The sequence below is a fragment of the Carassius gibelio genome, chromosome B7 (assembly GCF_023724105.1).
Source record: "Carassius gibelio isolate Cgi1373 ecotype wild population from Czech Republic chromosome B7, carGib1.2-hapl.c, whole genome shotgun sequence".
NCBI classification, from domain to species: Eukaryota; Metazoa; Chordata; class Actinopteri; order Cypriniformes; family Cyprinidae; genus Carassius; species Carassius gibelio.
In genome coordinates this window covers 23,784,420-23,856,508 of record NC_068402.1, presented here as the reverse complement: position 1 = coordinate 23,856,508, position 72,089 = coordinate 23,784,420, and the positions used below count along the sequence as shown (strand labels likewise).

The following is a 72,089-nucleotide window of genomic DNA, read 5'->3' as shown; positions in this document are numbered from 1 at the left end:
AATATATACTATTACAATTTTTGATTAATAACATGCATTGCTAAGAACTTCATTTGGATGACTTAAAGGAAATTTTCTCAATATATGTAGTCGTGGCCTAGTGGTTTAAGAGTTTGACTCCTAATCCTAAGGTTGTGGGTTCGAGTCTCGGGCCAGCAATACCACGACTGTGTGTGTTCACAGCGTTTGTGTGCACTTTGAATGGGTAAAATTCTATATATAATTAGAATTATGGGTTATTATATATATATATATATATATATTTTACATTTATACATTATACATTTATTTTTATTATTATAATTTTTTTTTTTTTTTTTTTTTTTTTTTGCACCATCAGGTTCGAGATACTGTAGTTCAAATAGTTGTATCTCAGCCAAATATTGACCTATCCTAACAAACCATTCATCAGTTGAAAGCTTATTTATTCAGCTTTCTCCATTTCAAAAACTGACCCTTACGACTGGTTTTGTGGTCCAGGGTTACAAATATTATTGCAAAAACTCGCTCCTCAGAAATATTCAGTGTAGTAAAAAAAAAAAAAAAACACAACTAGCCCTGGACTTACACAGCTGTATGAGCTATATAAAGCTATATATAATTTAGCATGTGATGAAATAAAACCAGTGTGCATTTCCAAAAATGAAATGAAATGTTAAATTAGTATGAACAAGCTGTGTCAAGAATTTTAAATCTCCAGACCTGTATATTATATCATTTATGCGTTCTCCTTCGCTGTCTCCCCAAGAAGACACGCCGGCTACCGGATTTATGGGAAATCCGCTCTCTATCCCGAACGTCTGCCCGAATCAATACTCTTGTGAGATGACACCACAGTGGACTTATCCTGTTTTATGTTGATGGCCAGCTAATTTTGGAATGGCGACATGTTTCTTCTCCTCCACCGACAGACATGGTATAATTTTGTGGTAAAAACGTCAATCAGGCGGCAGGATGCTTTTGGGCTGAGGAGGCTGGATTCAGGGGGAATTTATTGATGTAAAATGTATCTATATACTGTTTGAGACACTCTTAACCCCAAATCTGGATGTTGGTGATAATTCCCGGTTGTTAAAGTGACAGCGCGCAGTGGCCCTCCGCGAGGCACAGAATGTACGAGGTCGGCTCTGCTTATTAGTGTGCAGTATTTCACACACAGACACACACATGGGGATGAGCTGAGTGAGACCCGGGTCAACACAAACGCACACATACACAATAACTAAGAGAACATACGGAAACACACACACACACACACACACACACACTGTTTACCAAGGGACCTACAGGAAGAAGGAGGGTACATTACACTCAAACACACTAACAGCAACAACTAAGGCATGCTTTCTTTTCAAAGTTATGCAGTTGTGCTAAAGGTTAGCTATATCTGAGCCATCTGTGCGCTGCAGAACATATCAATACTAGACTTGGCTCTGGTTCCCTGTCTGGTCAATTGCCTTCATCTTGCAATGGTTTAGCCTGTTTAATTTCATAGATTTGTCCATATTCTTTAAGAAGACTTTCTCAAAGCTCTTTTGAAAATGACAATCGATATCTGTCACAGATTTCAAAACTGAATAATTGCCTTAATTAATACCCATTGGCAATTTCATATTGATAGTCTGGTCTTGAGTGCTGTGAATTGTCTGGACGGTACTTGTCTTGTGGGTTTGCAGCAAAATGTTTTGGATGTTGAAGTGTGTGTAAATGAGATGGCTATCCAGGTCAGTGCTTGACAACACTGTATCTCTCGTACTTGTACACTGAAAAATACACCCACACCCACACACACACACACACACACACGCTGAAAGCATAAGCTGGTTTTCCGATCACGTCAGTAGCGGTAGTTAAAGGCTGTACTGTGACACTGAGGGAGCTGTCAAAAGGCTCTGGACTTATTTCATGTAAGGTACCCTAGCCATTAGCTCACACTGACCTTTCCTGCAATTTCCTTCTGTCAGATTCACAACACTCTCCTGTGTAGTCCGTGTGTGTGTGAGAGAGAGAGAGTGTGTGCTCGTGTTTTCTGTGATTGCATGTGAAATTTGTATTTTATTTGAATTCTCCAGCCTATGAAAAAGAAAATCCTCAACCACATTAAAACACTGTGAGAGGGGAAAAACGCATTTGATCTGAAAAAAAAAACAAAAAAAAAAAAAACATGTTTGTCAACATGTTTCCCGCTCTTCTCAAACATATGTGCTTACACGACGGAATGCGCTCTTGCAAACCAGATGCAAACATGCACATTTGTCTATTCTTCTAATCCTTAGTAATTGGAAATTAATTCAAAGGCCGTCCACAGAAATCGATAAAGAATTAATGAAAGGAAAGAGAGAGTCATTAAAAGCAATAAAGAAGGAGGTTATGATGGCATCAGTGGCAGACAGAGAGAAGGGGAAACCGGAGGGGGCTTTTTTTTAGGGGGGGGGGGGGTAATTTGAATAAAAATGAGAACAATTTGTAAACTGTTCAACCAGTGCTATATTAATGTATTTTCAGCAAATTTGGTTTTATTTTATTAGATCAAAATGTATCATTATTTGTTAATGGTGTACCATTAATTCAAATAATCTTTCTGATCATGTATATTTTCAACAATTATTAAAATACTACAATAATCAGATGGCACTAACTGAGCCACAATATACTGATATACACACACATTTATGATCAAAATGTATTACATTTTTTGGTTGTCATCACTTCAAATGAGCTTTCTTTCCACACACACACGCACACACACACACACAGAGATAGATAGATAGATAGATAGATAGATAGATAGATAGATAGATAGATAGATAGATAAAAAATAACAACATAAAACAAGGTTTTATCTACAAAGTATATGGAATGCAAAAACTTAGAAGCTTAATATCTCAAAACCCAGAATTCAGACAGAGCCTTATAATTTATTACAATATTTTGTGAAAGGCCTATTTATTTATAACATTTAGTACAACTTGTTCAGTTATATTTTAATAAATTAAGCATTAAGTATGCACAAAACTATGAGAACTTTAGTTGAGCAAATACATAATTAAACCCGTTTCCTTTACTGACATCAATGATTGAGGTTCCCAAGTTGAAATCAGATTTTGAATGGCAAATCTATTCTATATACATGTACACGATGTGAATGAGCTGTAATGGAAATAGTCCAGTTATAGAAACTATGCATGTACTAAAGCCATCCGCCACACAGAGAGAATCACAGCCCTGATGTTCACCTACCATTCACCCGGCCCATAAAGCTGACAGACTGAGACAATACAGCTACTGGCGTCTGTGCTGGGATAATAGAGAATGGCCAGTAGCTGGTGGTAATATTGCTGGATAAATGATTATTGATTAGATAAAGGTTGAGATAATCATTAGCCTTTATCCGTTTCACTCAGTGTCTCTGACCTTTCTGCCTCTCTCTCTCTTCCTTCATACTGGAGTTATCTGTATGACGATATGATCATCTGTGACTCACACACACACACACATACATGAATATGAGTTAGAGAGAATGAGGAGGAGTGAGAGAATAAGAGGGTGGGAGAGAAGGAAATGACAAGTGTTTTACTATCTATGGGATATGTTTGATTATTTAGATCCTCTCTCTCTCTCTCTCTCTTTCGCGGTTTCTTCCACTGATACTGTATGGGGTACTATCCATTATTTTTATTGATTTAATTCTTGCAATTGGAACACAAGCATTGTTTACTTAATTACACTATGGTCTGAGTGAGTGAGAGAGAGAGAGCGAGAGAAAGAAGACTTGGATGCTGAAAGCACTTGACATGTACTCACCAAAGCAAACAGATCCATAATAAATCCACTGGGGACACTATAACATCTTCTTTGTATCCAGTGTTTGTGTACATTTGTGTGCGTGAAAGACATAGAGAGAAGGAAAATACAGAATGTAATGGAATTTAGATTTTAATTTAATATCTAATTTAAACCTGTACAAAATGTATAATATTACTAATAATAATTTTATTTATTTATTATGACACATCATGACATAAAATGGCTATTTGACTGCGATGTCTTGGTCAAATCATGCTGGAGAACATGATTATCAGTTCACGCAGAAGGAAAATTCATATAAATCTGTTCAATTAAACTTTTCACTCTGCTACATTTATCTCACTTGACATAAAAATGACTTTCAAATGCTTGATAAGTGCAAAATTTGGTTATATTTTACTTCATGGCATCATTTTTAGAGTGTTATTATACAATTAGGCATTATTTAACATTTAATAACAACATGCACAAGATGAGGTTTTGCTTAGGATTAGTTACATGCAATTATGCATAATGTAATGTTATTACTATAATGCGCAGCTTACATGTAACGTGTATCAAAGACACAAAAATATAGTGTCACCAAAAAAAAAGAAAAAAAATATTTATTTCTTTTTTTTAAATCTACTTAATATGTTACACTATTTGTGTGTACTTCTATCTGTTTATTTTCAAGTGTTTGTGTGAAAAAGAAGAGCTGGGAAGCACTCGGGCTGCATTATAACACATTAGACTATAGTTCTTATGGTGGCTTTATTTATTGAATTACTCTGAATTTCCCTCTTAATAGCCAGTTAAGCGGCAACAGACCCTAGCTAACATCTGGCTGCAATCAGTAGAGGAAATCCGCTTCTTTGCCTTTTGTTCTATTTATTCACAAACCCATGCTGGAATTGCGATGTTTATTTAAAGTAATACTGCCCGTACAACTACTGTACAGAGAGACATTTGGACATTTTTACACAGAATTTCATTCCCTAAACAATTGTCTCCGACAATGCCTGTGGTTATGCTACATTATTGTGGAGTTGTGGCTTTAATGTTTTGCATGAGCAGAATTGTAATTGGGCTGGAGTTTTGCCGTTCTGCAGCAAGTGTATTAGAGACGGGATGCATCAGAGGCTCCCAAAGAAATGCTATGATTCATCATTTAACTCAGAGAATACAGGGACGTTTATGGAGGACTGAATGACACATTTTACCCAGTACTTCAGTGTGTGACTTTCCACCGGCTTATTTGCATTTAATATGTTGACGGAGACAACCTTTGAAAAGCGTCTCGTGTATATACAGACTTCCAAATATTTGAGATAAAATATAATAGTTATTACTCTCAGCTTTTCACTAACAGACATTTGATCCGAAATACAGCATACCAATGACAAAATCTTGCTTATGCAATTAGTATAAGTACAGCAATATCATGTTATGAAAAAAAAATGAATTCATAAAACATTCAGTCATTCCCAAAAAGAAGGAGAAGAAAAAAAAAAGAACAACACAAAAACGCCAAATGTGGTTTAGTTTTTATTAACACTTTTAAAGTACAACAGTGACTCAGTGAAGGAAAAACATGCTGATCCAGAACATTATGGAATAGAATTTCCCAGAGACGCAACACGTATGAGTGTTTCTGACAGACAGGTCAGAGCCTTGGCTGCATGAAACATAACCAGTTCAAACGGTTCTTCATGGTGATAAAAACCATATGGATGTCAGTTACACAGCTTAAATAAGCATTTGCACAACTCGCAGGCCAGCTCTGCACACCCGGCTGACTATGAAAATAATTAGTGTGTGAGCTGGAGCCCTTGTGGTGGCTAAGCTCACAGCTAACAACCCCCTGAAGAGCTTCTGTGAGAGCCCCCCTCAAGCTCTGTGTGTATGGAGAGTCTAGAGGGACAAACACAAATGTGGCTTTTCAACAATGCTCTTTCTCCCATTGCTGCAATGTTTACTTTTAGCGATAATGGAAGAAAGAGTTTTGTAAATGAGCTAAATATGTGACGTCCTCGTGATAATTGTTTTTTATGGATTTGCTTTTGCCTGAAGGGGAGAAATGTAGTGTGTATTTAGGATACAGGACACAGGAAGGGAAATAATCAGCAATACGTTAGGCAAGGATGAATTAAATTATTATTACTATATTTCAAATTAATGCTTTATCAATATAATGATTATATTTGTGAATTATTTTTTTCAGGATTATTTTATGAACAAACTCTGTGATGAGTATTTATTTGAAAGTGTTTTTTTTCCCCTTTGTATTAACACACACACACACACACACACACACACACACAACTCACAATATCATATTATTAATACAATATATAAATTAAATTGTTAATAAAAATGAAATGTACAAATACAATTATAATCTCTCTCTCTCATATATATATATATATATATATATATATATATATATATATATATATATATATATATATATATAATACCATATTATTAATACAATATATAAATTAAATTGTGTTAATAAAAATGAAATGTACAAATACAATTATAACATATTTATGTAATTATAACATAATATTATAATATTTTTTATCATAATTATTATTATTAATTTTTTTACTTAAAAAGGTTGTGTGGAAATTATTTTCACACAGAAAATGCAAGTGAATTTCATAATCAATTAAAAGAAGTGGCAAGTAACACAATTAAGTTATTGTGAAATTTAGATGTAGAAAAACTGAAGTAGTATTTCTAATTCTTGTAAAACATTCCAAAAAACTTTATTTACAACTTATTATTATTATTTTTTACAGTGTATTTTATTCATTCTATTCCATCAATCTTTGCTTCCATCTCTGCTCCTGCAGCTCTGTAAATATTTCAGCTGGTCATGTGTGTGTGTGGTGTGTGAAGTGTCGTTTAGTCAGGTAGGCCGCTGTAGTAAAGTGCAGCAGGGCAGACTGTTAGAGGTGAAGAAGAGTGAGGGAGCAGATGGAGGAGTGTAACTTTAATGGGATGTGAAAGGGAGAGACCGATAACTAATGTGCTTCCTGTGTTTCCCTCTCTTACTTGTCATCTCTCTCTCTTTCACTCAGAAAGAAAATCTCTCCATTTCTCGATATGCATGTGTCCAGTGATGGTGATGATGAAGATAATGTGTCTACTTGTGTGTGAAAGAGTAAAAAAAGAGAGCAAGAACGATGGAGATGAGAAGAAGGAAATGAGAGGTGACTGAGCCGTTCACTTAGCAGAGAGAATGATATTAACAGCGACAGACACCTCTCTGTGTGTATCAGTGGCACATTCATGTGTGCAGTGCATATGGTGCTTCTTGTGTAATTTCTCATAATGTCTTTGATGAGATTTGTATTTATGTAAAAGTTGCTGGGTGAACGTCTGACTAGACTGATTGATGTCTTTGCACAGGCACAGGTGGATGAATGCATGAATGTGAGCAGTATGACTTCAGACGTGATGTGATTTAGCACTGACCTGGATTCAAGACATCGCATCGCACGTCTTATCCATTTCATTCCTCAGGATGCCCACTTCTCTGAGAAAAAAACGATAAGCAGAGAATAATTAAAAGTAACTTCAAAAAGATGTCAGATTGTGTTTTGATTCATGGTGTTAAATTAAAATTATAAACCACAATTAAACAAGTTTAGAATATGTATTCATGTTTTTGAAAGACATTTATAATGTTCATCAAGACTGCATTTATTTGACTAAAAATACAGTGAGTAATATAATAAAATATTGTTACAATGTGTATTGTTACATTTTATATAGATATATATATATATATATATATATATATATATATATATATATATATATATATATATATATATATATATATATATATATATATATATATATATATATATATATATATGAAATGTATTCCTGTGATAGCTGAATAGCAAACATTACTCATCGTCTCATGATTATTATTATTGGTGCACAATTATTATTATTATTAATATTGTTGTTGTTGTTATTTTGTTTGTATATATTTGGTGCCTGACGAAGACCTGATGGTTAAAATGTTGCACAATTAAATTATTTTTTGTAGCGCATTTACATCAGTGTGCAGGCAATATGTTTGTATTTGTGTTATTATTATTATTATTATTATTATTATTATTATTATGTCATGATTTATTTAAAATATAGAGTAAATCTTTTGTAAAAATTATTAGGGTCTTTACTGTTACTTTTTATCAGTTTGATGTGTACTTTCTGAATAATTATACAAAACTTTGTAATGATATGTATCAGATTCCAACCTATTAATCAGCATAACTGTTTTCTACAGTGATAATATATATATATATATATATATATATATATATATATATATATATATATATATATATATATATATTGGAGGGAAAATCTGTATATTAGAATGATTTCTGAAGGATTATGTGACACTGAGACTGAAATAATGTTTGCTGAATATTTAACTTTGCTAAAACAAATTACATTTTACAATATATTCAAATAGAAAACAGTTTTTTTAATTGTAATTCTATTTCACAATATTACTGTTTTTCCTTTAGTGTAAATGCAGTCTTTTTGAGCATAACAAGCTTCTTTCAAAAACAACTTTTCTTTTTTTTTTTTTTTTTTTTTTTTACTTTTGACCAGTAATCATAAAGAAACCAAGCAACAGAGGCAAATAAAAGTCCCTATTACAATACGAAATGTCAAGTCACAGCAGGATGCATACCTACTAATCATATAATAAGAAACAAAAATAATCTCTCAGTCTATTTTCTCAGTAAAGGCATTCAGTGACCTCCCACTGCTTCTCCAATGATCTGCGGTAGTGTAAAATTGCTCTGCCGTGTTAGAGCGGAGAGCTGTTTTGCAGAAGAGTGTGGAGCTCTGTTGCCTTCTCACCTGCTTTTAAAAATAGAGACAAAGAGGTCACAAAGCTGAATTAATGATATGATTATAGTGTCCACTTAATACTGGTTACCATGGAGCCGACAGCTCGTGGATCATGATCCAAGTCTGAGCATCTGAGACTGACATTATGATGGAAGCCTTTATTTTTACTCTCAGACTGAAGCATTGTAATTATGGATATGAGTATCATGGACCATTCGAGGGCTGGTTTGTTTTTCTGTCTGTTTTTATAGACATATGTTAGAATGATTATACAGTTAGTATAAGCACGTTATGCTAAAATGCATGACAATGTAGTTTTTCAAGTTCAACACATTATTGAGTTGCAAAATGATTTCTGTGATATTCAAATGTACACTTTTTGGAAATAATAAATATAATGTGAATCTTATAAGGCACTACAAAGTATAGATACCTCAAGTTAACTCCTAAAATCACAAGCTTTTCTATTTTTTTTTTTTTTTCAGGCATGAAAAACGACCTAATCAAAATGTAAAAGCGCAACTCGCTTTTACAACTAAGTGCTTTTCCCCTTTCTCTCTGAAAAGCCTGGCCTCTGCCCAAGAGAAAGCTAGACTTTTATGTCCAACATTAATTTGCTCAGATCAAACCATTTTGCAGACACTTTGCATGACATTTGGCTGGGAAACACAGCTGAACACAGGCCACATTGAGCCCAGGAAAACCAGCAGGCTTCATTTCATTTAGTCATTACACGTGCAGTATGGGCCTATTTTGTATTATTGCTATTGCATTCCTAGTTTTGAATTGTTGGAAGCGTATGCGCACACACAGAGATCATGCAGCGTGTCTTGTGTGTAACGTGTAATTAATGTACTCATTTAATTAGTCACCTTCCTGTGCACACACAAACCCAGACACACATCATCTCCTACAGTAGAACTCAAGAAGATATTTCTTTGCCATATTTGCCATTCATCTCTTTATTTATTTAGCCCTGCTGACATTTGACCTTTGATATGTGAACTTTAATGCACCCTTCCTGCTGCACCTGCTACTGGCTCTTATACAAAATGAACTCTGTTTGAGTCTACAATGGCTAGTTCAGGGTGGCCAACTCTGATCAGGTGAGAGACGCATCACTTCCTGCTTTGGAGAGGACAGCCCCTCCATAGCCAGATCCCATTTTAAGTGGTAAAACCCCTTTAGAGAACTTACACACTTTTGCTTTTTCTGTCAATACCACTACCAGCGGAAATAGCTACTGTGAATGAAATGTTTAATTTTGAGCATATTTGAGTTTAATTAAATACAAAGTGCCGGAATCACAGCAGGCTTTTATCACATTTGCATGTTTAATCAAACCCTGTTCTGATTCATTCTGTGCCTGGCTGTGTATTTTAAACACGCCCTGGATAACTCTTAAGAGGGACGTAAGGAAAATATGTGGAAGTGCTGATTTACACTGGCAGGAAACATCCAGTAGCCAGTTCTCAAGTGTCACATCTTCTAGCGTCTGGGTTTAGCCGCGGGAATGCTAATCATCGGGCTGTAAAGGCGAGCCTCTGGGTGCACTTTGAGTCTCTCACAGTAAACCAAGTCAGCCAGGGGTCAATGTGATGACATCTGATTGTGTGTGTGTGTGTGTGTGTGTTGATGTGGGTATTTGAATTTGTCCTCTGATCAGATTTATGTTCAAAAGCAATGTGTCACATCGAGTGGCATCTTGTTCTTTTCTTATTTCAATATACGTATGTGACATTTTCCACATACAGGTAGAAAGATAAAAACTTTAACTAGCTTTAAACCCATTGCTTCAGTCTTCAGTGTCATTTCTAATAGTGTCAATTCAGTGTCCATGTCAATTCTAATTTGCTGAAATCAAGCTACATGTATTTTAATTAAAATAAAGTTATTTGATTTTGAATGGCAGAATATGATGCTTTTCATAAACATTAGGCAGCAAAAACGTTTTTATAGGAATTTTTTTAAGCACCAATTCAGATAATTATAATGATTTCTGAAGGATCATGTGACACTGGACAGAGGAAAGCAATGCTGCTGAAACTTTCAGTTTATGAATTACATATTAACTAATATTTTAAATTGCAAAAATATTTCACATAATTACTGTTCTACTGTATATATATATATATATATATATATATATATATATATATATATATATATATATATACAGACACAGAGAGTATAAGAGACTTCTTTCAGAAAAAAATAATAAAGTCTTAATTTTTACAAAAATTTTGGTCACCAGGTTCTGCACACACACACACACACAAACACATGCCACACACTCTGACCTATGCCAAATATATATATGTGTGTGTGTGTGTTATATATGTGGGGGGGTATGAAGAATTATGTTTGTCCACATGGTTGCATGCCTTTGTTTCCTTCTATACCAATAGCATTAGAGCAGTCCCTATTGTAAGTATATTTATTCTTATACCTTCACTCACTTTCTCTCTCTCTCTCACTCTCTGTCTGTTATTAAACTCTCCTAGAGTGTTTCGAGGTGAGGCTTCTGCTTAGGAGGGCTGAAAAATAGATGGAGCAGAGAATGTCAGCGTAAGATAAACACCAGCATGGTGAAGTGGCTCTCACACGCTTGACAAGACAGCAGAAAGAGAGAGGGAAAGAGGAAGAGAGGTTGATCTTTTAGGCCAGATGTGGCTCTGAAGCAGCTGAGGTTTGATTTTTTATTTCTCTCTCTCTCTCCAGCACTCTTTACTAGTTTGTAAACCCTTATTATTTTGTTCCAGAACTTCTAATCTCCCCCTCCCCCTTGTGTCACCATGTCTTTTATTACAGTTTCCAGAGTCAGATTTCCAGGGTGGGGTCTTTTGACAGGTGGCTGATGGGAGTTTGTGTGTGTAATGAGGAAGGAAGTCTGACAGAGAGAGGTTGTAGCAGCGTTACATCACACCTAATTAATAAAGCAGGCCTGCACGAATACCAAAAAAGAAAAAAAAAGTGTGATTAATGGATTAATGTCATCGCTGGCACACAGCCGTAGCATTAATGGCTGCATGGGGTAAACACACAAACACGCTCTGAGGCGCTTTATCTCTCTACATCACTTAATGCATTCAATTCTTTATTATAAATAGAAGGAGGGAAAACAGCCACAATAAAAAAGGATGTAAGAATGTCATACACAAAGGGGAAAAACGGCCAAGCGCAATGTAAAAAGACAGCAGCTATATTTAAACAGCAGTTTAATGACAGCAAGTTATAAAAAGTTATGAAAACACATTTCGGATTATCCCGCTCCAGCTCAGTCACAATCAGTGACTCACTCCGATCCCTGAATCATGACACTCATTCCAATGGATATAGATTGCGCTCTCTAGTAATATCAAGCTCATGAGAGAAGAATACTGGGAGGAAACCCAGTCAGGAAGCCAGAATGAGTCGAGCTCCATCTGCTCTATAAAAACACACATATGCCTTGATTGGAACTGGATTGGGAACTGGAGCTGGATTTTACTAATGATATACGGTTGCATTGTATCTTGCATTGTATTGCAAGTCTCCCTGTGCCCGAAACACCTTCCGTTACACCAAAACACGAACGTTTTTGGTCAATTAAACCCCAGCGATGCCTGAGTCTCAAATAACGACTGCCTTGTTTGATGGTCAGTTCTGTTGACCTTGTAGGTCTGCATTTGAGAGCCCGCTTGCATCATTATTAGCACCAAAACAGAGCCGGGGCTATTAGTTATTCCGTTAGGAGCTGTGAGCCGGGCCGGCCGTGTTTGTCTGGTTTTCATTGGGGTAAACATTTGTTCCAGTTGTAGATGTTGTGCGGCAGGAACATGAATCAGGGACGAGAGGCGGAAAGAGCTCTGACAGCTGCAGCTCATTACCACCACCATTACTGCTGTAGGGGGCTGCTGGGGGAAATTCCTCCTTCCAGGGAAAACGTTCCTGTTTACCATACAGCGCCGTGGATCAGGTCCCGCACACAGAGATGCAAGGCAATCACATGCAGGCTTACGCACACTCACAAAACGAATGAAAACGTGCCGTTTTGCGCACACATACACACACACACACACACACACACACACGAGTTCTTATGTGTGTGGTCACGCTCAAATACGCACATGGACGCATGTACACACTCGCTTCCTCTCCCACACTCATCCTGCACACTCTTACACAGTAACAATCAGTCTTTCTTGTGAGCTGATACTAGTACTGTACCTCCACCCCAACTGTTCCTTGTCCCTCACACACACACACACACACACTCACATGTTCCTTCAATCACGACTGACTCATGCCTGCTTTACGTCATTCTGTCCAATCAGACAGAGTTCCACAAGGCCATTAAACTGAAAGTTGTTTTCTTTTACTTGGTCATTCTTTCACCACTACATCAAAGTCAAACATTCAGTCATAATCAAGCTCTTCACCCACATCTGCTCGTTCATTGTGTAATCACAGTCACCCATCATAGATCTTCAGCACAACGCAAATCTTTATCTCACTCAGAAGCTTCAATCGCTGTCTGTTCTGACAATGATAATCTCCAGAAAAAACTTTCAAGATCAAAACACTGCATATGGTCAATACTGGCGCAGAGATCAAACTAGGAAATTATTGAGCTAAAATGTGTCATTTGAACCGATTTCTTTGATTTGTAGCTTAATTTTTGTGAATTAAAGGAGGAAGAATAGACTGTAATGGTCATCCATACAATGTGTTTAATACACCTTTGTGTTGAGCATGTTTTAATTTCTGCAGTAAAATGAATTGTGTAAAGGTCAGTTATTCTCTTAAAACCTCACACAATTTAACCTTGCGGTGCATGTGACTTACCAAAATTTTAATATATTTGAATGAATAATATAATATTATATAATATATTTATAATAATGTATTTATAATAATATATTTAAAATACAATTAAATCAAATACAAATGAAAACTTTTTACACTAAAACATTATTATTAATAGTATTATATATATATATATATATATATATATATATATATATATATATATATATATATATATATATATATATATTATTATTAAAAAAAAATACTTGATTGCACCACATGCAATTTTTTGAATCATTAAATGTAAACATTTTTGTTGAAAATAATGTTACATTTAAAAAAAAAAATGTAACCAAAATTCTACATTTTGACAAAAGGAATAGTTCAAATAAAAAGAAACAATTATATTTTGTCATTATTTACTCACCCTCATGTTGATTCAAACTGAATGGCTCAGGTTTCACTGTATGGACAAAAAAAATAATATATTTCTTACAAATATATTTTGTGTTCCACAGAAGAAAGAAGGAGATGAGGATGAGTAAATGCTGCTTTTCATTTTTGGTGAAATATAACTTCAAAGTCCATTTTTTACAGATATTTATTTCCTGTATTGTGAATGCTCTTATTTGTCATTGACCGTGACATCAATCCTCTGAAGTAACACATTTCTTCCAAACGTTCCTCTTCTTATAATCTAACCTGCATCTGATTTAACAGTTGTGGCTTTGATAACCACAACATAAGCCACAGTTGATAGAATTGGGTAATGTTTTAATTTTTCTGCTGCTCTCCTTGAAAGCATAAATCAAAAGAGATGAAAAAGCACCACGTGTTTTGACTGCTCCCTCCTTCTCTGACCTATGCCAATTTTTATCTCAACCTGCTTTAACTTTGTAGATCAGACTTTAATTTTGAAGCGGGTCTGTGGGACAGTGATGAATTGGATATATCAAGCAGGGCTTAAATTACCCTCTCCCTGGTGGCAGAGGATGGGAAGGTGCCGGAGAAAGAGGCATGAGTGCGGGGAGGGGGGCGCTCCATGACCTAGTAACAGGCAGAGAAAGAGGGCTGGTCAGCACTTGCCCTCTCAACCCTGCAAGCTAGCACACCCAGAGAGAGAGAGAGAGAGAGAGAGAGAGAGAGAAAAGAGCAGCCCCCAACACTTAAGGTTCCTCTTCTGAGGAAGAAGGACATACCAGAGTATGAGACAACCATCAACGGTAAGAGGCAGAGGAAATATTGTGCCTCTCTGAAGAGGCCAGCAGTCCTTTTCTTCCTCTGAAAGCACTTTAACTTTCTGGGCTGAACAACAATTGTGAGCCAAACTAGATGCAAGTTGAACCAGTTCTAAATGTGGGATAGTTACCACACACACACACACACACACACACAAACACACTATAATATGTTAATTGTATTGTATTATGCCGATTCTTGAAATTATATATATATATAAATATATATATATTTGTTTTTTTTTTGTTTGTTTTTTTTTTACCTACAATAATCATGCTTAATATTTAACAAAACACTATGCTTTTTATTACATTCAAAATCTAAGGAGGCACATATTTATTTTTTTAAATGTGTATTATTCTATACTTTATCTAGCTGCAGATTGCATTAGGAAACAAAATAAAATAATAAACTAAATATTGAGAATTAAAGAAACTATGTACTTTAATAATAACTATGTAACAGTGGATGTGTTGCAATATATATATATATATATATATATATATATATATATATATATATATATATATATATATATATATATATATATATATAATTTTAAATATCATGACATCAAAATTAATTTTCAATTAGAGTGTTGCAGAACAGAAAGCAAATGTAATGTAAAACCGTGATGTAGAAAATATATCTATATATATGTATATGTGGGATGTATATGGGCTGTGGGATCTGCCATATCCAGAATATAGGCATTTGTTGCCTGTTACTGAATAAATGTTTTGCCTCTCTTGAGGAGATCTCTCTGATGCCTAGCCTCTTTACACACACTACTAGGAACAAGTGTGCCGTGAAGATGCGCGGTGCAGGAGAGCGTGAGCTTCAGAAGTGGGAAATCTCCTCTAGTTCTAATTACCACACATGCTTTTTATAGCTGACCAGGATCTAGTCCTAGCTATTGTTTTCAGAGAGTAAGGATGTGACAGTATAGACACTTGCCCTCTTCACACCACAAAAAAATTAGCTGGGTACCAAGCTGAGCTTGTGCTATGTGGGTCTTGCCTGATCAGACCACGGATCAGAGAGACCCTGGCCTATAGCACAGCTGGGTCTCCTAGTCTCATGGGTGGTGTCACCAGATATTAACCTTTCTTCATAAGATATGTTCCTTGAAACAATGAGTGCCTGCTGCTCCCCTGGGCCTAACCTGTGTATGTTGTGCTGTGATATATTATAATGGTGTATTTTTCATATTGTGTTGTGTTTAATATTTAGAGCAACTCAGGTTAGAGCAGTCTTACTTGACCAATAAACCTCAACTTTAACTTCACCTCTCATCCTCTGACTGATGACTAATGTTCTCCACTCATATATCGATCACATCCCAAATCTAACTGTGCCTCTGCTCCATATAAACCTGTTCTTGCCAGTATGATAACAGTATAAATGATCAACATCTGTAACACGGGCCACAGAATTAACAAACACTACTAAAGATCTTCTTCAATTTATATTTATTTTTACTTGGGTATATGACAAATGTATAAATGTGTGTGTGTGTGTGTGTGTGTGTGTGTGTGTGTGTGTGTGTGTGTGTGTGTGTATGTATATATATATATATATATATATATATATATATATATATATATATATATATATATATATATATATATTCACTGTTTAAGATGCATTTTAAATATATAATGTACTGATAGACTTCCATTAGCATTTTAAAAGAGGATAAACCTGCACACCTGAAACACCCCAAATCCTGCTATTCTACCTTAATGTAAAATGCCTTAAACATTACTTGGGATAACTAATATTAATATTAAATTACCAGTAAGCTAGTCGAAATAACTACTGAGGATTCCACATAACAAAAAGTATAAACTTAACAGTCCTTCAGGAGAGCAGGACTAGAAATCCTGCTCCTCATATCGTTTGTCACGTTTGTGTCTTGGCACTCCTCTATATGATCGTACTGAGAAACTGGATGAATTGTGATCCCTGCTGTAGATCTGTGTCGTGTCAGTTTGTGTACAGAGAGAGAAATCACAAAATGGAAAACAGGTGTTAAACTAGAGAGAGATTGTGAAGCGTATGGAATTATGTTGTACTTTTTGTTTGTATTTAGTAGGCTATATGCTGCACTGAGACAATCAACCTCAAAGCAACCAATGTATTTTTTTTTTTTTTTTTATTATTAATTATTCTTGCAACTTAAGGAAAGGCTGAACTGACTGAAGCTGTTATACGCTATAGACGTTTTTATTTCCTCACGCAAAATTTTGCATAAAAACCACTCCGTATTCTGCACTATTCAGTTTATATGTATGCCAGTGGTTGCTTAGATAAAATTGAATACGTTCCATTTTTGTCACGTTTTTCTTTCTTTTTTATTAACACAAGATAGATGTGTAGACGAATGAGGAGGGAAAAAAACGTAAAGATATCCACATGCCTGTAAAACAGGGCGCAATAAACACAGCACTTTTTTTTCTCCCACTTTTACTCGCTCTTCTCTAATTTCGTGCTTGCATCGGACACTTTTGGAAACCAGACCGAAAGAAATATTACAGCTGAGGCTGAAATCTGGATTAGCATGGACAAATAAATGCATTAATCTCCCGTATTTACACATCTGGGTAATTAAAATAGGCTGGAACTTTCCAATAAAGTATTAGTTTAGACTATAAAACATATAGGACAAATATAGGTTTAAGATGAAAAGAGTTGGGGTAATGCTGCTCAAGCTTTAATGACTCGTCTCCACTGGGGCTATTTCAGACTTTGCTCCCAGTTTAAAGGTAGAAACGAACTCTCAAATCTCTGCGGTTCGTGAGAGCTGCACTAGTAGTATATGCGGAGACAAAGAAAAAAAAAATCAAATTTGAGACTTTTTAATTGATTTTTTTTCTTTCGTTTTTTGTCACGTGGTGCATTTACTTTTCCTCAATTTCAAAGTTTCAGGACTTTTTGGAGAATTAGTATTTTCACAGCGTGTGTTCTTGCTCAGATTGCACTTGCATTTATTCCTTCATTTTCGACTGGAAATTTTTCTGAAAAGTTCCTTCTTTAAACTGAACTAACAGCAGTTTATTAACCAGGAATGTTTAACAAAACCACCACGAGCAATGCTATTGCGGCAAATAAAACATATTAGCGTTCCTGTTGTCTTCAGCGAATGTGGCAATTAAAACGAGCCTCCAAGTGGTACTAAATAACTCATTGTTTATGCTACAAATATTCTTCCTCTCTCTTTCTCTATAAATAGTGGCAGAAATGCCTACTGTAATTATAAAACAAAATGAAACAAACATCCACAGAAATTAAGATAAGCATAATTTAATAGTGAAGGATTCATTAAAGTATAAAGTTTATCTCAAGTTTTAAGAATGATGTCTAAGTTCATTTACATTTTTAGAAACTCTGATAATGGCACTCTTCTCTCGTAAGGACAATACATCACAAGCCTACCTTACAATAATGAAGACTGTGAATTGTTAATACTAATATTAAAATTAATAATAGCAATAATTATAATAATGTTTAGGTAAAACACACACACACACGCACACACACACACACACAGAGACACACACACACACGCTTTAAGACTTTTTTTTTTAAGCTGTAAAGTTTGTTAGGCCCATGTTTCAAGTTAAACAGATGTCTCTAATTTTTACATTAAAAACAGTGGTTATGTGATATTTTAACAGTTCATCAGACAAAGGATACAGACAAAACATACTATTAAACGCATGAAGGATATACACATGGAGAAACCCATATAAAATAAAGTGAAACAGACAATGACGTACCTTTTCTCCTCTTTGGACAAGTGAGCACAATCACGGTTAGTGCTGTCATTTTTGACAGAAATAATACTGTAAAACTTCCTTAGACGATGTAATTTAAAATAGTACATTTTTGGGATTTTAAGATAAGCACATAAAAGGGGCGGATACAATGAACTGCGCGCTCACGTTCATACACTCATGCAGCTGTTCTCTGTTCCACGCGCGCGCACACACACTCAGTAAATGACTAGTTATTATTACATAGATGCAGTTTCCTCATCTCCGTTAATTGTGTTTATATATTTTTCAATTTAGATACCTGCATTTATCTACACTCATGAAAAGTACATATTTGAGGGAGAGTTTTACCTGTTTAATAGTCTTTGTGACTTAAACATATCTCCATTACTCCAGTGTTTTACTTTGTGCTTATTTTACTTTTACAGACTATATAACTTTTAATAAGTCAAATTCAATTCGTGGTTCTCAAAAAAACTTTCATGGCATATATAATCAAAGTAGTTTCACTAGTACTCACATGCTTGTACACTGAAGCAATCAGTGAAATATGGCCCTAAAAATAAACGCCACAGTTCATGGTATTTTTCACGCGGTTATTTACAGCAAATCGAAACAATTCACATCAGTGCAAATTACTCTAAAAGACAAATACATTCACCTCACTCAGACTTTACAACTGTCAACAAGACAAGAAAAAAATATTATGAAATTAAATCATAAGAATAATAATAACAAAATAAAAATAGCATCAACTTGTTTGAGTTACTTTAAGAAAATCATTCAGAAAAAGTTTTATATTTTAAACAATTACGCGTTGTCATTACTCGTCTGCAGGTTATTATTAATAGTTGCAGCAATAATATAGACTAACGTGTGGCTAATAAGAAAAAAAACAAAAAAAACATTCGTCCACTAAAGTCTGAAAATGTAGGCTCCCATTCGCCTGTAGCAATTTGATAATGCATTATTTCTTTTAGGATATAACATCGGGAAGCACCCCCTATTTAACACTCTAATCTTGCTTTATCAGTCGTTTGATGAAGAAGAGAAGCTGCCCGTAGTTAAAGCGACTCCGTGCGGCGTGTGTGTGTTTGTGAGTGTATATGTGTGTATGTGTGTGTGTGTGTGTGTGTGTGTGTGACACTGATGGATGCGCCAATGGTTAGACGGACAGATGCTTGGGCGGATCTAACGGCATGCACACACGAGTGAGATCGGGCAAAAACATCCCGGATCCGTGAAAGACTGCTCTTCCCTTTCAATCTGCCCGTGTGAGCTCGGCGCGCGGACACTGAAGAGATTCTGGACATTCTAGTTCTATTGAACGCTACGACTCCCAGTTGCCCCCTTCCGAGGGCTCGATGCGATTCCCTTTGCGGTCAGATGTGAGAGGAGACAGCGCGATCGCGAAGTGAAGACGCGGACTTTAGTGGAAGAGGCAGTGTCTGACAACTCACCCTCAGCTAGTAAACAGAGAGGACAGTCCCATCTCCCCCTCTCACCCAATACGGACAACTTCGCCCTTTCTTAAACGCTTGTAAAAAAAAAAAAAAAAAAAAAAAAAAAAAACTCTTTCTTTATAACACTGTATTTTGTTTCGTAGAAGTAGTAGTAGGTGCCATGATGATGGACATATCTGGAAAATGTTGATCTTACCGTCTTAAAAAGTCCATTCTGTGAAGAAAGCTTTTTGGTAAAGGATTTTTCGAAAGTGACATTACTGGAGAGCACGAGAGGACTCGTCTGCTTCGCCCGTTGCTGTTTTAAATACCTGCTACGAGCCCCACAAAGAAGGCTAAAAAGTGCTATTAGCGGTGAAGAAAGTGTTTGGCAATAGCTCAGTGATCCATGCTCTCGCAGCAGCAGCAGCTGAGGCGCAGCCCGAGTCCATCCCCTCCTTCTGATGTGCGTTATTACAAGCAGGAATACCCAATCAAACACCTATCGCATCGATTCTCTCAGCGGATTCCCAACGCGCGCGGACAAAATAAGCAAACGAGGCAGCGCGCGGGCGACAAGTCCGTCCATCTCCTCCTCCTCCAAGCTTTTTGTCTTTACCCCGGTTTGTTTATTATAAAAGAGATGGACGTTTGAAAGGCGGTGGGCACTTGGAGTCTTTGGGATTTTCACAGAAAGCTATAGGCGACAGCTACACGATTTTTTTTGTTTGTTTTGTTTTATTCTTTGGCTTTTCAAATCGTATGCGATTACTCGGACGGGATTCCTCATGGATAACACGTTTATTCAAGCGACCGAGTAAGTAAAGCTTCGTTCTTTGCCTTCGTGAACCATTAATAAAGGTGATTGCTGTTTGCATTGCACGCGTTTTTACGCTTAAACAGAAAACATTAACTCAGCCTGCTGACTTGATATACACATATGTAAATGTCAATCATTGCATTTCTATAGTGTTGTGTTTGTGAGCTGCTACTTTTACTATTAGAGTGCATTGGGGTTGGCTGCGGTAGGGAGAGAGATAGAGAGAGAGAGACATATGCCTACCCACATGACATGAGCTAGCTAACCCATTCGAGATGGAAGGAGTTAATATGACAGTGCTTGATGTTTGCCTCTGTTTGCCGACTTTGAGTGACGCGATCATTTCGTTTTCCTTTAAGCTTGCCTGTTGCAGCTTCCAGCGCGGAGTGAGCGAGGATCGCACTGAGGCACGAGCGCTTTTCCTCCCCACTGTAACGGCGAGACTCTCCGTCATATCCAAAAGACACGCGGGGGGAAAGAGAAAGGAGAAAGAGGGGGAAAATCTCGCTTCGTCTTCATCCTCTTCAGATCTATCCGTCTGATTTTGGGGTTTGAAAACTGCCGATACATGTCAGGCGTGTGAAAGCGCCCCAGGTGCCGTGTATCAGAGCAGAAGCGGAGCAGCTCTCGGGATCTCAGGGCTCCTGAAGAAAAAATAAATAAAAAATACCCTGAAAGAGAAACATGCCGCGGAGGAAACAGCAAGCGCCCCGGCGCTCGGCAGGTACGGCTCTTCTTCTTCATTTGCTCTTCTTCACCTCTGTATTTTTAGTTTTTAGTTTTTCTAGCGCTATTTGCATAGCAATGCTGAACGTGTGTGTGTGTGCGAGTATGTGTGAGTGAAATGATCTGGAATTACCCACTGCTCTTTTTACTTAGCGAAATTATGTCTATACGAAAAAAAAGTTTTTTCTTCATATTTTTTTTTTTTTTTTTAATAACATAGGTTGCCTTTTATTAAGTTTGCCATGTTAGTGTTGCATATCATTTGAGGCCACAATTCTCTTAAGGACAGTAGCTAGTCGACTGGCTGAAAAAGAATAACCTGTGAATATACTACCTATTTTCCTCGCGTAGTTTTCGTACTTTGGTCAGTTCCCGTGCAGCTGAAGCTGAGTCGACTGGAAGTCTTCTGATTGTTCTCTCTCACACCGCTCTCTTTCCTCGCAGGGCGTAGATATTGACTCCATGAATTAGAGATCTATAAAGAAGCGCAGGAAAAAAGGGCTTGGGTGTCAGCTGACTGTCATGACTCTCTTTGATGCTCGCCTTCGTTCTTTTTTGGCTTTTTGTGCGAAAACATTTGATCACAAAAAGCCAACTTTATTTATTTTTCTTCTTTTCTTTTTGTATCCCTCTTCTCCGTTTCTTGGAAAGACTCAAGGATTATTTTGTAGCCGACGCACGAGGAGTCTAAGAAGAGCCTTTAATGGACAATTGCCATCTTTGATTTGACGGCTGATTGATTGTCTGTCATCCGGCTGCTCTTTGATCTGTTCATTCCTGATAAACATCAATAAATCACTCGCCATGGCAACGCCACAACCCCGTGACGTCACGTGTACTCTGACAACCGCTCATTTAAATATCTTTAATTGCCGCTTTTCTACTTTTTTTCCACATAGGCCGGGCACAAGGCCACATTTACTTCCGCTGCTCAAAGACCACTAACACGAGGAACATGAGAAACAGACCGCCTGAATGACGATAGGCAACATCTAAAACTATTTAGCTTCTTCTTCTTCTTCTTCTTCTTCTTCTTTTTTAAAGAACTGTCTAAAAATAACATATCTTTACATTTTGATTGTTAGCTGAAAAAATTCAAACAAGAAAGAAACAAAAATAGAAATCGGTCCGCTTAACTGGTCCTAATGTCTTTTCAGGCCTGCATTGTAGCCGCTTTTTTCAACCAGTCACTGTTGTGATAAAAACTAGAATACGTACGCCTTGTGATTTTTGAATCCTTGTCTAAACTTTGCTTGGAGACACAAGAAGTCTTTGTTTATTCATGGATGAATTACAGACTGTTAGTGTACGATAGACTGCTAAATATTTACCGCTTAAACATTTTCAGGTTAAGATCATATCTAAATCAAAATAGGCAGACTATTGAGAATCAGATCCAACAGTTAAGTGTTAATGCGTAAGTCATATAGAACAGATCCATACAGTTTGATCGACACTGATGCTCTTGCAGTCAAATGGATACCACTGGAGTATGATACACTCATGAACGGTCCGATAGAGGGCACACCTACAGTCACACACACACATACACAAAACTAATAACCTAATCTGGAGACGGAAGAATGGTTTGCTCCATCAGTCTGACCCGTCAAAGCAACTTTGTTTCATATTTGATTTAATTGTCTCTCCTTTGACAGCCACATTCATCAATAGCTCTAATGGTCAATCAGAAGTTGGCAGAGTGAGTGCTCTCATTTTGTCCCCCCTCCCCTCCCCTCCTCTCCCAATACGATAGGCTCGTGCTTTACTTTATCAAAATGCTTTTGCCTAATGGACGCGCAGAGGTAGAGGGAAGAAGGGAGGAGGGGAACAAGGGTGACTGAGAGGCTTCTCATTTCAGAGGAGTGAGAGAGAGAAAAAATCAGGCATTTATGCCTTTGATGAGCGGATGAAGACAAATACAAGAGCAGGCTGAGAGCCTTTTTTTTCTCTCTTTAGACGAGGCAACTTCCTGTGATATTTTTTTTAACTCCCTCTCTCCTTTCTTCAAACCAATGCCCCTCCCCTCCGTCTCTCTCTCTTCTTCTCACTCCATCCCTCCCTCCCTCCCAGCAGCCCTCACAGCTGCAAGTTATAAGGTTGACGACTGCACTGTGGCATACAAAGAGTGATGACAAATTGATTGTGCCGTCGTGATGGAAAGAGCAAAGGAAAGATGGCAGATGATGGGCCTTGATTAGGAACTTTGGGAAATCCAGTCCCCTGCAACCTTGAGCTTTGCATGAGAAAATTTCGCCCTCCCTCACATTTTCTGTCTCTCTTTTTCTCGCTCCCTCGTTCTGTCTCTCCCTACCTCCCTCCTCCTACCAAGTCTGGAAGGCCCGCTCAGCCGTAGAAAAAGAAAAGTTGTTTTGCCAGCTTCATTAGTGTTCACCTAATTAGCTGTAAAGCTGATGGATTCCTGACAGGCCTAATGATTGGAGATGACAAGCTCCGCACACTGTCATCCAGCCCAATTAGGTTTGCAGCTAGTTTGATGTAATCAAGTTGATATTACACAGTCCTCCATGCCTTTAGTTGGTGCACTAACTCAATTTGCTGCTGCAGGTGACAAATGGGCCGGGGTACCTGGGTAATCACGTTGGCTAGAATAGAGCGCTTTTAATGGTCAAGAGAATAAGAGCAATAATAGCTGCGAGGTGACAGAACAGAATCAAAAGGCGCAGAAAAATCTTGTTGTGAAAAAAAACGGGGTCGAAGTGAGTCACGGGCTCTTGCGCACCTTTGTCATGATTTTTTATTTATTTTTTTTTAATAGTGGGGAAAACTGCCTGCTATCCATTTGTTCAGTCTACTCTGTCTATCTATCTCTCTTTTTTAACAGACAGACAGAGCACTCTCTGTCTAGCGAGGGTGATTCACCCCCCGCCAAAAAAACAAACAAAAAAAACACCCATTCAGACGCAGGCGATGCAGCATACACACCGTGTTTTTGTTCACAGGCTTCAAAGCTTTTGCCAGACCAAACATATCAATTGTTTAGGGGAGTCGAAGAGAACATCAAACTCTTTCTCCCCCCAGCCATCTCTTTGTCCGTCTCGTATTTTTAATATCAAAGTTAGCTACCAAAGCACACCATCGATGGAAACGTCCACACACCCTCAATACCTAAACTTACAGTCTCCATGTTGACGGGTCGGTCCCAGTTTTTAGTTTGGTGAAATCTAATCTCTGTACGTGCGTTTGAACCGAGCAGATTTGATGTATGAAGACAAACGATGTTGATATCGGTCATTATGATAGCATTCATAGTGTGTTTTAAGTTAGTTGATCTCGTCTGCGTTAGAATAAATGCTAACTCTCAGCATTGTTTAGAGCAGCTAAATATGATTTATAAAAATATTTGGGTTGTGACGAATGTAACGGAGGCTGCGCTGAGATGGATTGCTGTTGAGGAAAGGAGCTGATTTCTGTGATTTCGTGTGTGTTTGATTGATTGCAGACAGGGAGCAATGATTAATCAAACTCAAAGCCTGTTCCAGCGAGGGTGTGGAGCATTGGATACGTGAGATCTTATGGGGAACACCGGTGGGCTCATAAATACGGTCACATGCACATAATCATCACCCACATGTTTGCTTATATGGAACATGTAGGGTTAGTTATTATTAATATAGACAAAGCTGAGAAAGTATATTATAATAGTTGGCGGCGTTGAAGTTTTCAATGTTTTTTATTTATTTATTTTTTCTGTATATTTGTAATGTCATTTGACTTTGCAAATTAAGAGTCGTCCACTTTGGTTCAAGATTTTTCTTCTTCCCCTGCTGCAATTTAATTACTTAAATTATAATGAAACATCATGGTGACTTGATTATGTTAATTATCCTTATTAAAACCTAGTCATGATAATCATATGCATTATTAAGAAAAAAATTATGTAATGTACACCACTGTCCAGAATTACATTTTGCTTCTCATATGAATTGATTATTATTTTTTTGTTTAATATATATAATTATTTAATTCACAAAATGATTAATCAAAAGTGTGCATACTAATGCAAATCCAGACGGATAGAATTTTAATCTAAATGTAATGCATGTAATAATAGTGAGAGATTTAACCGGAGATCTAATTAAATATCATCTGCAGCTCTTTTATAGGGATTTGAGTATTTCTGTATCAGTTTTCCTTATCTGACAGCATTATGGATATAACATTTTGTTATAACTAGATGGTCATTTTAGTAGGAGAGGGAGCAGCTTTTTACTTTGCCGGTTGGACAAATTGTTACATTGAAATTATTGTTGTTGTAGTCGCAGATTTTTTCCTTGCGTTTATTTACACAGGGGCTGGACAGAGGACAGCATTTGGCCCTGTGTAGGTGTCCCTTCAGCAGTGTGTGTGTGTGTGTGTGTGTGTGTGTGTGTGTGTGTGTGGATTATGGGGCCTGAGTCTTTCGTCCTCCTCACATTGCTCTGGCCCAAACCCTGCGCTCCCAGGCAGCCAACTGACACTATGATTAGTTATGGCTGTCCTCCGCCTTTTTCACCGCAAGAAGTGAGCAACAATGAGAAGGGTTAAGAGCAGAAGAGGCGGGGAAAAAGCACAGGAATGAAGAGAAAGAGAGAAAGAATGATGGGGGTTAAGGGAAAAAGCTGAATAACCTAACAGCCAAACAGAGGGAGAGAGAGAGAGAGAGACGGGAGGGAGGGCAAGTTCTCCTCCCTGTGGATCCACATCAGGGTTGATGGTTGATAAACAGAATTCTTTTTCCCGAATCTTCCGTCATGGCTCCCATTAGCTTGACAGCTGTCAATTAGGGCTCCCTTGGTCTCGCGGGCTGCAGTTTATTGCAGGCGGTTGATGCTGTCATTTCCCTCACAGTTTCGCCTTGAGCGTTATCAGGAGCGTTCACACAGTCAATAGCTGATGCATCAGCACTTATTTCTTAAATTGGCTCACAAGGCTGCATCCTTCCCTCATTTTTCCCCCTTTCTTACCATCTCTCTTTCTCTCCTCTCTGTTTCTGTCTCACACTTCTTTTCTTTTCCTCCTTTCTTTTCCAGAGATTGTTTGGTGAAGATATGACGATGAATGGTGACTGCAGCAGGGTTAATGAGAGTGCAGGGCGATTCCATTCTTTTTTGTGTGTGACTCGCTTTTTACCCACACTTCATCTTTAAAACTAGTTTGACAATCGATTTATCTATTGATTGTTTTATTTTTTTTATGTTTTCTTTTGTTGGTTTATTTATCGCATCTTGACCACTGCTCTCATCCAGTAGTTGTGCTACATAATGTGTGCAAAAACAGTTTCTAATATCAAGGTTACACTATGGGTTTGAAAGCAACAGGACAGTTTGCAAAAAAAAAAAATCTTCTTGGATCATATTGACCATAATCTAAATATAGTAATGGTCCTTTTCCTGTAATTAAGTAATGTAAGGGACATTCATGATTTTTTAGTAAATCAGTAAAAGTTACTGTTTATGTTAAAATCCCATCAAATGCAATGTATTTATGATTTAAGGCATTACCTAAATGCATTGTTTAAAAGTGCATATTGTTTTGATCAAGATAATTTTCCTCCCTTTCTTTTTTTGCTTAGAGTGATCTAAATGCAGACACATTTTAAGTTTAATGCTGACAGTAATCGCTCGCCTGCTGTTAGTTCATATTATTTTGCAAAATAGAAAATGTTGGCATTATAAGAATGTTATAAAAATATAATATAAGTACATTGTTATATATTATATTTATTTTTTTATTTTTTAATCAAATGTATTTTTCACTAATTTGACTAATTACTAATTTCAAGTAACTTTGTTGATGGAGCTTCTCCGTTTACAACTTGAATCCATAACTGTTATTTATATATATATATTTTCATCAAGTCAAAACTAGTCTATTATAAAACATAGAAATATATATATTTGCATTCCTGATTCAGTGGATTGTTTAAAATGCTGTAATTTGCACATAGTTATGTGAAGCTCTAAACGTGGTTAAAATATGTGGTTTGAAATAATTGTGCAAAGAATAAAATAAAGATTGATTACCATCTATCAGGACATTAGTGTTTGGTAAATTTGACACATTGTTTAAATTTGCTCCCTGGCTTTTATGGGTTTATGAGGCATTTTCATTTTATTCTGGTTAAACATGAATATATTCTCTTTTAAATAATAAAATGTAAAAAGTGCATCATTCTAGTTTTGACTAGTCAGATTTTTTTTTTCTCTCACAGTTGAGAAAGTCGAAAATTGAAAATAAATAAAGCGTTGTTAGTGACGTTTAAACTAAACATTTTGATTAGCTTATCTGCCATTTACACGTCAAAAAGTACAAGAAAAATAAACATGTCTAAATGTTTATGTTCCCCTTGGAGATTTCTGTGTGTTTTGACTTGATGAAAAGTTGAAATAGTTTTAGTTCAGACGGTTGTGCGCTGTAGTTTGTTGATGATTTCCTCCGTTGTTGAGAGAATTGGAACTACATGCACCGTGATAGTTGAACATGTTTTACAAAACAGTTCCCACGGAGGGAACGTACTGCAGCAAGTGTTGATCAGATCCTTATGCTCATCTAGCTGATTCTTGTTTATTTAACCGATCAACAATGAACACTGAATCCTGCCGATTATTCTGTGATACCCAGAATACACCTCCCAGTCTACTTGTTGTTTCACTCTGGCGATTGGTCAAGATTCCCGGGAGCGCTGCATGATTTGCTGCTACCGTGGCCCACACCTCTTCCGGTGGAGGGGGATCTGGGAGGAGACAGGAAATTAAGAGGGTTTCTGGGATCTGTGTGTCTGGCTGTGGTAGATGGTTATTTTTACCCTGCGCGGTACTGTGAGGGATATTAGCTTAGCCTTGCACAAAGGTGGCACTGAGTATCACAGTACTAATGAATCATCCGGTCCGCGCTCTTTCCGTCTGCTCGTGTTGTCCCGCCTTCCTGCTCTGTCCCACTCTGAGCGATACTGTAGTTCTTTGTGTGTGTGTGTAGATGTGAGGCCGGTCCTCTCTGGCAACTACACGCAACTGTGTGAGTTCCAGTGTAGTCCAGTGAAATATGGGCGCGGGGAAATAATCCCTGTCATGTCAAAGAGCGATGGGGACGTGCCGAGGGAGGCAGAGAAAATGACACAGAGGGAGAGTTAGTTTGGGGCCAGGGACTAGATGGTAAAGATTTTGGCAGGGGGCTGGTTGTTGGTTTGGTTCAGAGTGTCACTTGAGTCTGTGTATGTGTGTGTACAATTTCCTCCACAGAAATGGCAGGGGTCTTGCCCCACTCGTCTCGGCACCCTCCTCCTCTTTCATTCCGAGCCTGAAAACTGACAGCCATCGGTCTTGTGCCGCTTTTTTATCACAGTGCGTGTGTGTGTGACGTGCAGGCTGCTTTTTGATGGCGGTGCCGGTGATGAAAGGCAGAGCAGCAGAGAATGAGAGCGAGAGAGGGGCCCTAGTAATCAGGGCCAGCCTGAGCTCTGACATCCTTCTCCGGCCTGACAGGCCTCTTCCTCCTTCTCTCCTCACTACCCTGACTAGACGAAAGAGAGAGGGGGCGGCCCTCAAACGCTCACAAACTCCTGCTCTCTCATGTCCTGATCAGTCTCAGATGCTGGGAATTATCCCTCCTCCCTCCACGTTGGGTTTTATTTAATTAGGGCAGAGGAAGACGAGGGGAACGCACCGCACAGGGGTCGGGGATGTTGTTAACTCTGCCGGAGTCCCTGGTGCATGGGTGCCTGTTTGTCCACGTCTGTGCGACCGCGGCGGACATATATGAGTGTTTACGTACGATGATGTGCATTTTCCTGTGTGCCGGCATTTCCTTCCTGTGCATTCCTGCGTTTGAATGTGTTCGTACGCATCGCCTGCTCGGGTTAGTCACTTCGGTTCTTGGCAGAGGCAGGCAGGTGTGAGGGGCAGAGCGAAGGAGGCAGGCTGAGAGAGAGAGAGCGAGAGAGGAAGTCTGTTTTATTTTATACTGCGGGCCTGTTGCTAATTAATGTTTCTTGGTAGGATTCTGTCTGAGTTGAGTAATGTTTTTGATCTTTATGCCTGATAACTGCATACCTAATGAGATTTCAAAGCTTCTCGAGATGTGTGTGCGCTGCTCCCTGCAATTATTGACAGATGCCTTTTCTCCGCCATTGGGTTCGGCACCATAAATCCTCTGGCTGTAATGAGCTTGAGAAGTGCCACCCTGCCAGTGAGCTAATGAAAGAGAGAGAGAGAGAGAGAGAGAGGGTGGAGGGGGGGGATCACGCTTCCTTGACACATTTTTTCTTTAAATGCACTCTGCAGATGTCAGGCCCCCACTGCCAGTGTGTTAAAAAAGAAAAGAGCATTAGATAGAGGAAGGAAAAAGAGAGGACGATTTTTACAGTAAAGGAGGGGTGAGTTGAAGCCTGCCTTTGAGGAGACATGAGAAGGGATGAGTAGAGAGTTTCGGTCGGTCGGTTGGCGAGCCGTTTCGGGTTTCATTTCTGCGCCGAGGTCGTTTGTCTGCCGCATGTAGTTTTTATTTGAAATAGTAGTCGCGTTGTTGCTGAACTTGACTTTGATTGATACCCTTGCCCTCTCGCACTACTCGGAGCCAGGTTTTTTTTAGGACCTCTTTCTCATACATAGGTTTTTTTTCTCCTTTCTTTCCTTCGTTGGCCTGTTTCCTCTTCCTTTTTTTCTTTTTTTTTTTTTTTTAAAGGACAGTATGAAGGAAAGAAAGTGATATGGAGAAAAAAATAATAATGAAAAGTCGGATTGTTCTCTGATTCCCACATGCACAGATACAATGCTTCAGACTTTTTGATGCCGTCCTGAACCCGGATAGCAGGACCAGAGAGAGTGAAAGAAAGAGAGAGAGAGAGAGAGAGAGAGAGAGAGGCGCTCCATGCCAAACAGTCGATTTCCCCAGCTCCTCAGCACGGTCATACATCATGGACCCACCCTTCTCTCCTGACAGAATGACATGTGTCATTTATCAAATAGGCCCTTGCCAAGGAGCCCAGTGTTAGGGGCTGTCCCCCCCTCGGAGAATTGCCACTGCCTCCACGCCACTGAGGGGTCTGCACAGCCAGGGGAGGGGACGGCGGATGAGGGGGAGACATGGCTCCAGTAGATCCACTAACAATGCCACTCAAATCTTTCCCCAGAATTCCTCTGTTTTTATGTTTGCGCATTTTCTTTTCTTTTTATTCAATATCGTACTAACAGAAGTTCGTGTTTATATTTTAGGTCAAGGGAAGTCGTAGGTTTTATAAGTTAACATACATGTTCCGATTCGTGAAGACCAAGTCCGTGCGCACGTCTGGCTGTCAGGTATCAGTCAGAACCTAAATCTGCCGTCCCCTGCCCTCCCTCTTCCCTCCTGCTGTCCCTCCTTCTGCCTCTCCAGGGGACTGCACGAGTGAATCGGAGCTCTTTCGCTTTCCCATGATTCAAAGGAGCATTACTGAAGATGGATGCTCCTTAAAAAAAGAAATTGATGATGGATACGAGGCTGGCCATGTCATTCATCATTTTGAATATTATTTAGACTGGCCGTGTAAAGCTGTAACCTGAGCAGGGCTCAGAGAGAGAGAGAGGGAACAAGACAGAGCTCGGAGCAGGACGTGGGCTTCCTCTGATGGATGGGCCGAGCTCTTGCACTGTTCGTTACCAGATACCAGAGGAGCCGCACTCTTTTGCTCACTCATTCACCCACTCGCTACTCTTTTTTTCGTCTGAAAGGGCAAAAATAAAACAAGGGATGGCGGCGCTTGAAAACAAAACTCAAAGTGTTTTTGTTTGTCATCACCGCGGCCCTGTAACCTGGGTAACCCTGACTTTTTTTCCGTTTTTGTTTTCCTCCCCCCGCGCTGACAACGTTTTTCATCGAGGTCGTAAAGTTTTGTCGACAGCCCCTCAGGAACGAGGTGACCATTGTCGTCATGGACGTGAAAAGAGCGGGAACAGCTGGGCTTCATTAGCAGGAAATGAAGGCGACCTTTAACGAAAGCAGAAAAAGAAACGCATATCTGAGCGCTTGAATCGCACGTGATCCTCCTGTGTTAATGAAAACATTTCTGTCATGTTTTCCTCTGTCCCTTTTGTGACCGTAAGATGAGATCTGTCTGAATCTTATTTTCACAGTATCTATAAGCATCTGATAATTCGGTTAACGGTGCGCTCTCGCTGTGCGCCTGCAGTTCACGGGCTGGTCAGATTTCTGTCATCTCTGGAGGTGGCAGTTGAATGCTCAACAATGCTTGATGTATTTGTCCATTGTTGCGGTAGAGGACTGCGCGACCATTGACGTGAGATGCGTCGTGCTTTTGGCTGCATTGAAATGGGTTTGATGAATTATTTTGCTTTGCAGGCTCATTGCTTGGACGTGGTGGGTGTACTTGGATTCATTGTTCTTGAATTTTCCAGCACCTAGAATGTGTCCCAACTCATGACAGGCCCCACCCTATGACGAACTCCTCCAGCGCTTGGGTTTCAGCGATCTGCATTTATAAAGCCCTATGGGCTTCATCTGTCCCTGCAAACCCCACTTTTGAGCTGCACCCTTCTAAGAGAGGTTGAAAGCTTGGGTCAAACTCTTAAGAGAGCTTCAAACCCATTCCAGCGAGAGAAAGAGAGAGAGAGAGAGTGCATGCGAAAAACATAGGGGCGTGAGGGAAAGCAAGAACAGGATGGAGAGAATAGGTTGTTTTGTTTTTGTATGCTCTATTTCTTCCCCTTCCTAGTACCCCTCTCTCCCTCCCTCACTCTCCCTCTCTCTCTCTCTCTCTCTCTTTTTTCCAGTTTTATAGCAGGAGACATGATTTATTGTGGCCATCCATCTCTGGGTCTCATCCATCACCTCCTGGTTGCTAGGCAATCATGGCAGCAGCTGTTTGCTTTGACTCAGACAGAGGCACTGTCAATCAAGACGGGCAGGTGAAAAGCATTAGAAACACGCTATTGTCAGACGGAATAATTAATCAAAGGCAAGAAAGATAATTAAAAAGATATGACCCTTGCTAGCACTTGCTCAGGGTTGCCTGAGAAGAGAGTGAAGAGGGAAAAAACGAGGGGAAGAGAGTGGAGAAGGAGGAAAGCACTGGCGTGTGGCATGTCCTCTCTCTCTCTCTGTCTCTCTCTTTAACTCAGTCTCACTCGCTCGACACAGTAAGAGAGTGGAGCAGAGGAAGATAAAGCTTACTCTCTCCGTCACTAGACCAGGTTGTAATTAATTAAAAAGAGATCGGAGGAGAAAGAGAGAGGGGAGAGAAATAATAAAAGGACTGGTGGAGGAGATGAGAGTGAGTGAGGGGAGAGAGAGAGAGAGAGAGGAGCCACATGAAAGGGTTGAGTACCTCGCTCTGATACGAGCAAATGCTACAAACGCGTACTTAAAAGTGTTCCTCTTCAAATCCATGTCGCTCGCTCTCCTGTGTGCCTCTGAGTGTGTGTCTGTGTGTGTGTACGCGCTGCGACTTTCCCACAAAGCCTCAGGCCTACACGGTGTGCCTTCTTTAACTCTAGCTTAAGATGTCTCTGTTGAAATGCGCGTGCACGCACACTTGTAGTCAGCTAATGTTATTCAGATACAGTGAGAGACAGACAGCCCTGCAGTTCAGAATAATGAGTGACCGCGTGTTGGATACCTCAGGACAGTTTTATCGACACCTACGCAGAGTCAGTCACTCGTATAATGCAGAAAGTTTGGGTCAATGACATCTCTCTATCTCTCTCTCTCTCTCTCTCTCTCTCTATCTATCTATCTATCTATCTATCTATCATTTTTTATTTATCATTTAAAGAAAATCATATTTGTATGGACACTTTATTTTATTTCAGGGTTATTGCTATTAACAAAACCATTTTATGAATTTTGTCTTTATAAACTCATAATTTGCTGCTTATTTTGAGTTAATAAGGTATACTAGTTGATAAATTTAGGTATTGGGTAGGATTAGGGATGTAGAATATGGTCATAAAGAATATGTGTTTTTAAGTGCTAATAAATAGCCAATGTGTTAATAATAGGCACGCTAATAAGCAACTAGTTAAAAGTGAGAATTGGTCCCATTTGTATTAATGACTATGACATGAATGCTCACATGTAATTAAAGTGTATGTAAAATTTTATATATTTTTAATTAAAGATGACATTTTGAAATAAAAAATTACATTTAAAGTTATTTTTCTTTCTTTCTTAAAAGAAAAAAAAAAGTTGTTGATTTTTTTTCACCATTGTTCTTTTTTTTTTAGAAACCTTTTTCGTGTCATAAACCTTTTAGTCTAATTTTCACATCATTAATTAGCATTTTATTACTGCCACGGTATTGTGTGTACATGTCTGTTTGCGTGGTGCAAGCTGGTATAATGTAGAGTCAAACGGTCAATTATACAGTTTAGCTGTCATTATCCAAAAAATATCTGACCACAGAATGCCTGCATTGACCGATCCGAATCAAGTATTCTGGAGAGCCATGTAATAATTTGCAGTGACATGGTGTGTGGAGTGTTTGTGCCTGTGTCTCTGTTCACTTGGTTAGACAGCAGTGTCTCCTGCACCTACATGTCTCTGAGGTAATGTGAGGTCATGTTGCCTCTAGCAGCACCTCTCCCATGGGCCTGTCTTTTTGTCTCTGTCTGTCTCTCTCTTGGTTGCTTTCTCCATCATTTCACTCTACGTACATAGATAAGACCCAGAACAATGCGCTCACCTCCTAAACCAAAGCGTTCTTCTAAATGTTACATTCATATCAAAGTTTATGATAAATTTCAGAATTCACACAGCAATCGTCGTGCATACCACTTCAGTGTTTTGGCTCAGAAGGGTAATAAAAGTTTTTAAAACATTAATATGACACTTTTCCCGCATGCTAGATGAAACATCAGGGCGCGTCTGTGCTGTATGTTTAAGTAGTGTTTTGTTAGTCATTATCAGATAAAAGATTGGCTCTAATCTTCTCACACAGGTGCAGACTGAAAGTCCAGTCAAAACAGTGTAAAACGCATTCATAGACGTCACACTGACATGGTTTGCCCTTTGTGTAAATGGAGAAAAATAGCTTTGCTGCGCCGGCTCGTACCACAAATATGCCTTGGATAGACACGACTACTCTCACACCTCCTCAACATACCTTTCTGATAAAATTATAGAGATGGAAATGTCAAGGCTCTTAACTCAGTGTCTGTGAGAGTGTTAGAGTTGTTTTTTTCACAGGGTGGTTGCTAAAAAAGGTGTTGATCAGGCTATATCTGATTAGGGTTTGATATGTTTGACATAAAACTATTAGTTTGCAGATTAATATGATGAGCCTTGCTTTCGGTATTATGATAATGTGTCAACTGCTAGATATTTTGTTGCATCATTTATACTCTGGTGTGTTATATGTGCGTCACTTTTAGTAGACATTTCACATTATTAATGAGAAGAAACAGACCGGGATATGCCCCCCCCCCCCCAAAAAAAAGAAAAAAAGAAAAATGAAGTGAATAAGAATCGAAGGCATGTGACACAAAACAGGGATTATTTGAAACAGTACAGATTTGGTGACTTATGTTTTCAACTCAAGTGTTGCACAATTCAGAGTTGTTTTTTCACTGGTGTGAGACGTATCTTTCATTGGTTATGTTATGCTTGGATTCATCTTAAAAGCACCTTTCAGTAAAGAATAGCCATTAAAAATTAAAAATATATAATAAATACAAATCCAACAGATTTCCTGTATAATAAAAAAAAAAAACAAACAAAAAAAAACTATATTGTGGTATAACATTGTGATGTAAAATAATCTATTCCGTAATAAAATATTTGTATTCATAATACGCCCCTACCTTGAATGCTAGTTTATGTTAGGGCACTTGAGAATGTTAAAATTTTTCCCTGGCGTCCCTGCTCTGCTCTCAGTACATAATCAATCCCAAGTTCAGTCACTGGCTCTCAGTAAATGTGTAGCTAAATGGCTTATCAGCGTAATCTCTCTTCGCAGTTGCACTTGTGTCAAACATGGGTTTAAGTGATTTATTGAGTCGCTGTGAGGTTATATATTGACCTGGTCCTGGGTCAGTCTCTGTAGCTGCTAGTTATGCACTGAAGTCAAACATTACACTAACTCTCGCGACTGATTGCCGATGCAAATTTTGTCCGCTCCAATCCAGAGACCTAATTTGACGGGCGTTGAATGTAAAAAAAAAAAAAAAATAATAATAATAATAATGATGATAAGTGCCTCTGAAATGAAATGGTTAAAATGGCCCCAGTGTGGTTAGCTATGTACTTCTGGATTGTTAATATAACATTTCCTCAAAAAATGGCTTCGGGTGCTGCTTTGGTTCGTTTAGTCTTACTGACTTACATACATTTTGATATGGCCTTGAAGTCCCTTGCAATCACATCTGTGAACTACAGATGAAAATAATAATAATAATAATAATAATAATACTTAACGAATACTAAAAAATTATACTTCTTTTTAAATTGTTCTAAAATGATGTTTAGAAAGCAGGAACATTTGTTCTATTATTAATAGTAGCATTAAACTACTTTGTTGCATGCATTGATATTTTGGTTTTATTTTATTTATTTTATTTGATTGCCTATTTTATGTAGTTATTTTGAGTTTCTACTTGAATTCATTCTTGTATTTTAAGACGTTTTCATACTTGCTGTTCCTTAACATATTTCTTATATTTTCGTTTAAGAAAAAAATGAAGAAACGAACGAGTGTAATTCACTCCTCCTCTCTCCTGCGGCTGTCTGTGGCGCTTTTTGATGACACGGTCCACATCACGTCTGCTGTGCGCTTGAGAGGATGTCCCTCTCCCGGCTGATAAGGCCCCCACTGTTTATGAATTCCTCTGGCTCGATCCAGTCACCCAACCCTGGAATTCAGTGGGGGAAAAGTTTGTGTTCCAGAGTACGTCTCTGTGCTCCCAGCTGTGCGTATAAAACCACAAATGTTATGACGCTGACAATCTTACCCACTTATCTTTACCATAGTGTGTTAAGTACACAAATGCATGTCTGAGCAGGAGGTATTTCACTGTGTGTGTGTGAGTGGATGCGAAACGAAGCTTTGAATGACTCAAATTAATTTTTGGCTGTGTAATTGAATTGCATACATGCTGCACATAAGTGTAGCAGTTTGGTCAGAGATCTGGACGTACAGCTGTCCCACACCCAGCAACCATTACAAATCACTGTTTCACCTTAACACACACACTGCTTTATTCCTGTATAAAAAACACACACGCACACACACACACACACACACATGTATATATGTATATATATATATATATATATATATGTATATATATATATATATATATATATATATATATATATATATATATATATATATATATATATATATATATTAGGCTATGTGTGCACTAATATTATTCTGTTTTATATATGTGTTTTATAACACATTTGGATTCAGTATTAAAGCTGCTCTCAATTTTCCACTATTCCTCCATTAGTAGTGTTTCTATTGTAGGCTGAGGGGGAAAACAATCTGTTATACCTCTGGCTATGTTTTGTGTTTGTGTGTGTGTTTGGGGTGTTGGGAGCTGCTGTGGCTGTGTGTTTGCTTATCTCTCCATCGTGACACAGGGAACTGCGCTACATTAATACCTGCGATAGGGACTGTCTGCCTCGCACCTCTCTACAATGCAGATAAGCTTCAGCTCTGGAGGATTATCAACAGAGCCCGCGCTCACACACACATACACACATGCTTTATTTATTGTTTGGAGGTGCTGCAAGAAAAGAGAGAGTGTAGAAGTGGTAGTGGAAAAAAAAAAAAAACACGAGACTAGGGAGAAGATGGTATCAAGCAAAAATTGGCAAACTTTAGAGTCTTTTTTTTATCTTCCCTGATGCACACAAACACTCACACGAAGATTTGTTCAGGAAGAAGGGAGTGTTCTTGCTGTCTGTCTTTGTCTCACGTTTTTTATTCCACTGGAGTGAAAGGTGGTGACATGTTTTAAAAGTTATTTTGATTGTGATATATTAGGTGATACTGACCACTGTATTTATTAAGACAAAAATTAAATTAAATTAAAACAATAAATCCGAATATCAAAGAATAAATTCTTAGCACACATGTTCTGACATATCAAGCTGTGACGTTCATATGCAGGTGACTCTGGTTCGAATCCGGCATGTCATATCCTAATCCTGCACTTCCTGTGCTCCCTCTGCAGTTGTATATGTACTAAAGCAGCTAAATTAAAACGAAAAAAAAAAAAAAAAATGACTAGAACCCTCTTAATCTTTAAATCTGGCCTTGAGCTAAGCAGTGTCAATTATCATGTTTTTTTTTGTTTTGTTTTTAGTAAGTTCGGGTTCCAAAGCAGGTGTTTCAGAACATCTGTGACATTTAGAGTTTCTCATTCTCTCGGTAAATGAGAAAGGTGGTGTGTGTACCATTTGTGCTTCATATTATTGAGTAGACCACGACCATACATGTGCAGCATTGCCAGCATTTATGATTGTGTTTTATAAGGCGACACTGGTTCTTTGTAGCGTGCAGCAGCGTCTATGCTGCAGGTTATTGCAGGAACCGTGGTTTTTGTTAGTAGCCGTGAGTAGTGTGCAGAGTGTGTGTTTGTGTGTGTGTGTGGTATTGATTGTATTGTGGTGTTATTGTGAAGTTCATGACCATGGCGCGGTTCTCCAAGCTCCCCTGTGGAGTTCCATCCTGCAAACACAATGCTAGGTGGTAACTCTTCCTCATCCTTACTGCATTCACAACAGACACGCTGATTAGCTTTTGTGTGTGTGTGTGTGTGTGTGTGCGCATTTTTATCCACAATGTGATTAATTTACAAAACACTCACATCAAGAACACACAGAGGAAAAGATGCAATATTTCACACACACACAGATGGAAGCAAACATTTACTCTTACACATACACACTCACTCGCACAGACTTTAATTGGGTATGGAGAGGTTAATGATCTTCCCGAGCATAAGCCCTGAGGGTGTGTGTGTGTGTGTGTGTATGTGTTTGTGTTTAAATGGCAGTTTAAAAGAGCTTGCACATCTAAACATCTAAATACAAGCCTTTAGTTCTTTGAGTTTGACACACTTCCTCAAACACACACACACACACAAAGGGGGTGGTTTTAACGCTCTGAGTTTCAGGGATCACTCGTTGGCCTGTTTCATTTATGTTCGTTTGTCGTTGTGTGATAATGAGATAATTAAATGTGGCATCCCTCTTCCTGCTATATTTCATTCCCCCCCTTTTTTGAGCTGTGGAACAGGCCAGGCCTTTGAAATAGATACTCTATCAGTTCCCAGCCCAGATCAGTGGCCCTGCGGCCCCTAGGACTCAACAGGGAGGGGAGGAGAGGGCCCTGCGGCACTCGACCAATCAGAGCGCGGCCCCCGCTAAGAGGTGTTGATGGCTATGGAGGACTAGCTATCCATCATTCACTGTGATTTTAGGAATAACTTGTCTGTAATGCAATATCAAAGTAAACGAATGCCCTTTTAGAACGAATGCCATTTTAAAAGTTCTAGAGTTGCATTTTAATTTCAGTCGTGCAATAAATCATAGAAAGACAAACAGAATAATCAAACTTTTATTCCAAATAAGGTTTTGAAATATCAAATTAAGCAGAAAATATGCAGGATGCAATATGACACCGAGGAAAACAAACCTCGTTGAAGAGTTGTAAAAATTGATTGATATGCAGCACCTTGGTTTCTCAACACTTAAATAGAACCCGTAATCTGTTGGAGTTTTAAACTATTTGAATTAATAGCAAAAACAATGACAATTATTATATTTAACTATAGTTACTATAGTAAATATAAAACAAATATATAAATTAATGTAACACATTATTCTCAATCAGCTAAATATTTTATTATTGAATATATCTATAGTTAACCCCTCATTGATTTAAAAGTAAAATCCACAGAGAGGAATGCCATAATTATTTATCAATGAAAGGCAATAATCAGCTGATTTAAATGCAATCATAGTGCAATGACTTTATTATAAGAAATTATTTTATTACCCTTTAAAAGCATGCAATGCCTTTCTGCTTTGAGGAAAATTTTTCATAATTATACTTCCTCTAGAACAGGATGAAACTGATAAAACCTTCTTATTTAGTTTGATGTTTTAGATATCACTATTTAAAATAACATTCTGTATTTTGTTGTGCATATTTATCTCTCTCTGTGTGTGTGTGTGTGTGTGTGTGTGTGTTATGCAGCAGCCCAACTGTCTGGATTGGTGGTGTCTTAATTGCATATCCTGTTTACATCCTATTGTGTTTCATTTCAGCACGTAGCACACAAGCGAGTTTCCTCCACCCTGCACTTGCATCTATACGTGTATAATATAGATTTTCTGTAGATCGGGACATATATAGAATAGCCACAAATATAAGAGAGAGAAGGGCAGGAGAGAAAGATAGCGAAATAATGGCTCTGTAGAATCACAGTGACCTGGCGTAGCCGCGCGACATTTTTAAACGTCTCAAAGCAAAGGTCCGTGCCAGTGCCGGGACAGCTATAACGAGAGCCGTTCTCTCGTTAACAGTGGAAGGCTGTAAAGAGAGCGAACAGGGTCCTCTGCCCTGGGCCCCAGTTTTATGAGCTGAGAGAATGTACTGCCAGAGCTGCGTCTGCTTATCTGGACAAAAAGAAGCCAGTTTCAAGCCACGTGTTCACACCTCTGAGGGAAATGTGCTATTTACAACATTATAAGTTGTCTATTCAGTGACTCTTTACCTTTGAGTATCTTATCTTTGTGTTTCTGTTGTTGTTCTCTGGCTATTCCTTGAGGTTTCTGAGAATTTTGTTAGAAAAAAAAAAACACATTCCTTCTCTGGTAGACCACCAACATATTTCCCCACCCTTATTAAGTATGTGATATTAGGATCTTAAATCTGTTGTCAGCTACAGCGGGTGTGTATGTATGCTTCTCTCTGTGGAGGGGCTGTGATGGCTTGTTTTCTTATTGCATCATTAGTTGAGGGGGTTGTGTGTTTACCAGGGCAGGCTGAACATTGTGGACATTAATGTGTCCTCCTGTGGTTTATGAGCCATCCAGAACACGTGCACCCATATACTCACATGTGCAATCGACAATATACTATACAGACAGTATTTCCAGTATCCTAAAGCCACATCTTTTATTTTTGTTTAAAAAGTGGTGGGTCCTTTGCACTACTTCTATGCACAACTGCGTGATCGTGTCCTCTTAGCAATAGGCCTAAAATGAAGACATAGGGTTAAAGTCTCATTAGTAAGCCGGGGCTACTGGAGATGGTCCTCACTGCAGAACACAAGATCCAGGGGGTGTGGTTCCTCCTCCCACCTTACATATACCTAAACCTACCTGTCTCCACCCCCTGATTCCTAAACCCACCCATCTCTACCCCTAAACTTACTCTTCTGCCAGACCTCCACCCCTAAACCTACTCTTCTGCCAGACCTCCACCCCTAAACCTACCGAACTCCACCCCCTAGATGTGGATCCAACCAGGCCCCCTGGATCTTGAGTTCTGCAGTGAGGTGCTACTGTGTTGTTGGCACAGTTCTAATATTATTTACGAGGCTCCTGAAGAAAAGCATCATTCCTGTCCTCGGCTTTTCATTAATAATCACAAATAATATCCAGAGCAGAACATTAGCCCATAGCAGCTGCGACAAGATGACACATGCACACTCAAAATGAACGAATCCAAGACATAATGTCATTTTTCTCTGCCAAAACCCAGAGAGCATCTTTCTCTCCCTCTGAATATGCATTTCTGTAATTTTCTGGTCAACGGGGATAAACAAATAGTGTGCTAACTTCACAAGAATCAGGCTACTGCTAATTTCCTGTCATGTCTCGGTAGTTGGAGAGCGGTGCTACACTACCGTATTTCTTTGCATTGAGATAAAATGAAGTCATTCAGAAAATGATGTTCTGTCTTGGCGGTTCTGATCTCAGATCAGTTTTCTAACTGTGTCTCCAGAACGATAAACCTGACCCCAGCCCCGCAGCTAATGGTGGCGTGGCAGTGATTGGCTACACGGCTGTAAGCAGAGTGTCTCTTTCACTGGCTATTTTCACATGGGGGTGGGGGTGTCGAGGGGGGAAGGAGGGGGGGTGTGGTGCACATCACTTTTTATTAGCTTAATAAATCACCTTTGTTGTCAATCAAGGCACAGAGAATAATTGGATATGGTTGAAGCCTTGCGTGATGGATTATAAATCATTCCAGATTAAATTAAAAGATAATGCACAAACTTAATGGTTTGTGTTTTGCAGTCTAAATTGCCTCGGAGCAGTGTTGTTTTCTCGCTTTATTGTGTGCCGTTTTTCTCGTCTCTTAAACCCTGCACGTTTGCCTGCCTTTTGCCGTTCTCCCTCCACTGAGGCTAGGCATGTGTGTGTGTGTGTTGCTCCTCGTGCAGCGTTGTGTGTAATTTTCTTCATTTTCTATGATGTGTCCATGCGCCAGCGTGTTGTTTCTACGTCTGGTTTTGTTTAGATTATGTGTCTGTTTTCACGTCTGCCCTGCAGGCCGACGGCGGACTCTCGAACAATATCATAGCCAATCAGTCCCCTCCCCGCTCATCTACACCCTCTGCCCTGTCTGCCTCCAAATCAGAATAAGGCAGATCTCTTTCTGTTTGCCTCCTCAGCCCAGCTCGATGCTAACAGATTAACCCTGACATCCTCAACAAGCAGGGCTTGCTTCTCAGGTGCCATCCAATGAGAGAGCGAGGGAAAAGTCGACCCAATAAAGAGCCAAGCAGGAACTAAGGCGGTGGAGGCAGAGAGGCTATATCCTGCGCATTAGCGCCGCGGCTGCCCTGTCCGTTTACGTGTTGACAGATCCACTATTATCATAATCGGCCCGAGAACATGACGGGACGCTGAAGCGATGATGTCGTTTTATTTACGGGCGAGGCAGCCCCCCTCCACAGCCCGCACTCATGGACCACGTACCCCGGCGGGCTGGCATGAGCGAGCGAGTAGGTCAAATGACATCTTTTGATCAGAGCTGTCCAAAGAGATCAGAGGAGAGTGGCAGGAAATGGATACCCAGTGACACGCTGAATGGAGAGAGCCAGCGACTAGATGACTGCATGTCTCCCATTAGGAGCATCTCGCTCTCTCTATCTGGCTCTTCTTTGCTTTGCAGGCCCACTCTCTCTGTGTAACTACATTTCCCCTCCTTCTCACTCTCTTTCTCTTCCAAGGCCTTCAGATTGACGTCTCGACGTAGTACCTAAATCAGTGGACTGCCACCGGCTAACACTCTGCATTATGGGTTGGAAAATGCCTATTATTTTGCTGCCTAACGTATCTGCCAAGTTCAGGGCTTGTGCATGTGGGAGAGACACGGCCACTTTTTTCGTTTCAAATCAGAGATCTTGTCTATTTTCTGTCTTTGTGTATTTGCAGGTCACGACTGTCGCTTGTTGGATGACTTGTCCATGGCTGAGACTTTTTTTTTCTATGTTATAACTTATAAGTGTTGTGCTTTAATTAGCGTGCTAGGAGCATGTTTTAGCGGATACATTAAAGCAGCACCGCTGCAGTTACACATTCAGATGGAATGGTCTTTGGCCGTTGCGTCATGTCTTGCACTGAGCGTCCCGTCATGGCATGTCAAATTAAAAGTAGTCAAACTATTAAAAATGCAAGAACATGTATTATGTAAACGCCCTCTAAAAACATGTTCCATAAAGGGATGGTTCAACCAAAAATGAAAATTATTTCATCAGTTACTCACCCTCATGTTGTTCCAAGCCTGTGAGACTTAATTTCTTATTTTCAACAAGAAGACTAGTAAAAAATTAAGATATTTAAAATACATTTATTTCATACTACTTATATTTTAAATCTGTTAACATATTTACTGACATATCGCTCGAGACTTATATATATATATATATATATATATATATATATGTATGTATGTATGTATGCATGTTGATGAGGATTGTATGGTCTTTGAATGCAAGATGTAAGTGTACCTGGACTTTACTTGCAACAGTTCCACTTTAGCACAATCAAATATACTTCAGTATATTTTTAGTTGGAATTCTGCACATTTAAAGTGCATTAAGTACAAATTTAGTTGTTACAATTTAGCAGACTTTAAGTATACCAGTTAAGTATACCAAAAGTACAATTGCAGGGAATTCTTACGATAAATGTAATTGTAGTACACTTAACACGAAGTAAATGTATTTCAAATACATTTTAGTTTATTTATTTTTAACTAGGGTTATTTTGAAGAATTTTGGAAACCAAACCATTTCAGTTACCATTGACTTCCATTGTATAGACAAAAAATTATGAAATAATTTTTATTTTTGTCCGAACTATCCTGACTGGCCAACTAGTCATTCAGGGAAGTCATAACATTTTGAAAATGCATTGTTTATTTTTATTCCATACATATATTTTTCTTCTTTGTGCAGAGACATAAGCATGTTTATATTGTGGTGTTAATATGTGTTCTGTGTGTGTGTGTATGTGGCAGCCGAGTGAGGCCCTGGGGATCACAGCAAGGCAGATCTGTTCTCTCCCATTACCCAGCAACCCTCTCTAATGGGAGACTGACACACTCCTGTGATTCTGAGTGGGACAGAGGGAAGAGAGAGAGGGAGGGAAAGACACGTTATGGGAGGGATTACTAAAAGAGGAAGAGGAACAGCACAAGTCGCAGAGCTAAACCGAGAGACACACATGTAAACTCATTCAATCGCCCCTCCCTCTCTCCCGCTCTCTTTAGGCCTCCTGGGAGTTCCCAGTGTTTGTGTAGATGTGTCTGACCTCTGGTTGCCCCGTGCTTTAGGAATGTGACTTCTCCAAGTGGAGCGCATCTGAATAACAAAGGCAGGCGGGTGGATCATTTGCTGGAGATCGTCTTCCTCCTGCTTTATAATTGTTTGTGGTGTCTGTTTGAGAGCTGCTTCAGACAACAGAGCCACACACACACACTAGACTGATTATTAACTAACTAGAGTTCATATCTGGGCCCAATTTTAGAATACGCTTGACTATTCAAAAGTGAAAAATAAAAATCAGTAAAGAATATTTGTATTTGTACAAACAAGATATGTACAAATATAGAAATTGTTCCTCATTTCTATTGGATTTGATCTGCACAGGTGAGCTGTAAGTTCATTTCATTGTCTGTTGGGTACAGGAAACACCTGCTGCAGGCACAGATTTCTGTCTGTCCTCGAGAACATTTGCTCATCATTCAGACAACAGCCTCTTTCCAGTGTGACATCCTGAAATACAGATCATAGAGTTTTATTTGGTTTTGCTTTTGTAATGGCAGCTGAAAAGTAATGTTTGCTAAAACAGGAATAAATAACTATTTACATTTTAATTACTTTAAAATGTATTAATAAAATAGATAATATGTAAATAAAATCAGTTAATTTTGATTGTAAAAATATTTCACTTTATTATTGTTTTATTAGGTTTTTGAATATTAAATTAATTACCGGTGAGTGTCTGAGACTTATTTCACAAATATTTTAAAAAATCTGGAAAAAATAAAAATAAAAAAAGAGTCCAAAGTGTATTCCATTTTTCCTTTGCTTCCTCTATTAAACATTTTAATGATTTTGTTTATTCTTTCCGCTACCAATTCAAAATGTTTTGTAACCTAAAAATTTCCTTCATGCATTAACATGTAAAATTAACATATTTTATAAATATTTGTAATTAATATGACTGAATGAAAATGAGTACCTTATATCAGCAAAAGAATTGAAGGATTAATTATTATTATTATTATATTTTTTACTGCATATTCTCAGCTCAGATGGGTGGTTTTTTATTAATTAAATTTATTAATTAAAATTCATTTGAGAATTTAATCAGTTTTGCACCAAAATCAGCTGATACTTTTTTACACATGTAATCTAGAAAAAAAGTAAAAGTCGCAGACTGTTTCTTCACCTCAGTTTTAGAACAGAAAGTGATGATTTGGTGCAAATGATGGTGCTTTCAATCCACACACTTTTAGTTCTACATATATGGAATAGGAATCCTATATGGAATAGCTGTGGTTTTAAAATAATAGTATTACAATCTTATCTTAGTATTACATTCATAAAGAAACTGTCCTTTTTTTAAAGTGCATGGTAGGCTACTCGCAATTAGTTGCAGCATATTGTACTGGCCACTGATATGAGTATTTAATAATTGGTGCCAATATCTTAAAGGCTGGCCAATTAATTGACATTTTATTTATTTATTCATTAATAAAAAAATAAATAAATCTTGCAGAATATGATTTGTCTCTTGGCTATTTAAGTGGAGCACGTGGAAATGCTGGTCTGATAGGACAGATGGCCTGGGGATGTGATCTTTCTTCGGAGCAACAGTGAGGCAGACCTTAAGAAGAAGTGTTGGCCAGAATCATTGGGGACATTCAGGGCAGCACTGGTGTTCATTAGTGACTAATAACATTTTGGAAGAGGTGGAGCATGTTTTTACTCGTGAGAACGTCCGCGCTGTGCTGTTTTTACCTCTCAGTTCAAACATCTGAAGGAGTAGATCCAAAAAGCACATGTAAGGTTTTTATTGGAGGCGTCTCATGAGGATGCAGCTCCAGAACGATTTTGTCAACAGAACTTGTATTTGGTCACTAAGCGATACATCATCGAAGTCGATGAATAAACACTATTTCAGTTGAGCAATTACTGTAATAATCGGTGCTAAAACACTCTCATCAGAGGTTAAAGACCCCCTCTACGTTTCCTTAGCAAGGGCTTTCTAAATGCCTGCATCAGCACCGAGCCTGCTTTTGAATATAAATCAACTTTTTGTTTGTACGTTATTGTGTTGCACACAGGATCATTTGTATGACTGAGCGCTCACGTGTGTGTTCGAGGCTGTCGAATCTTGATGCCGTGTAGGAGTGTTAACTCCAGTGGAGGTGCTATGGCAGCAGGGGGAAGTTCTGTTCTCCAGCGTGGTTACCGGTTGCTGTGCACATGCAGGGGGGAGAGCGGGGGTGTGTAAACATACACACACATACACACACTGTCAGGGGCTCTCCCGCTGAGTGGCATGAGCGGGCGATTAGCCGTGCTAGCGTCTGTGTTTACCAGCTCTCTCTCTCTCAGTTCTGCCAGCGCCGATGCACCTCCAGCCCTGTTTTTCTTTTCTTTAATCCACACCAGCTTGCTCTTTCTCTCGCTCTCACACTCTTCCACCAGCTCACATTTTCACATTATTATAACAAAAGATGAGAGCATTTTTTTAAGATTTTAAATACCTGTGATTCTGTTTTAACAGGGTTTTTTTCTCTCAAGTTGTTTTTTTTTTTTTTTTTTTGCACAATAGGTGTGATTATTTCTTAAAGTGAACCTGAAATAATTCAAATGGACCAGAATTTCATTTCTTAATGTCGCTTGTCTTATTGGGAATGATTCACAGTACATGTTATATATATAAGTATTGGTAATTTTTAATTTCTTAGCTCTTTTTTTGGAAACGACTTTATCTTTTTGCTGAAATCATTTATATTTATCAAACTCTTATTTAGTCTGGCTACATTACAGTATGTAACATGCTTTTCACAATCCAATCAGTTACTGATAGATAAAATCAAGTTTTTTTTTTCTTTTTTTTTTCTTTTTTTTTCAGCAAATCTAGATGTAAAATCGGTTGCAAATAGCAATTCACATTCAATCAATATTTTAGGAATTTAGTAAAAATTTTAAGAATGTTATTTTTTTATTGAAATATTCGTTTACTGAATCTGTTGCATGCTATAACAATAATTTCCATGAACACAAGTACTATGTTATAGTAATGCAATGGCAGTGTAAGCCTAGCAGGCAAGTGTGCTGCATCACAAATAAACGTTTAAAATATGCAGCTATCAACTTCGCTATTAAAGTCACAGATGCTGTCCATAAACATTTAAGTTGTAAACAACCCAGAATATTTCTTTAATGTTTTCATAAATGGAAATAACTCTGGTTGCAGACACAATTCATAGACAAACTTGTTACAGTCATAGCCATGCTACCCATCACTTGGTAACAGTTACACATTCTATAATCAAAACACAAATGATTCTATAGGTAGAGGCCATTTTCTTTCTTGTGTTCTCTTTGTGTTACGCTCCTCTGTCTATCCAATCCATCTCAATGTGCCGTTTGTAGGCAGGGCAGGCCAGGCTGGCGAAAGTGGTCTCAGTGAGCTCTCTCTTTTTTCTCCAGCTAGCCTTGGAGCAGGGCCTCCATCAGTCAGTAGGCCTGGTCGATGGGGCGTCTCTCTGGAATCGATGGCACGCCTGTCTGCTTCGTCCATCCTTCTCTCTCTGCATCTGCTGTCCAGCCATGCCCCCTCGCCCACCCCGGTGCTGGACACACACACGGACACATCTAACACACACATGCGTACATACACGTCTGGCCTCCCCACCAATTTGTCTGTGCATGTCAAATTGCAATAATTAACCATTATTGATCTCAAATTCAATTAACTTCATTAACGCGGGTCATGATAGCCGAGGAGAGATGGAGGGGAGGTGAGGAAAGTAGTGAGGGCATAGGACGAGAGGAAAGAGGAGAAGAGAAGTGGATTGGTGCTATCTCATATTCTCCAGCCGCACACAGACAGCCTGTCTGCTTAAGGCTACAAACCATTTTCCTCTTAATGATATCACATTGCAGATAGTGGCATATTAGAGAGAGATACCTCCCATTATAAATGTGGGCTTTAGGGGCTATATATAGCAGCTTTAATTACCAACTACTTACTCTTTCGCTCTCTTCAGTTCATCCGCACACCCAGAAGTATTGGACCGGGCTGCCGACTTCAGCGGCTGTCTGTATAAGTGAGGCCGATTGCAAACAAGAACAAATAGCAGCAGCTGCCTTGGGTGGTGTTAACTTGGTTCACACGTACTGTATAGAGTTCTACATTGTCCATGAATAGAAAGAAACACACAGAAAAAGAACGTGACAACTGAAGGCTGAGGATTTCTTTTTTTTCTGTTCTTTTATTTTTTTAATGCTGGATCCTTAAAAATGTCACAATATCTACAAAAATATTAAGCAGCACAACTGTTTTTAACATTGATAATAATGGGAAATGTTTCTTGAGCAACAAATCTGCATATTAGAATGATTTCTGAAGGATCTCTGATGTCCATTGAAAATGCAGCTTTGCCGTCATAGAAAAAACAATTATAATAATTTCCAACTCTAAATTTTGAGCAGTAATACATGCAAAAATATTATTTCTATATATGCTAATATTTATTATATACCTGATACCACATATGTTTTTATTTTATTTTATGTTTTTATATAGCCTATTAATAGCCTATTATATATAATTTCAGAATGTTTGTTAATTTCATTTACTTGACAGTAGCTGCTTTATTTTAATTAAAAAGTGGTCTTAGTTTTTGCAATCATTCAAACAATATAATCACAAATGTTTGAATCATATTTGCATAACTTAGTTAACATTCATTGTGTTCTCTTGATGAAAGGGCTTGAGTATTAGATTTATCGCTGAGATATCTATTAAGGTTTTTACTTACTCCGATATGTTTGAAGACGGTATGTGCTGTAATAGTCCAGACCCAGACGGTCCGTTAAGTTTGCAAGGTTACGCTCTCCACTGCCTTGGAAAACAGCATTCTCTGCTGGTCGTCTCCCTGGATGTCCGAGTGTAAATTAGATCTGGCTCTTCTTCCAATCTGATGCCAAATCATTGGGAGGTCATTCTCATTTTGCCCCCACCCTACCACTCTTGGATCCAAGCATCCTGTTTTCTAATTAAAACAGCACCTGTGTGGTGTGGTTAGGCCTGGGCCAGAGCACTGGCTTCAGAAGGTCCAGGGATGAAGTCTCAATATTGTTCCCAGCCAGAACACACGGACTCTAGGTACACTGGGGGCTTGGGAACCTGGAATACAGCCAGGACATGCACCAACACGTGTGTGTGTGTGTGTCGCAGATTGTCGGGTCTCTCTCTTGTTAGCCCCTGCCTCTGTCTTTCTCCACCCCTCCCAGGATACCTTGGGGCTTATGACCGATTGTTGTGTTGTCAAGCAGTGCTAATTCTCTGTTTGGTGTCAGCAAATGAATTTTGAACAAAACACACACATACACAGAAACAAATACACACATCTCCCTCAGATTTGCTGTAAGGTGAATGCCTACTCGCTGGCAATACTTACTCTGTGCTCTACATACAGTCAAGTTCAGGTCAAGGTTACAGTGAGACAGGTTTGCTTGTACTTGAAGTGATGAGCAAATGCTCTCTGTCTGTCTCTCTCTCTCTCTCTCTCTCTCTCTCTCTCTCTCTCTCTCTCTCTCTCTCTTTTTTTTTTTTTTTTTTTTTTATTTTTTTTGCCCATTGGCACCCTCACCCTCCTTTTTAACTTTAATTACCAGCTAATCATTTTGTGTAATTATGTTCAAGGCTGACCTTACATTTTACATGTAGTGGTTTAGCGGCAGCTAAAAATGTCATGCTAAACCTCCACCTTTGTGTGTGTGTGTTTTGTAATCTTTGTGAATAGGTTTAAATTGTATGAATTTGAAGGAACCAGGTTTTTACATTGCTATTTGGCCTTGATGTAAAGCTCGGCTTCTCTCTGCTTCCTGAACGAAGGCATTGTTCTCTTAAACAGCTGTCGTTTTGGCTGATTCAGAACAGATGGCTGTGTGTGAGCGTGTGCATTTGAGTTTGTGTGTGCTGCACGATCACAGTTGGTTGTGATTTGTGTAGGGGGCGATTCGATTTCACAGACTGGCTGTGATGTGTGTGAGAAGATGGATCCTAATAATAATGCTGTAAAAAAATCACTATTGAATGGTCTTTTTTCCTTTGTTTTGAGACTTCAGTAGTTCAGTAGTAATTTTGAATGTATATGCATTATGTGAATAAATAATGTTGATAGTAATACAAACAAAACTGATAATCATTTAGAAAATGTATTATAGGGCTAAGTATTTTTTTTTTTTAATTATTATTATTGTTTTTTACATTGCAAAAAAACAATGGAATTCTATGGAGTTTAATGAAACAACACAGAATGCCTGAAGTCGTGAGGTATGCACATTACAACTGCGAACTAAAAAGGGTTATGTGCAGTACCTCTTCAAGTCCCTTGGCATCATTCTGCCAAGGGCTACAAAATGACTGTCCTCGTGTCGATGGCATTCTTTTTTACTGTTGGGTTGTTGTTGTTTCATAACTATCATATCTGCATCACACCAGTGTTGTTTTGTTAAACTTAAATTCAATATTTTATCTAAAAAAAATAGTTTTTTTATGGGGCTGATGTAAATTCAGAAAATTATAATTCTATGTAGTCTTTGTTGAGGAAATCCTGGAATGTTTCTTGTATACAAACTGACATATTGTTATTTGAATTAAATGTATATGCTGTGTGTTGAAGTTGTAGCACGAGTAGTTTGACATTTGTGGTGTTTAGACGTGATATAATGTGTTCATAGAAAACCAGTGTGTCCAATGGAGTGTCCTCTCTCTCCATTGTTTACATATCTGGTCAACAGCATGATTAACTGACTCAGTCAGGAATGCACAGAATTATTTCAATGCATTACATTTCTTTCTGTGTCTCTTTCTCTTTTTGCATGACTTCCACTGGAAGTTAGAAATAATATATTTTTGTTGCTTATTTCTTTAGGCTTGCACAAACATGACCATGTTTTTCATGAGCGTTTGCGTTCTCTGGGCTAAACTGTAAATAATAACTTTCAACTTTCTAATCTTTCTTAATTGACACAAATGTGTTTGGTGCAGGGATTTTTATGTCGGAAATGTACATACAATCATTTTTATTTACAAGCAGGCAAGCCTTTGCTGGGTAATGAGTGAGAATGCTTTCTTAATTTAAATGGTGAGTGTGTCTGTTTGGGAATGCATTAGGGGCTGCTGAAGAAGCGTAAGACATATTAATTGACAGACAGGAACTGCTGTCTCTGAGGTTGATACAAGTAATTTATTACTTCAGAAACGAATGCCACCTCCAGAATGTGCTTCATTAATTTCAAATTTAGTTTTAATTTCAAGCTGTTGCCCCTTGAGAAGAATAAGGTGGCAACTTCGGTTTGAAGAGTCATTTTTTCCATTCTTTTACCCCCCACCCCCTACACCCCCTGCCACACTCTCTTTTCAGAACAAAGGAGGAGAGAATAGTAACTTCATTCCATGTGGCAATGTAATGCAATTGGAAAGCAGAAAAGGAATTACTGCAACACTTTATAATATAAAAAAGTCTGACTGATTGTTTTGTTTTTCACTGCTGGAGAAAACATACTGATGCCTGACATTTCTATCAGCTATCTATCCAACATACAAGGCTTTGTAGGAATGCAATGTGTCAAATTTTCATCATTGGACAATGTGATAACATGTTTTTTTTTTCTTTCTGTTTCTTTTATCTCTTTTTTTTAACCTGCAGCATATGTGCCAGACGAGCTAAAGGAGGCTGCCTTACTAGATGAGGATGTTGAAGGAGAGGATTCAGCCGTGGAGGAAGAACCTGCCATGAAGTATGTGTGCCAGGACAAGGACTTACTCCTTAAAGACAGGCAAGGCTTCCATGACTCTCCACCGGCAGATTTCTCCAGCCATGAGATGGACAGCGAGTCACACCTGAGTGAGTCCAGTGACCGCATGTCAGACTTTGAGAGTGCCTCAGTGAAGAACGAAGAAGATAGTTCAGCCAAGGAGCCCCTCACATCTCTTTCTTCAACTTCATCAGTGATGATGACGACAACAGCCACGCCAAGCAGTGAGGAGGTGACACAATTAGGCCCAGATAGCCTTGAGCAGATGAAAGCTATCTACACTAGCTTTCTGACCAACTCCTACTGGTCATCGCTGAACTTGAATATGTCTCAGCAAACAGCAGAAAAGCCCCCACGTAGTCACAGTAGTAGCAGCAGCAGTAGTAGCAGCAGCAGTAGCTGTGGTAGTGGCGGTTATGACTGGCACCAGACAGCAGTGGCTAAGACCTTGCAGAATGTTTCACAGAACCAGAGTAGACTCCTGCACCCAGCATCTGAGCCAAACCTCTTCAGTACTGTGCAGCTTTATCGCCAGAGCACCAAACTCTATGGTTCCATCTTCACTGGTGCAAGCAAATTCCGCTGCAAAGACTGCAGTGCCGCCTATGACACTCTGGTCGAGCTCACCGTGCACATGAATGAGACCGGCCACTACCGAGATGATAACCACGAGACAGACAGTGAAGGTGCCAAACGCTGGTCAAAGCCTCGCAAGCGTTCCCTGCTTGAGATGGAAGGAAAAGAGGATGCCCAGAAAGTTCTTAAGTGCATGTACTGTGGTCATTCCTTTGAGTCACTGCAGGACCTTAGTGTTCACATGATAAAGACGAAACACTACCAGAAAGTGCCTCTTAAGGAACCAGTAACTCCTGTGGCAGCCAAGATAATCTCATCAGCTCGTAAAAGAGCTCCCATTGAGCTAGAACTACCCAGCTCACCAGATTCCAATGGAGGCACCCCCAAGCCTTCTTTGTCTGACCCCAATGACCTTCTTCAAAAGACCCCCAATCCCTACATCACACCCAACAATCGGTATGGACACCAGAATGGTGCTAGTTATGCATGGCAGTTTGAGTCACGCAAATCCCAGATCCTGAAGTGCATGGAGTGTGGAAGCTCACATGACACACTGCAGGAGCTGACGGCCCATATGATGGTGACAGGACACTTCATCAAGGTCACTAACTCTGCCATAAAGAAAGGCAAACCTATCATGGAGTCAATGTCCACAACTGCTCCTAACACCATACCTACTAATGAAGACAAGGTACAGTCAGTGCCACTGGCTGCCACTGCATTTTCCCCACCACCACCTGCACCTCCTCCCCCTAGTATCTCCCCTGCCATCACACCCATGGAGATTAAAAAGGAAGAGAAGGAAGTGGAGTGTACAAAGGAGACAAATAATAGCAAAGACAAGAAGGCAACAGACAGTGAGACCGAAGAGAAGTTTGAAGTCTCATCCAAATATCCATATTTGACAGAGGAAGATCTTGAAGAAAGCCCTAAGGGGGGGTTTGACATTCTGAAGTCTCTCGAGAATACAGTAACATCTGCCATCAACAAAGCACAGAATGGCACACCCAGCTGGGGAGGCTACCCCAGTATTCACGCTGCCTATCAGCTTCCAAACATTATGAAACTGTCCCTGCGCAACTCAGGGAAAAGTTCTCCTCTGAAGTATATGTTTTCTGGAGAAGAGATCCTGTCTCCTACCAAAAGCCAACCTCTAATTTCTCCACCTAGTTGCCAAACATCCCCTTTGCCCAAAAACAACTTCCATGCCATGGAGGAGCTGGTCAAAAAAGTCACAGAAAAAGTGGCCAAAGTAGAGGAGAAAATGAGGGATCCTGGAGCTAGATCTTCCCCACTTAGACGGACCACACCTTCACCTTGCAGTAGTGATGCAGGGGAATCTGCCAGAGGGGAGTCTCCCAAGGAAAGGAGAGGAGCCAAAACCCCTGAGACTAATGGGGGTGGAAACACTCACAAAGACTCAAACGGGGATGCTCTTACAAAAGAGTCCCTGGAGAATGGTACTGACCATGTTGTCAAAGCCCCATTGTCTACCTTATGCAGCAGCACTGCTATTATAACTGACCATCCTCCAGAGCAGCCATTTGTCAACCCTTTAAGTGCGCTTCAGTCTGTCATGAATGTTCACCTAGGAAAAGCTGCCAAACCTGCCCTGCCGTCCCTTGACCCCATGAGCATGCTCTTCAAGATGAGCAACAGCCTGGCAGAGAAGGCAGCTGTAGCTGCCTCCACTCCATCTCATACCAAAAAAACCAACGAGCATCTAGACCGCTACTTCTACCACATCAACAATGACCAGCCTATTGATCTGACCAAAGGCAAGAGTGATAAGAGCAACTCCCTGGGATCTGCTGCCCTGTCCTCCTCCACCTCCACTCCCACCTCAATTTCACCATCATCGACCATCACCATGGCAAAAGCCTCATCTGCTGTGGCTTCCTTTATGTCCAACTCGCCTCTGCGCGAAAATGCCCTGTCCGACATCTCTGATATGCTGCGCAACCTCACAGAGAGCCATGCATCTAAGTCCTCCACACCAACAAGTCTTTCAGAGCGCTCAGATATAGACGGATCGACGCCAGAGGAAGCAGAAGAGATTTCTCCTGCTCAGAAACGAAAGGGTCGGCAGTCCAACTGGAATCCACAGCATCTACTTATCTTGCAGGCACAGTTTGCCTCCAGTTTGCGGCAAACGGGTGATGGCAAGTACATTATGTCAGACCTCAGTCCACAGGAGCGCATGCATATTTCCCGCTTCACTGGCCTCTCAATGACCACCATCAGCCACTGGCTGGCCAACGTCAAATACCAGCTGAGGCGGACAGGTGGCACAAAGTTCTTGAAAAATCTAGACTCTGGCCACCCTGTCTTCTTCTGCAGTGACTGTGCATCACAGATCCGTTCCCCCTCTACTTATGTCAGCCATCTTGAGTCACATCTGGGCTTCCGGCTCAGGGACCTGGCCAAGTTGTCTGGAGAGCATCTCGTTAGCCAGATCTCACGCCATAGCAAGGGGCTTTCTGAGAAACTGCTTTCAACCCAAGCGCATTCTTTGGCCCATTCAATCCCCCACCCCAGTCCTCATTCACTCACCCCTTCCCCTTCCCCAGATGAGGAGGCAAATGGCACCTCATATCAGTGTAAACTGTGTAACCGGACTTTTGCGAGCAAGCACGCTGTCAAGCTCCATCTGAGTAAGACCCATGGTAAATCCCCTGAGGACCATCTTATGTATGTTAGTGAACTTGAGAAACCTTAGCAATGGCCAAGGACAAAAACTGTCTCTCATCTCTTTATTCCCTGTCCTTTTTTCAAGCCTTCTGACTAACATTTCATAAGGAAGAAAAAAAAATTAAAAGAACTGAAAGTAATTAACGAAGAACTAACTGCACATAAATGCCAGAAAACTACTGTTTAGTTTTGGCACATCATTTGGAGTTTTCCTCTGGGGAACACTCATTTGGCCCTAGAGACATTAATTTTCAGCATTTTTAGTTCACAATGGAAAACAGAGAAAATGATGACAAATGATTTTCTAACTGTGCAGTGCTGAGTGAGGAGGTCACTGGTAAAATATGAAGGTAAATAAAAAGACTTAAAATGAAGTTGTATGTATTTGAAAGTTGTGTAAATTGAATTTTTTTGGCATCCTTGAGATGTAGTAAGCTGCATGCATTAATGAAATGGTTTAGTTCAATATTTGATAACAACTAAATCTGGGCTTTTCTTTTTCTCTCGCTTTACTTCTCTCTTATTTTTATTTAATTTTTTTCCCTCTTTCTTTTTTTATGTGACCTAAGTATGCTGGTGTCCGCAGAAAAATTTAACCCTCTGAGTACGCCTAAATACTTCTGTATTTACAACCCCCCAAAAGTAAACAAAAATATATGTATAAAAAAGAGAGAGATTAAGAGATTGGAAATCACAGAGTTTGTATGTATTCAAGTGGTTAAATTCAAGGGTATTTTGAATATCCACTAAAAATCACCTTGTCTGATAGATCACCTCTTACAAGTTGCAGTTTAGAAATATATGTGAATCCAAAATAGCAGTTTTTTAGTTTGCTCAAATCAGGGGCCTTTATGAATTCAGGTCAGTGTAAAAATGTGTACATAAAAACATAAACTAATTTCTGTCTAAATTATGCATCATTTTATATTTTTTAATTTAAGATGAGTATGACTATCTACTGGTGCACAATATATGAAGACATTAATTAAATTGTTTTGCACAATAGTTTTATAAATATGTTATTTAATCAGAAGATATGAAAATGAGAAGAAGAAGAAAAAAAAAATCACCCTAAAGTTTTATTTCCAACTCGTGCTCAAAGGGTTAAAACTTCTTGTACAAGACAGTACTTGTTCCATCATTTCACTTAAATGGTTGTATAAAAAGATGCTACTTTATAATGTAAGGAGGAATTCCACAATGTAACCTTTTATTTATAAACACTCTTGGTTGTTGTTTCATATTGTAGAATGCCTTTTTGATTGGTATCTTTTATTTTTTTCTTCTGTCTAATTATTCCTCCATAAAACCACACTGCAGCATCATCATTTTGGGGGATATGAAAGGTAACCATGGTTACCTTACCTCCAATTGACAGTTCTGCTACGTTTTGGCAGTTAATTTACTGAAGTAACTGACAGCTGCCAGTGAATGGAAATCTTATGTGTAAAATATTGGCATGTTAACAGCACAGGCACTGTTATGCATTCTGTGCCGTGTTTCTTTTTTTGTTGTTGTTGACAATGAAGCACTCATTATATGACTTCATATAACCTTTTTTCTACTGCAGCATTAAATTGAAATTGTTTTGGTTTTTTGCAATAACTTGATGTGTCGTGGCTCACAATTCTGTCGGGCGCCGGGGGATAAGAAATGAGCAGATTAAAGAGAACTGCTGTCAGTTAAATAGCAGTCGACAAGTGTGTGAAAAGACGTTTGTGTGGCAGTAGGGGTAGACCACCGGACCTCTGACAGGTATGAGCATATTAAAATCCACCAGGTGGCTTGTGTGAGTGTGTGTGTGTGTGTGTGCGCACAAGCATAGACCTCTGCTTACTGGTCTCCCAAATATTAAGTGTTTATCTCTTATGCGGCAGACTTGTGGTGTCATATATTTTTGGCAGATCTATCCCATCACTCCTCTCATCTAATTCCCTGCCTGGTGACACATCGACTCACAACGTCTCCTAATATGGTTTAACTAGGGAAGCATCAGGCGGCGTGAAGAGCGATGCGCCTTTCCCTCTCTACAAAGGAGTGTTACAGATAATTGCTCTGGCATTAACTGTCTCTTTTTCACCATTTTCACTGTTGTAATTAGCTCAGGTTCCCATTTTGCAGGGACAAATTTGTTTGGGCCTCATCCAGGATGACAACAGAATCGCATTTAGAGTATGACTACAAAATTTTGCTTTGGCATAGACTGCACTCAAAGAAAATGTAAATGACATACTGTATATGCTGATTCCCAGCTTGGTGTTTGTGTATGTGAGGGAGAAAGAGAGAGAGACAGAGAGAGAGAGAACCTTTGTGAACAGATCAGTGGAAGTAGGGGCACGTATAAGATATATCTCATAATGGTGGGACACTTTCTCAAAAATGGTTTACTGTTTAGTTACCGAATATGTTCCTCGTCAGATCTGTCAGAGAGCATTCAGCATGTGCGCACACACACACATTCAAAGACGTCAGGAGCCAGGTAGAGGGGACATCATGTGTGGTGACAAGGTGCTGCTGTGTGTGAAAATGTCAACCTTCACAGGCTTCCCTGAAGTCTGGCGCCATATTTAAGGTGCTCATTAGTCGCAAAGAAAATGTGCATGAAATTGAAGTGTAAGAAAGCCATTTTCTCTCCTCTATCCCAGCCTGGTAAGCCACAAAACTAGGGTTATTAAGTTTGAAAACAACTATACATGGAGACATTTAACGATCAAGAAATGCCTAAACACTCCCACACATGCAAATAAACAATATCCCATTACTCCCTGATGATTATGGCATGTTTTTAAAGCTACTCGAGCTGCATACAGGACACCACGTGCGCCGTATCAGTGTTGCGTTTGAATTTGACCCACTTCACAATGGGGAGAAAACAAATTGTAAACAGGCACACACATGCACAGCCAAAGGTATGTTTGTGTAGAGAAGGCCTACATAATTCTTTGTGTCTAAATACCCTAACAATGAGTATATTTCCCAGGATGTGAGGAGCGTAATTGGTCTGTACACATAATCTGCTCAGAATGAGAGGTTTACGTGTGCGGGAGGGAACCGCACATTGGAGGCTTTATCTCCGTTGTGCTGTTACAAAAGACCAGAGTGTCTATAGCTCAGTGAAACTCTTAAAGCAGCACTCTCCAACACAAATGAATGCTGTGTTGTAATGCTATTGAGCTACTGAGGGACTTTATGTATTGCTGGACTTTTCTGATAAACGAAATTGCGGATTACGCACGCCGGCGAAGGAAATGTATCTGTGTTTGCGCTATCACAAACAAACACACGCAGAGCGTTCTCAGTAGGCCTTTACAATAAGCGGGCACTGGCACGTCCCGCCATAGCAAATTACAATGATGCAGGCGACGCGCATTCGCTCCTCAACAATCAGGCCTGATTGATTCACTGCTGCACTGACCCAAGGCTTCACTTTGTCTGCGGACGCCTTTGAAGCGAGCTGTCTCTCTTAACCTGTGTAATTTACATGCACTGTAATTCACTCACCATCTGCAGTCTCACCTTGGAAGCACTCCCATTACAAATGCTAATTTAGAGCGCCTTATAAATTCTCTCAATCAAACGCTCATGCGTAGACAATCTACACACTCATGGATGAGAAAAAAGCAGATATTAGCAAAAAAAAAAAACCTTTAAATCATGGGCGTGTCCCAATGACCCCAACATTACCCCAAGGAGGAATGAAGAGATAGAAGGGGAGGCGTCATTGCGTTTTGTAATGCACCGCCATAGATCTTCAAGCTGTCTGGTTCCCAGAGTATCTTAAAATAATGCATGTGATGAATGTGCGATTTCCCTAATTTACGGGGCCTTGGTGTGCTCCCGGCTACGTGCAGGATAGAAATCTTAAATGGGGCTTGAACGGCTCTTTGCACAACAAGAAATCAATACGCCGCACATCTTAGGGAACTAGGAGTTAGAGAGAGTTTAATGCTCACTTAAAAGCTCTAAGCACACACCTGTAGTGTCAGAATCATCACACATACGTGGTCGTGTGTGTGTGTTTGTCATTTATACCACTTGTCTCTGAGAGTCGGTTGGCTGTCAGTGGCTCAGTAAGATGACAAAGGGCATAATGGCGTTGTGCAGCAGTGTGCCATTACAAATGTGATCACCAATCACTCGAGACACAACACACTCCACGCAGGAAGAGGTAATAAGGTCTCAGTGAACACGCACACTCGCTCCCTCCCAACCCGCTCACATTCCCACATGGGCCTGCGTGTCTATAAGACAAACATACCGGGGGGAAGAATTATCTACAGTGCAAAAGCAGTTAGTTGCTACAATACAGATGCACACATACGCCTCAGTATTCATTACAAATGGCAGGCGTTAAAGCCCACCAACACAGATGAATGAAAAAAGCCACTATAAAATGCATATAAAAGACACTGAGGGTGAATCTTTTAGTGCTTGTAACACAATAAAATGTGTCTGAGATGGTTGGGGATTGCTGATGCCTGCACCATGTCTTCATTTATGTACTAATTCATTTTAATTTGCCTTCAAAACAGCATTACTTCTGTTTCCACTGCACCTATGCCCTAGAGACAAACTAAAATTATGCATGTTAAATGTCGCCATGCTCAGTACAATGTGTTCATGATATTAGATGCCACATAGCTGTTAGTTGGCTAAATGTTTGAATCAGAAAGTGTCACATATTTTACATAATACATATGACTTTATACACTTGAGAATTACAATGAAATTAAATTAGTTCAGGCAAAATTATAAAAGAAATGAGAAGAACAATCATTAAAAAAATCTCTGTCTGTGTGTCTTTCTGTCTGTCTATCTATCTATCCTTTATTCAAATGGGTAATTTGCATCTGTATGTGTGTCATTGTCATTAACGTGTTAGTCTTTATTACCCTTTCATTGGTTGAAGAGTTAAATAAACATGGCCCTGACATGGTCCTCTTGTCCTGTCACTCACCTCTGACCTTTGACCTGAACATGGGGTGAATGGCAGGTTACAGAAGCTGAATTTCTGCACAGCCTCTGTCGCTCAGTTTTTCCCCACTTAAATAGTTCTAAATCAACAGTTAACAATTTTACATTTTCTTTGTTTAATATGTCTAGCTGAATAAAAAGTGAGACACAAAGTATGACAATTGTGCTAACCAATCTTCGTGCCTACACTGCATTCACCATACCATTTCCATTAGTGCCACATAGTTGTTGGATGATGGTCACTATTTGTGTGCAGAAGCATTAGTTTCCTCTTAGTTTGGCAGCATCAATGCATGGCTTTCATCTTTCTTTCTTTTTTTTTCTTTTTTTTCTCAACACTGTAACAGTTATTTGACATCTGACATTTCATAGAATTTGTTAATTTATCTTAAAATGTTCCTCCGTTATAGATGAATCCATTGTTATTTGGTTTGATTCATTTTGTTTAAGTTCTAAAAAGAAAGGCTACAGATGTTGACTTCATGCACAACCTCTGCTCGGCTCAACACAGATTTTGTTTTAAATGAAACAAGGAAAGGAAAGGAAAGGAAAGGAAAGGAAAGGAAAGGAAAGGAAAGGAAAGGAAAGGAAAGGAAAGGAAAGGAAAGGATCCCTCTGCGAGTGTCGCTCGAGGGCAGTCAGAGAAGTGATGTGTGCTGATTGTGTCTGTTTGGCTTGCTGATGTCGAAGGGTTGGTTGCCCTAGGGCTCAGACTGAAGAAGACCTCTCAGAAAGGTCAGAGGTGAATCTTCTAAAGCGGGGTGATAAGGGAAAGTGTTTAGCACCATTTAACCTGAACACCCCTCGCACTGCTCCATAAACACACACATACACACACAAATTCAATTTTACCCCATCTCTAATAGAATAACAGAATTAAGAGGACAGCATGACCAAACTATAGCGAATGTCTTATTTTGTGAGATGGCAAGGGCGGTGATCAGCCCAAGGCTGTTTTTTCCTCTCATCATTATATTCTGGCCACTAGGAAGTCACAATGCATGAATATGCATGAATACTTTGATTTTTATTTAAGTATATTATTTTATATTTATATATATTTTTAATGAAATGATTATTTAATAGTGGATAAAATGACACAATCGTAATGCAATGTGTTGCAATAGCATAATACAGTGAACTGTATTAAATTTTCTCATGAAAGTATTTCATTGTATGTATTTATTTATTATTAATTTTAATTAAATTATATATGAATAATCTCTGTATTTTACTCTGGAACCTATGGACTGTAAATGTGAAACTTGCACCGTCCAGGTGTTAATTTTAACAAAGGATGACATTTGACTTGATCATACCCAGACAGCACACGTACATAGGGTTGACATCAGCCCAACGTATATGTGCTTGTATGGGTATGAACACTGACTTAGCTAACAGATGCACAAATAATTCCCCACACAAAAGCTGAGAACAAGTTAACATGAATCTCGTTCGTGATTGGTTGATTGCTACCTGTCTGTCAGCGTGGGCTGGCAATTGCAGGCGAGGTTTGTTAGACAGCACCACATGTCAGTGGCTGGACTCCAAAGACAGTTATCTTGTTCGAGTCCCCTCTCAAAACTCATTATCACACTCAAATTATTTCCACCCACAAGCTGCTTAATTAACACGCATGTCCAGACTCACGTCAGCTCACATATATTGATTACAACATCAGGCTCTCGTGTCTGCCAAAGCTTTGAGTCAGACAAAGAGAGAGGATAGGAAAGGAGGCCAGGAGCAAGTAAGAGAAATGTATGTAATACGCTCTCTACGTTATCGACTCCATTTTGTTCATTTCCGTCCTAATGAATTATGGGTAAGCGAGCTAATGAATGGCAGCCCTGTGAACAATGGGCGTGCGGTAATCTCCCTTCTCGCTCACAGCAGTCGGGTAATTCTGGGTAATTTCTGGCTTGGCCTCAATCAGTAGCATTAGCCATCATCTCAGTCCTGAAGGGGTTAATTAGGGGCCGAGAGAAAAGCCCAAATTAATTGGCTCTCGTCCGGATGAAGGGTAAAATAAAAGAGAGAGAGAAAGAGCTGGGCTTTTTTAATACATTAAAAGCAGCTGACAGCACTTAATTGCCATAGACATAAATAGAGTAATGACAGAAAAAAGAGACACAAAAATAGACAAAATCCTCCTTGTCCAGTGTTTTGTGGTGAAAAATGAGTGAAGTTTAATCTATCAGCAGAAAGGTCACATGTTTGGACAGGGCGCAAAAGGAAAACAGCCACTCAGAAAGGGTCTAGGGAAGTGTATTTGTGCTTGCGTTCAATAGAAGCGATAGGATGAAGGGGGAAGCTGTTTCAAGACAAGCCCTGGGTGTTGTGGGATATGTGTTTTCTTTCGTTTCTCTCTTTCTCTTTTCTCTGTATTTTAAGTGATGGTATGGCGACGGGCATCATGCATCGGTGAGCATGAAACGGAGTCGGCGAAAGCACTGAAGGAGTGCTCTCCTCCTGGAAGCCTCATCAGGACTTGTCATCGCTCTAATGAATATCATTTAAATTGCTTTGTATATGAGAGAGTTTGGATGTCGATTTAATTTGCGCATGTGTTTGAGTTCTTCTGCTTGGCTAGGCGAATAGAGACAGATAGAGAACGGGAGGGAGGCTAAGAGAGAGAGTGAGGAAGGCAGACTAATGAAAAGCGAGCTGGGGTGACAGCGTGATGAGACTCGACCCGATCAGACGAGTTTGAAAGGAAATTCTGACAGGGCTGGAGAATAAAAAAGCGCACTCATGTGCACATACACACTCATGCGCTCGGAGACGTCAACTACACACATGCTGCATCTCAGGAAGTGTTTTACGTTATCAAGTCCACTGTTGAATGGTGGTTCACGAGGGGGAGGGGCACACCTGTTCTCATTTGCCGATATCCCCTGTCGTAGAGGGATTGCTAATGACGGCTGAGGAAGCATCCGCAGGCTTTGTGTATATGTAAAATAAATAAACCTGCTTGCCCTCCGTGCGCATGGGAGCCTCCTCGGCTTTTAAGCATGGCCTTATCAAAATAAAATTACAATATATGCTGATACTGTATTTCAACCCTCCCCCTCGTCCCCCTCCAGCACTCATTCTGAACGCCCGCACAGTACTGAGTCGCACTCTGTGCCGTGTGCCGTGAAATATTACAACCTTTCCTGAAGCAAAAGATATAAATCCGCATTGAGGAATTGCAAAAACAGCACAAAGCATTCCCGGCCCGGCGCTATCTAGTGAGGCGCTGATGATTTAGCATTGCAGGTGCATCAGGACCCCAAGCTCTGCAGACAAAGCCCAACCCTGCAAGCTTTTCGCTTTCTCTCTCTCTCTCACTCTCTCTCTCTCTCTCTCGTGTCTGCTTGCTTTTTTTTTTTCTTTTTTATTCCGATGGTAATAAATGCGTCATTTGTAATTCATTTCAATTACTCAGGCTTTTTAATTGAGTCGGATCCAATTATGCCCTGGCAATTAGTATAATCAATTACGCTTTGATTACGCAGGTTTTCATGCTTGTCACTGCAGGATTCTGCACAGATGGGGGAAGTACGGTGTGATTTCAGCCCATCGTCGTCGCTATCTCTGTCCCGGCGGAGAAGACGGGCCAGGTAGATCTCGGAATGTTTTTCAACTGCGCCTCTGATGGGGGATCCGGGGAGACGTGCCGATATGCTTGTCAAAGTCAGCATTCTGACTGCCACAATTCATCTGAAAGTTCCACGCACCTCACTTTAAGCAGCACCTTTCTGCCATTCTTGGGATTTATTGTGAGCGATAAAATTTGAGCTGTGAGAAGATGGGTTTCAGCATCGTTACAGAGAGCACTTTTAAAGGAAAAAGCGTCAAATGCCTTACACAGAGCCGTGAGGCCTTTAAAAACCTCATATAGTGTCTGAAGGGTGGGCACATTTCAGCCATTATCATGTTATTCCAGCAATATCAACAAAGCATGCTGGGCATTTATATCCTTGATCTTCTGAAGGTGGTGAACGCAGATTCAAAATAGTGAGCTCATCTCGGTGTTCTTGATTTGACATCTGCAGTCTTTTAACTTTGATATTTTTCTTATTGTGAGGTGTTATATACCATATCATGAATGCAGTTTAGGGCTGTACAACACTGAGGCATGTGCCATTGTATCACTAGGGTGACCATACGTCCTCTTTTTCCCAGACTCGTCCTGGCCAGGATTTCTAAATGCCTAAAATAATATCCAGGTTTGGGCTCTGTTTTCTTGTTTTCGTACTTGGTGAAGTTAATGATCGAAAAGTAATTTGGCAGTTAACATGCAGGCATTATACATAATTGGCCAATCGTGGCAAGTGAGACGGTGAGATCTACAGAGAATGATCAAAGCGATTCAAATACACATACATATCAGGTGTGTTCAACTTGAAGCAACACAGCGCAGATCCGATCGCCGTATGACATCAAAGTGCCATGAGAGCTATAGAGAGCAGACCGCTCCTTATGGTTTTGAATCGCTCTCGCAGTACTTTGATGTCATAAACTGATCGATCTGCACAGTCCAACACACCTAAAATGTATGTGAATTTGCATCAGTATGCATGATATTGGCCAAACTACTTTCAGATCATCATCTTCAGCAAGAATCAAAACAAGAAAACAATGCCAAAAACTGGATATTTTAGACCAAGACATGTCTGGGGAAAAGAGGATGCATGGTCACTCTAGATGACACTAGTCTATATTGTTTTGCTGTTCAAGTAGCTCAACATCAGTTTTATTTATAACATCTGGAACAGATATACTGACAAAAATGGGACCCGACTGCAATAAATTGTCAGTCTGGATAAAAGCATCTTCCAAAAGCATTAATGTAAATGTTGTGTTCCTATAACAAGAGCATCAGTATATTACAATGCAAGGTCAACTGTAGCCTGGTAATACCAAACTCTGCTACTTCGCTTTGCTTCGTAGACAGAGTCTGGAAGGGCATAATTGACAAGCATTTACTTTCTAATGGGGTGGGGGGTGGGGGGTGTTGGGGGGGGGATGCTTGTCTGCAGTTTAAAATCATTGGTTGCTCATAAGCTAATCACATAACATTTGGTTATGACATGTGTTATGCGCCGGCTCAGCAATCGAAACAAAACCATTGAGTGAGTTTAGCTGCCTCTTTAACCTGATCCTCCATGAGAGCAACCAAGGGGGACACACTCAAAAAAATTATCGCCTTGCCAGACTTTGGCCTCCCCAGTTTCTTGCTGACGATCGGTAACAGTTGATAAATTAATCTATTCCCAAAACCTGTCGCGAGTAGGGCCACAACATCACCTCCATTCAAAATGTGAAACAAACACTCTGCGAATAGCATACTGTTTCTCCATGTCCGTTGTTGTTTTCGATTTCCTAACCTAAACTACGATCTTAAATTCGGCGCTTAGTGTGTACGTCACGGCTCTCAGCCCGCCCTCTGTTCGTTGATTGGCTGGCTGTTTTGCACCCGGAGGTAAACTGGGAGATGGTTTGCAATCTCAGACTGAGTACAGGAGCGAACTGAAATTGAGCGGAAGTATGAAGTCTGACGTAGTGAGGCTAGGTCAACTGGCCACTTATGACTGAAAAAAAGTAGAAAATTAATGTTACTTAACAACATATTTAATCATAAAGATTTAATATCAGCACATGGTATTAAAGGTAATTCACCTGTTTGTAAGGGAGCAAGAAGATTAGACACTTTGGAACCTTTCTTGTTGTAAAAAGTTTCATGTCCATAAGTATTGTTATAAACTGTGTTGAAAATTAACATAAGTCCATACATTCACTTGTGTATCAAATGAGGGGATGGGGGTACCATACATTTATGTGAAAACAAGTTGTTTACATTTACATTTATTCAGAAAATGTTATCCAAAGTTATTTACAACTGAGAATAACCCAAACATAAGAATGGAACCCAAGCTCTAAATTCCCCTCTATACTTAAACTCTGCAGACCCGGTACCGGGTCCTAAAATAGAATTCAAATTGTTTGTATTGCATTTGCAACGCCTTCCTTTTATGGTATCAGGCCATATATGGGTTCATTTGAAAGCTTAGAGTGTTTTCTTTACATAAACACATTTTTCATCAAATACATTTCTCTTTTGTGAAGCGCTATTTGTCCTAATAGCTGCCATTCACAAGTCGTTCCCTCCAGTCGAAGGTGTGAATTCAGCACCAGGAGGAGTGACAGGAACTGGACAGCGACTGCCCAGTCCTTTCCGCCGGTGTGACGCCAGCGAAGCGCTGGCAGATGGGAAATTGAGTTTTTGGCTGCTTCTAAACAAAGACCACGCGAGGGGAAACTACAAGCGGCCGAATCTCCGGATTTATAATGCATAATATTCATAAAACAAGTTATGGGTGGCCACCTTCTCCGTGGAGAGGTCAGGACGCGCATCTGGTAAGCGTATACGCGTGCTACTTGCCTTTTATACATATGACTCTTTATTCTGAGGCCTGGAAGCTCCGCTAGCAATAAGCTAATCTGTTTATTTTCAATATCGTACAGTATTTGACCGCATCTCAGTGAAGGTACAGTAAACAGTACAGTACTGGGGGAATAAACATAAATTAGTTTGTTGACGCTCCGAAGATCGCGTACAAGCTTCGGGGAGCGTGTTAGCGCTGAATCAGAATCAAAACAAACAGACACGCTGATAAAACATCAAAATATTAAATATGAATGAGACAGGCGAGGTCTCCCAATCTTTACACGATGCAGAATAGACATAAATGAAATGATATGAAGCTGGAGATTGTGGATTCTATTTTAGATTTTGATAGACCAGATATTTTTTATAATTTTATGCATGTTGCTATTGTGTAATTTGACTTATTCTCTTTCAAAGACTGTTCAGAAAACACACACACACAAAAAGCACATTGTATTGAGATGGTTCATCATATGTGAAACAACATAAATAATACTATTTGTCACAAACAGAAGCTTTTTATGTAACTTCTGAGTGTTTTCTGTAAAATAATATACAGAGATCACATTATTCCATACTGCAAGTGTGCAAAAGATGACTTCATACTTATTTAGACTAAAATTTTATACAAAAATGGTATTATTCCTTCCTTCAGTTGGAATAGAATAACTTTAGCATAGATTAGGATAGAAAGAAATTTCTTTTTTCCTCTACTAGCTGACAAGTGCAAGAAAAACATGACCTTGGTCTGAAGTTGCTAGGCCTTTCATTGCCTGAGCTACTCTATTTCAAACTTCAGGTTACACAAATAAAATAAAAAAGCGCCTTGTTTTTTTTTCCCTATTTATTATAACACAGACAGCATATATTGTCATTTTTATCAATTTCAACAGTGTTTTATGTAATTTGAAAGGGTTTCCTTTAAAATTATACCAAAATTTCTGAGCTTACACTTTAGCATTAGTATAGGGAAGCATTCAAAATTAGGTAGGAAAATGAAAAACGGAAATCCCCAAAATAGCATTTGTGCTTTTAATAATGTTGAGTGAGAAGTTCATTGAAATAAAGGTGGCTTTGCAGTAGTGGAGGGATGCCAGATGACTTGTCACAGGAGTGAGGTAAGTGATCAGTTATATTCAGTCCTTTTGTGTTGTGACTGATGGAATTGGATTTTTGGACTGTTTGCGCTCCTGAGAATTCCACTGTGAATAGTACATACATGGAAAATTGCGTCAATACACAGATTAACATTGTTTCACTTAAAATATATTTACATCTATTTAAATATGTAAAAAAAAAACAGGAATTGTGAAAGAATTCATGAGAACAAGTTGGTCTAAGATTTTTGTCCCCAATTGCTAGTCTTCATCTATAAGATCAGATACTTGGCTAGAAGTAACCTTTCTGACGGACACTGAGAATAAAACAGACACATAATAGGATATTAAACTTTAACTACCCTGTATTCATTGCAGTCATCTGGGAAATAAATGGCCAAAATTTCACGCTCACAATTTCATTGTATCACATCAGAAAGGTGGAATTTATTAGTCTTTTTGTTTAAAAGGGTATCTACGGCACACACTAAAAAGTTGTCCCTCCCTCACTTCTCTCCATCTTTAGCTCTCTCTCATTCTGACTCCATGATGACATACGTCTTCATTTGAAATACCTCAGTTCATGCCAGGCTGGAACTTTTATAGGTTGGGCTCTGTTTCCCCTAGAGGGCTGTAAACTGTTGCACAGAAATAAAAAAAAAGAAATGCCAAGATCCCTCTTAATACTGAGAGTGATTTTATTACATGAGTGTTGAACAGAATTGGAGTTGTGGAATTGCACGACTTGCTAGCCAAAAATGGCACAGTTAGAAAAGTGTATGTCAGAAGCGTAAGTGTCTCTTGCCTTTCATGACTTCACAGTGCCATTTTTCTGCATTTAGTGCACTTACATGCGTAATACGTTGCTATTTTCAGAAATATCTCATATAGTATAAAGTATAAACATTCATTATACACACTCTACGATATGCTATACACAACAACAACAAAAAAAATACAACTATAATGTTTAAGTTCTTCTTGTATGGTTACAGGCAAGTTTGATAACATTCCTTATAATTATAATTTGAAGAGTTCAGATGCAAAAGCCTCTAAGTACGTTGAATGCTTTTCTTTAAAATTAGCATTTCTTTCTTGCTACTATGTATAGGTTTCTATGTTTTATTATGTATATGAGTTGAGGCTGGGATTTTGCACATTTGAAGTGAAAGTACTTGAACATATACTATGTCTGGAGAGCATTCACTCAGTATCATTATCTCATTGTTGACCCAGATGGCTTTTAGAGGCTTTTGCATTGGAACTCTTCAGTTCTTCTCTGTTTTGTAATCATTCTTCCATTTATTCAACCATATGTCATTCCTAACCTGAATGACTTCCAAGTAACACATAAAGATGCATTTTTGAAGAAATACCTGTCAACTTTTTTAAGATTTAATGAAAGTAAGAGAAGACTGGGGCTGTCAAGCACCATGAAAGTATCATAAAAGTGGTCCATATAAATCATATGCTATATTCCACAGCTTTATGCAAGGAAAAGGTTGCAAATTTAGTCTTTATTTCTTTAAAAAAAACACTTTAGATAGTTAATAAGAGAAGTAGTATGAAGAATCATTTTAGAACATAAGTGTTTATATATATATATATATATATATATTTTAAATAATTAATTGATCAAGTTCACAGACATTCTAAAAGATTTGTCTACAAATTGAACTGACTCAACGATTCAAATGGGGAAGCTCAACAGAGAATAATAACATTTGGTTCACATAAAGCCATCATATGGCTTCCGGAAACTTTAAAAGGGGGGGGGGGGGGGGGGGGGTGAAATGCTATTTCATGCATACTGAGTTTTTTACACTGTTAAAGAGTTGGATTCCCATGCTAAACATGGACAAAGTTTCAAAAATTAAGTTGTACGTTTGAAGGAGTATTTTTGTTCCAAAAAAACCTCTTCCGGTTTGTCACAAGTTTCAGAAAGTTTTTTTCGAGTATGGCTCTGTGTGACGTTAGATGGAGCGAAATTTCCTTAAATGGGTCCTAAGGCACTTCTGCCGGAAGAGCGCGTGCTCACATATAGCAGAGCACTGAGAGGCTGAGCAGCACAGACAATCACTGATCAGAGCGAGAGCGTCGCGAAAAGTCACAAAAGAAGTGTGTTTTTGGTTGCCAGGGCAAGACAACCCTGCACAGATTACCAAAAGAGAAACAGCATTAAGGGACCAGTGGATGGAGTTTATTTTTACAGAGCATCAACGGAGTTGTGCAAGTGTTTTTGTTTGTTCCCTGCATTTCGGATTGCACATCATTTATTTCTTAAGGATAATGCAGTCCCAACGAAAAAGGGTCACGATCGTGTGTTGGAACCGCATGCGGTGAGTAAAACTGCTTCAAATATCTCTGTTTTGTTAACTTAGCTATCGGCGCGTAAGCACATCAAGTAAACAACATGCGATGTTGGCATCAAACTGCACTTTCCACATGTACAGCTTAAAAAAAAAGAAAGAAAAAAGACGACATAAAGTGGAACTTAGTCATTTTCCAAAACCGCTAAGCAAATATATACAGTTTCAGTACATACCACATAGAGACGCCTTTGCTGATGCTGCTCTTGTTCAATTTCAGCCTCTGGATCTGTGTCACAGCTTCCAAACGCTCTCAACGCAAAAGCCTACTCGCGCTCGTGATTCTTTAGCTCCGCCCACACGTCACGCCTCTAGGCTCTCATGTTTTTCCGGGAAAAATCAGTACAGACTATCTTTCTCTTATAAATATAATAAAAATTAAGACTTTTTGGAGTTATGAAGGATGCAGTACTACTCTATAGGTACTCAAGATTAACAGGATATTGAGTGAAAACGAGCATTTCACCCACCCTTTAAATATAGTGCATGTGAGTTATCCTTTTTTTTTTTTTTTTTTTTTTTTTTTAATTTGTTTCTATTCTGCAAAATGAATAAATATTTGGAAAAACACAAGTCAGAGTAAATTATTGAGTAAAATCAATGTTCATATTTTTGGATGAACTACTTCTTTCATCTCACCAAGATCCAAAAAAAGATTCACAGTTTTCTCTCTCCTGTTTATTCTGCTAACCGTGTAGCAATCAAATGTTCTCCCACTTATGGATCTTCCCACTTCATGACTCCAACCCTGAGCAAGAAAAAAAAAAAAAGAAAGAAAAAACGGTCTGCATCAGTGCGGATGAAATTGAATCTCATTTTCGAGGATCTCCCGGGCAGCTGATGTTTTGATGAGATGAGCAGTTGTCACGGCAAGGGCCGGGGCCCGGGCAGCAAGAAGAGATCTCTTCTCTTAACTAACCTGCATCTTGACAAGGCAATCAAGAGGCACGAGAGAGTAATTAAATGATAAGTTCATATTTGAGGGACAATCGAGTGGCGAAGGCCCTCTTGTCACGGCTCCTGGCCGTCGTGATGAATACCCTTATTAGCAGCTGCGCTGCTCCCTGTCACAGGGGCCAGGCCTGACAGCAGGGCCCGTGACAGAGCCCCTCGTCACCCCTGCTGAGATGGCTGCAGATAGCCCTCTGTAAGGACACCTGGAGGTACATAATGTAGGACAGTGACGCACGCAAAGGGCTAAAATGTGGACGTGAAAGTCAACAAGGGGGATGGCGATAAGTCATGAGCAGGAAGTGCCAGGTTGAGCATGTTAACGACTGGAGTCTGAGCAGGTATCAAGAAGAAGTGGGAAAAAAGAGACTGCACGACTGCCTGTTTTGATGCTCCGTAATTGAAGGTGGCAACCACTTCACTGCTGACTATGAGATATGGTGTTTGTTTGGATGTGTCTCACTGATCTCTAGTGCACACTTTGGTTCAATCACGAGGTGGGAGGAAAGAACAAGTGCCGTGCACGGTATTTATACAACACGGCACACTTCCCTCAAAGCTTTATTCAGCTTAAACATTTGGGTCACCACTAGGAGCGAAGCAAGCATCTCCTGAGCTCTGCTTGTGATGCATCTGATTGCAGTGGATCCCCCCGCCCCATCTGCAGTGCTTTAAGTCCCACTTGCTGTAATCCCACGTTGTGTGCCACTGGCTCGGCAGGATGCCATTGTGATCCTCTCCCCATTGTGTCGGCGGCATAAAGCATCCTCTGTTGTCTCGCCAACTTCCTCCCTCAAACACAGCTTGTGTTTTCAATGCTTACATCCCCCGTGCAAAGGAAAATAAACCTGGGCCCTTTGACTATCTATAACAGTGTTGTGTGAATACAAAGGGTGGGGGGAGTGTGTGTGTGTGTGCATGTGTGTGTGAGAGAAAGTGGGAGGGTGTGAGAGGCTGAGGTGAGTGAGCATTTGTAAGCG

At 39.3% G+C, this 72,089-nt stretch overlaps 1 protein-coding gene across 1 annotated transcript; it reads left to right on the top strand.

The window, feature by feature from the left end:
- The first annotated feature begins 19,283 nt into the window (after window positions 1–19,283).
- tshz3b (teashirt zinc finger homeobox 3b) lies at window positions 19,284–56,890 on the top strand. Its single transcript, XM_052561588.1, has 3 exons — window positions 19,284–20,753; window positions 21,116–21,480; window positions 51,910–56,890. Exons 2-3 carry the CDS (start codon window positions 21,441–21,443, stop codon window positions 55,311–55,313), a joined length of 3,444 nt encoding a protein of 1,147 aa, XP_052417548.1. The 5' UTR covers window positions 19,284–20,753; window positions 21,116–21,440; the 3' UTR covers window positions 55,314–56,890.
- The last annotated feature ends 15,199 nt before the right edge of the window (window positions 56,891–72,089 follow it).

Bases quoted from the DNA above. Each gene is read 5' to 3' on its own strand.
- tshz3b (XM_052561588.1), top strand. From the start codon at position 21,441: ATGCCGCGGAGGAAACAGCAAGCGCCCCGGCGCTCGGCAG. The intron at 21,481-51,909 runs GTACGGCTCTTC...TTTAACCTGCAG, and splicing joins AGCGCCCCGGCGCTCGGCAG to CATATGTGCCAGACGAGCTA.